This window comes from Diprion similis, chromosome 3 (assembly GCF_021155765.1).
Source record: "Diprion similis isolate iyDipSimi1 chromosome 3, iyDipSimi1.1, whole genome shotgun sequence".
NCBI lineage: Eukaryota > Metazoa > Arthropoda > Insecta > Hymenoptera > Diprionidae > Diprion > Diprion similis.
In genome coordinates this window covers 12,545,160-12,614,132 of record NC_060107.1, presented here as the reverse complement: position 1 = coordinate 12,614,132, position 68,973 = coordinate 12,545,160, and the positions used below count along the sequence as shown (strand labels likewise).

The 68,973-nt window shown below is 39.6% G+C and overlaps 7 protein-coding genes and 1 long non-coding RNA gene across 16 annotated transcripts; 4 read left to right on the top strand and 4 right to left on the bottom strand.

Moving 5' to 3' along the window:
• The first annotated feature begins 18,517 nt into the window (after positions 1-18,517).
• LOC124404504 (pre-mRNA-processing factor 17) lies at positions 18,518-22,138 on the top strand. The gene is made up of 8 exons (XM_046878673.1): positions 18,518-18,839; positions 18,913-19,129; positions 19,905-20,231; positions 20,324-20,538; positions 20,600-20,863; positions 20,930-21,063; positions 21,420-21,641; positions 21,848-22,138. Exons 1-8 carry the CDS (start codon positions 18,639-18,641, stop codon positions 22,023-22,025), a joined length of 1,758 nt encoding a protein of 585 aa, XP_046734629.1. The 5' UTR covers positions 18,518-18,638; the 3' UTR covers positions 22,026-22,138.
• A 237-nt stretch (positions 22,139-22,375) lies between these two features.
• On the bottom strand, positions 22,376-48,837 carry LOC124404503 (fatty acid synthase-like). Of its 2 annotated transcripts, XM_046878672.1 has the most exons (17): positions 48,600-48,837; positions 48,021-48,271; positions 47,703-47,934; positions 47,132-47,550; positions 46,531-46,824; positions 46,166-46,376; positions 45,808-45,968; positions 45,373-45,690; positions 44,454-45,264; positions 43,946-44,344; positions 41,874-43,843; positions 40,913-41,747; positions 40,169-40,641; positions 39,815-40,069; positions 39,414-39,668; positions 38,582-38,810; positions 22,376-22,386 (listed from the first exon to the last, which is right to left on the bottom strand). In XM_046878672.1, exons 1-16 carry the CDS (start codon positions 48,790-48,792, stop codon positions 38,622-38,624), a joined length of 7,266 nt encoding a protein of 2,421 aa, XP_046734628.1. In that variant the 5' UTR covers positions 48,793-48,837; the 3' UTR covers positions 22,376-22,386; positions 38,582-38,621. The 2 variants fall into 2 exon arrangements, with proteins under 2 accessions (XP_046734628.1, XP_046734627.1); XM_046878671.1 differs by lacking the exon at positions 22,376-22,386 and having other exon boundaries at positions 38,148-38,810.
• LOC124404505 (transmembrane protein 181) lies at positions 23,014-28,342 on the top strand. Of its 3 annotated transcripts, XM_046878675.1 has the most exons (14): positions 23,061-23,273; positions 24,440-24,526; positions 24,626-24,801; positions 24,892-24,995; positions 25,070-25,219; positions 25,291-25,393; positions 25,475-25,628; positions 25,709-25,789; positions 25,879-25,978; positions 26,206-26,333; positions 26,454-26,603; positions 26,700-26,802; positions 27,076-27,306; positions 27,873-28,342. In XM_046878675.1, the coding sequence occupies exons 2-14, from the start codon at positions 24,524-24,526 to the stop codon at positions 28,004-28,006; spliced, it is 1,617 nt and encodes a 538-aa protein (XP_046734631.1). In that variant the 5' UTR covers positions 23,061-23,273; positions 24,440-24,523; the 3' UTR covers positions 28,007-28,342. The 3 variants fall into 3 exon arrangements, with proteins under 3 accessions (XP_046734633.1, XP_046734631.1, XP_046734632.1); XM_046878677.1 differs by lacking the exons at positions 23,061-23,273; positions 24,440-24,526 and adding an exon at positions 23,014-23,031; XM_046878676.1 differs by lacking the exon at positions 24,440-24,526 and having other exon boundaries at positions 23,062-23,273.
• On the bottom strand, positions 28,484-30,729 carry LOC124404508 (cell cycle checkpoint protein RAD1). Its single transcript, XM_046878685.1, has 5 exons — positions 30,493-30,729; positions 30,187-30,411; positions 29,922-30,116; positions 28,901-29,176; positions 28,484-28,811 (listed from the first exon to the last, which is right to left on the bottom strand). Exons 1-5 carry the CDS (start codon positions 30,583-30,585, stop codon positions 28,782-28,784), a joined length of 819 nt encoding a protein of 272 aa, XP_046734641.1. The 5' UTR covers positions 30,586-30,729; the 3' UTR covers positions 28,484-28,781.
• Positions 30,591-31,317, bottom strand: LOC124404678 (zinc finger SWIM domain-containing protein 7-like). The gene is made up of 3 exons (XM_046879011.1): positions 31,203-31,317; positions 30,835-31,054; positions 30,591-30,738 (listed from the first exon to the last, which is right to left on the bottom strand). The coding sequence occupies exons 1-3, from the start codon at positions 31,315-31,317 to the stop codon at positions 30,591-30,593; spliced, it is 483 nt and encodes a 160-aa protein (XP_046734967.1).
• LOC124404506 (putative uncharacterized protein DDB_G0289963) lies at positions 33,025-38,568 on the top strand. Of its 6 annotated transcripts, none has more exons than XM_046878683.1 (4): positions 33,025-33,091; positions 35,202-35,455; positions 35,615-35,899; positions 37,537-38,568. In XM_046878683.1, the coding sequence occupies exons 2-4, from the start codon at positions 35,208-35,210 to the stop codon at positions 37,748-37,750; spliced, it is 747 nt and encodes a 248-aa protein (XP_046734639.1). In that variant the 5' UTR covers positions 33,025-33,091; positions 35,202-35,207; the 3' UTR covers positions 37,751-38,568. The 6 variants fall into 6 exon arrangements, with proteins under 6 accessions (XP_046734639.1, XP_046734638.1, XP_046734635.1 ...); XM_046878682.1 differs by lacking the exon at positions 33,025-33,091 and adding an exon at positions 33,099-33,272; XM_046878679.1 differs by lacking the exon at positions 33,025-33,091 and adding an exon at positions 33,099-33,272 and having other exon boundaries at positions 35,164-35,455.
• LOC124404502 (fatty acid synthase-like) lies at positions 38,148-65,115 on the bottom strand. The gene is made up of 17 exons (XM_046878670.1): positions 64,822-65,115; positions 64,244-64,494; positions 63,926-64,157; positions 63,355-63,773; positions 62,748-63,041; positions 62,383-62,593; positions 62,025-62,185; positions 61,590-61,907; positions 60,671-61,481; positions 60,163-60,561; positions 58,091-60,060; positions 57,130-57,964; positions 56,385-56,857; positions 56,031-56,285; positions 55,630-55,884; positions 53,911-54,190; positions 38,148-38,531 (listed from the first exon to the last, which is right to left on the bottom strand). Exons 1-16 carry the CDS (start codon positions 65,012-65,014, stop codon positions 53,999-54,001), a joined length of 7,269 nt encoding a protein of 2,422 aa, XP_046734626.1. The 5' UTR covers positions 65,015-65,115; the 3' UTR covers positions 38,148-38,531; positions 53,911-53,998.
• On the top strand, positions 38,680-55,710 carry LOC124404510. The gene is made up of 3 exons (XR_006929012.1): positions 38,680-38,812; positions 40,624-40,630; positions 55,639-55,710. It is a non-coding gene; the product is annotated as an uncharacterized LOC124404510 (long non-coding RNA).
• Positions 65,116-68,973: the final 3,858 nt, after the last annotated feature.

Genomic DNA, 68,973 nt, shown 5'->3' with positions numbered 1-68,973 from the left:
TTTGGCAAAAATATCGATGACTTTGAAAAGTGCTGCGATTAAATCTTGAGGGTACTATTCCGACGTAATTTTGCGAGAGAAATCGATTGAGCGCAGTCCCAATACGCTGCGAGCAACGGATTAAAAGTTACAGCCAAAATACTGCAGATTTTCATCGTCATTTCTCTGCTGTTGGTCCTACACTTCTTTTAAAGTGTTTTTTGAGTTCCTGGGGTTCCAAATAGCCAAGAAACAGTCATACAAATCAAATCAGGAACCAGAAATTTCCGGCGCAAAAAATCGCAAAAAAAGGAAGGTTAACCCCTTTGGATTTTTGGCAAAAATATCGATGACTTTGAAAAGTGCTGCGATTAAATCTTGAGGGTACTATTCCGACGTAATTTTGCGAGAGAAATCGATTGAGCGCAGTCTCAATACGCTGCGAGCAACGGATTAAAAGTTACAGCCAAAATACTGGAGATTTTCATCGTCATTTCTCTGCTGTTGGTCCTACACTTTTTTTAAAGTGTTTTTTGAGTTCCTGGGGTTTAAATTAGCCAAGAAACAGTCATACAAATCAAATCAGGAACCAGAAATTTCCGGCTTGAAAAATCGCAAAAAAAGGAAGGTTAACCCCTTTGGATTTTTGGCAAAAATATCGATGACTTTGAAAAGTGCTGCGATTGAATCTTGAGGGTACTATTCCGACGTCATTTCGCGAGAGGAATCGATTGAGCGCAGTCCCAATACGCTGCGAGCAACGGATCAAAAGTTACAGCCAAAATACTGCAGATTTTCATCGTCATTTCTCTGCTGTTGGTCCTACGCTTTTTTTAAAGTGTTTTTTGAGTTCCTGGGGTTCCAATTAGCCAAGAAACAGTCATACAAATCAAATCAGGAACCAGAAATTTCCGGCTTAAAAAATCGCAAAAAAAGGAAGGTTAACCCCTTTGGATTTTTGGCAAAAATATCGATGACTTTGAAAAGTGCTGCGATTAAATCTTGAAGGTACTATTCCGACGTAGTTTCGCGAGAGAAATCGATTGAGCGCAGTCCCAATACGCTGCGAGCAACAGATCAAAAGTTACAGCCAAAATGCTGCAGATTTTCATCGTCATTTCTCTGCTGTTGGTCCTACACTTTTTTTAAAGTGTTTTTTGAGTTCCTGGGGTTCCAATTAGCCAAGAAACAGTCATACAAATAAAATCAGGAACCAGAAATTTCCGGCTCAAAAAATCGCAAAAAAAGGAAGGTTAACCCCTTTGGATTTTTGGCAAAAATATCGATGACTTTGAAAAGTGCTGCGATTAAATCTTGAGGGTACTATTCCGACGTAATTTTGCGAGAGAAATCGATTGAGCGCAGTCTCAATACGCTGCGAGCAACGGATTAAAAGTTACAGCCAAAATACTGCAGATTTTCATCGTCATTTCTCTGCTGTTGGTCCTACACTTTTCTTAAAGTGTTTTTTGAGTTCCTGGGGTTCCAATTAGCCAAGAAACAGTCATACAAATCAAATCAGGAACCAAAAATTTCCGGCTCAAAAAATCGCAAAAAAAGGAAGGTTAACCCCTTTGGATTTTTGGCAAAAATATCGATGACTTTGAAAAGTGCTGCGATTAAATCTTGAGGGTACTATTCCGACGTAATTTTGCGAGAGAAATCGATTGAGCGCAGTCTCAATACGCTGCGAGCAACGGATTAAAAGTTACAGCCAAAATACTGGAGATTTTCATCGTCATTTCTCTGCTGTTGGTCCTACACTTTTTTTAAAGTGTTTTTTGAGTTCCTGGGGTTTAAATTAGCCAAGAAACAGTCATACAAATCAAATCAGGAACCAGAAATTTCCGGCTTGAAAAATCGCAAAAAAAGGAAGGTTAACCCCTTTGGATTTTTGGCAAAAATATCGATGACTTTGAAAAGTGCTGCGATTGAATCTTGAGGGTACTATTCCGACGTCATTTCGCGAGAGGAATCGATTGAGCGCAGTCCCAATACGCTGCGAGCAACGGATCAAAAGTTACAGCCAAAATACTGCAGATTTTCATCGTCATTTCTCTGCTGTTGGTCCTACGCTTTTTTTAAAGTGTTTTTTGAGTTCCTGGGGTTCCAATTAGCCAAGAAACAGTCATACAAATCAAATCAGGAACCAGAAATTTCCGGCTTAAAAAATCGCAAAAAAAGGAAGGTTAACCCCTTTGGATTTTTGGCAAAAATATCGATGACTTTGAAAAGTGCTGCGATTAAATCTTGAAGGTACTATTCCGACGTAGTTTCGCGAGAGAAATCGATTGAGCGCAGTCCCAATACGCTGCGAGCAACAGATCAAAAGTTACAGCCAAAATGCTGCAGATTTTCATCGTCATTTCTCTGCTGTTGGTCCTACACTTTTTTTAAAGTGTTTTTTGAGTTCCTGGGGTTCCAATTAGCCAAGAAACAGTCATACAAATAAAATCAGGAACCAGAAATTTCCGGCTCAAAAAATCGCAAAAAAAGGAAGGTTAACCCCTTTGGATTTTTGGCAAAAATATCGATGACTTTGAAAAGTGCTGCGATTAAATCTTGAGGGTACTATTCCGACGTAATTTTGCGAGAGAAATCGATTGAGCGCAGTCTCAATACGCTGCGAGCAACGGATTAAAAGTTACAGCCAAAATACTGCAGATTTTCATCGTCATTTCTCTGCTGTTGGTCCTACACTTTTCTTAAAGTGTTTTTTGAGTTCCTGGGGTTCCAATTAGCCAAGAAACAGTCATACAAATCAAATCAGGAACCAGAAATTTCCGGCTCGAAAAATCGCAAAAAAAGGAAGGTTAACCCCTTTGGATTTTTGGCAAAAATATCGATGACTTTGAAAAGTGCTGCGATTAAATCTTGAGGGTACTATTCCGACGTAATTTTGCGAGAGAAATCGATTGAGCGCAGTCCCAATACGCTGCGAGCAACGGATTAAAAGTTACAGCCAAAATACTGCAGATTTTCATCGTCATTTCTCTGCTGTTGGTCCTACACTTTTTTTAAAGTGTTTTTTGTGTTCCTGGGGTTCCAATTAGCCAAGAGACAGTCATACAAATCAAATCAGGAACCAGAAATTTCCGGCTCAAAAAATCGCAAAAAAAGGAAGGCTAACCCCTTTGGATTTTTGGCAAAAATATCGATGACTTTGAAAAGTGCTGCGATTAAATCTTGAGGGTACTATTCCGACGTAATTTTGCGAGAGAAATCGATTGAGCGCAGTCCCAATACGCTGCGAGCAACGGATTAAAAGTTACAGCCAAAATACTGCAGATTTTCATCGTCATTTCTCTGCTGTTGGTCCTACACTTCTTTTAAAGTGTTTTTTGAGTTCCTGGGGTTCCAAATAGCCAAGAAACAGTCATACAAATCAAATCAGGAACCAGAAATTTCCGGCGCAAAAAATCGCAAAAAAAGGAAGGTTAACCCCTTTGGATTTTTGGCAAAAATATCGATGACTTTGAAAAGTGCTGCGATTAAATCTTGAGGGTACTATTCCGACGTAATTTTGCGAGAGAAATCGATTGAGCGCAGTCTCAATACGCTGCGAGCAACGGATTAAAAGTTACAGCCAAAATACTGCAGATTTTCATCGTCATTTCTCTGCTGTTGGTCCTACGCTTTTTTGAATGTGTTTTTTGAGTTCCTGGGGTTCCAATTAGCCGAGTAACGGTCATACAAATCAATTCGGCGACCAGAAATTTTAAGCTTCAGAAATCGCAAAAAAAGTAAGGTTAACCCCTTTGGATTTTTGGCGAAAATTCCGATGACTTTGAAAAGTTATGCAATCAATTCTTTAGAGTACTATTCCGACGTAATTTTGCGAGAGAAATCGATTGAGCGCAGTCCCAATACGCTGCGAGCAACGGATTAAAAGTTACAGCCAAAATACTGCAGATTTTCATCGTCATTTCTCTGCTGTTGGTCCTACACTTTTTTTAAAGTGTTTTTTGAGTTCCTGGGGTTCCAATTAGCCAAGAAACAGTCATACAAATCAAATCAGGAACCAGAAATTTCCGGCTCGAAAAATCCCAAACAAGTAAGGTTAACCCCTTTGGATTTTTAGCAAAAATTTCGATGACTTTGAAAAGTGCTGCAAATAATTCTTGAGGGTACTATTCCGACGTAATTTTGCGAGAGAAATCGATTGAGCGCAGTCCCAATACGCTGCGAGCAACGGATCAAAAGTTACAGCCAAAATACTGCAGATTTTCATCGTCATTTCTCTGCTGTTGGTCCTACGCTTTTTTTAAAGTGTTTTTTGAGTTCCTGGGGTTCCAATTAGCCAAGAAACAGTCATACAAATCAAATCAGGAACCAGAAATTTCCGGCTTAAAAAATCGCAAAAAAAGGAAGGTTAACCCCTTTGGATTTTTGGCAAAAATATCGATGACTTTGAAAAGTGCTGCGATTAAATCTTGAAGGTACTATTCCGACGTAGTTTCGCGAGAGAAATCGATTGAGCGCAGTCCCAATACGCTGCGAGCAACAGATCAAAAGTTACAGCCAAAATGCTGCAGATTTTCATCGTCATTTCTCTGCTGTTGGTCCTACACTTTTTTTAAAGTGTTTTTTGAGTTCCTGGGGTTCCAATTAGCCAAGAAACAGTCATACAAATAAAATCAGGAACCAGAAATTTCCGGCTCAAAAAATCGCAAAAAAAGGAAGGTTAACCCCTTTGGATTTTTGGCAAAAATATCGATGACTTTGAAAAGTGCTGCGATTAAATCTTGAGGGTACTATTCCGACGTAATTTTGCGAGAGAAATCGATTGAGCGCAGTCTCAATACGCTGCGAGCAACGGATTAAAAGTTACAGCCAAAATACTGCAGATTTTCATCGTCATTTCTCTGCTGTTGGTCCTACACTTTTCTTAAAGTGTTTTTTGAGTTCCTGGGGTTCCAATTAGCCAAGAAACAGTCATACAAATCAAATCAGGAACCAGAAATTTCCGGCTCAAAAAATCGCAAAAAAAGGAAGGTTAACCCCTTTGGATTTTTGGCAAAAATATCGATGACTTTGAAAAGTGCTGCGATTAAATCTTGAGGGTACTATTCCGACGTAATTTTGCGAGAGAAATCGATTGAGCGCAGTCTCAATACGCTGCGAGCAACGGATTAAAAGTTACAGCCAAAATACTGCAGATTTTCATCGTCATTTCTCTGCTGTTGGTCCTACACTTTTCTTAAAGTGTTTTTTGAGTTCCTGGGGTTCCAATTAGCCAAGAAACAGTCATACAAATCAAATCAGGAACCAGAAATTTCCGGCTCGAAAAATCGCAAAAAAAGGAAGGTTAACCCCTTTGGATTTTTGGCAAAAATATCGATGACTTTGAAAAGTGCTGCGATTAAATCTTGAGGGTACTATTCCGACGTAATTTTGCGAGAGAAATCGATTGAGCGCAGTCCCAATACGCTGCGAGCAACGGATTAAAAGTTACAGCCAAAATACTGCAGATTTTCATCGTCATTTCTCTGCTGTTGGTCCTACACTTTTTTTAAAGTGTTTTTTGTGTTCCTGGGGTTCCAATTAGCCAAGAGACAGTCATACAAATCAAATCAGGAACCAGAAATTTCCGGCTCAAAAAATCGCAAAAAAAGGAAGGCTAACCCCTTTGGATTTTTGGCAAAAATATCGATGACTTTGAAAAGTGCTGCGATTAAATCTTGAGGGTACTATTCCGACGTAATTTTGCGAGAGAAATCGATTGAGCGCAGTCTCAATACGCTGCGAGCAACGGATTAAAAGTTACAGCCAAAATACTGCAGATTTTCATCGTCATTTCTCTGCTGTTGGTCCTACACTTTTCTTAAAGTGTTTTTTGAGTTCCTGGGGTTTCAATTAGCCAAGAAACAGTCATACAAATTAAATCAGGAACCAGAAATTTCCGGCTTAAAAAATCGCAAAAAAAGGAAGGTTAACCCCTTTGGATTTTTGGCAAAAATATCGATGACTTTGAAAAGTGCTGCGATTGAATCTTGAGGGTACTATTCCGACGTAATTTCGCGAGAGGAATCGATTGAGCGCAGTCCCAATACGCTGCGAGCAACGGATCAAAAGTTACAGCCAAAATACTGCAGATTTTCATCGTCATTTCTCTGCTGTTGGTCCTACGCTTTTTTTAAAGTGTTTTTTGAGTTCCTGGGGTTCCAATTAGCCAAGAAACAGTCATACAAATCAAATCAGGAACCAGAAATTTCCGGCCTCAAAAATCGCAAAAAAAGGAAGGTTAACCCCTTTGGATTTTTGGCAAAAATATCGATGACCTTGAAAAGTGCTGCGATTAAATCTTGAGGGTACTATTTCGACGTAATTTCGCGAGAGAAATCGATTGAGCGCAGTCCCAATACGCTGCGAGCAAGAGATCAAAAGTTAGAGCCAAAATACTGCAGATTTTCATCGTCATTTCTCTGCTGTTGGTCCTACGCTTTTTTGAATGTGTTTTTTGAGTTCCTGAGGTTCCAATTAGCCGAGTAACGGTCATACAAATCAATTCGGCGACCAGAAATTTTAAGCTCCAGAAATCGCAAAAAAGTAAGGTTGACCCCTTTGGATTTTTGGCAAAAATTTCGATGACTTTGAAAAGTGATGCAAATTATTCTTTAGAGTACTATTCCGACGTAATTTTGCGAGAGAAATCGATTGAGCGCAGTCCCAATACGCTGCGAGCAACGGATTAAAAGTTACAGCCAAAATACTGCAGATTTTCATCGTCATTTCTCTGCTGTTGGTCCTACGCTTTTTTTAAAGTGTTTTTTGAGTTCCTGGGGTTTCAATCAGCCAAGAAACAGTCATGCAAATCAAATCAGGAACCAGAAATTTCCGGCTTAAAAAATCGCAAAAAAAGGAAGGTTAACCCCTTTGGATTTTTGGCAAAAATATCGATGACTTTGAAAAGTGCTGCGATTAAATCTTGAGGTTACTATTCCGACGTAATTTTGCGAGAGAAATCGATTAAGCGCAGTCCCAATACGCTGCGAGCAACGGATCAAAAGTTACAGCCAAAACACTGCAGATTTTCATCGTCATTTCTCTTATGTTGGTCCTACGCTTTTTTGAATGTGTTTTTTGAGTTCCTGGGGTTCCAATTAGCCGAGTAACGGTCATACAAATCAATTCGGCGACCAGAAACTTTTAGCTCCAGAAATCGCAAAAAAAGTAAGGTTAACCCCTTTGGATTTTTGGCAAAAATTTCGATGACTTTGAAAAGTGATGCAATTAATTCTTGAGGATACTATTCCGACGTAATTTTGCGAGAGAAATCGATTCAGCGCAGTCCCGATACGCTGCGAGCAACGGATCAAAAGTTACAGCCAAAATACTGCAGATTTTCATCGTCATTTCTCTTATGTTGGTCCTACGCTTTTTTGAATGTGTTTTTTGAGTTCCTGGGGTTCCAATTAGCCAAGTAACGGTCATACAAATCAATTCAGCGACCAGAAATTTTTAACTCTAGAAATCGCAAAAAAAGTAAGGTTAACCCCTTTGCATTTTTGGCAAAAATTCCGATGACTTTGAAAAGTGATGCAATTGATTCTTTAGAGTACTATTCCGACGTAATTTTGCGAGAGAAATCGATTGAGCGCAGTCCCAATACGCTGCGAGCAACGGATTAAAAGTTACAGCCAAAATACTGCAGATTTTCATCGTCATTTCTCTGCTGTTGGTCCTACACTTTTTTTAAAGTGTTTTTTGAGTTCCTGGGGTTCCAAATAGCCAAGAAACAGTCATACAAATCAAATCAGGAACCAGAAATTTCCGGCTCAAAAAATCGCAAAAAAAGGAAGGTTAACCCCTTTGGATTTTTGGCAAAAATATCGATGACTTTGAAAAGTGCTGCGACTAAATCTTGAGGGTACTATTCCGACGTAATTTTGCGAGAGAAATCGATTGAGCGCAGTCTCAATACGCTGCGAGCAACGGATTAAAAGTTACAGCCAAAATACTGGAGATTTTCATCGTCATTTCTCTGCTGTTGGTCCTACACTTTTTTTAAAGTGTTTTTTGAGTTCCTGGGGTTTCAATTAGCCAAGAAACAGTCATACAAATCAAATCAGGGACCAGAAATTTCCGGCTTAAAAAATCGCAAAAAAAGGAAGGTTAACCCCTTTGGATTTTTGGCAAAAATATCGATGACTTTGAGAAGTGCTGCGATTAAATCTTGAGGGTACTATTCCGACGTAATTTCGCGAGAGGAATCGATTGAGCGCAGTCCCAATACGCTGCGAGCAACGGATCAAAAGTTACAGCCAAAATACTGCAGATTTTCATCGTCATTTCTCTGCTGTTGGTCCTACGCTTTTTTTAAAGTGTTTTTTGAGTTCCTGGGGTTCCAATTAGCCAAGAAACAGTCATACAAATCAAATCAGGAACCAGAAATTTCCGGCTTAAAAAATCGCAAAAAAAAGTAAGGTTAACCCCTTTGGATTTTTGGCAAAAATTTCGATGACTTTGAAAAGTGATGCAATTAATTCTTGAGGTTACTATTCCGACGTAATTTTGCGAGAGAAATCAATTGAGTGCAGTCCCAATACGCTGCGAGCAACGGATTAAAAGTTACAGCCAAAATACTGCAGATTTTCATCGTCATTTCTCTGCTGTTGGTCCTACGCTTTTTTCAAAGTGTTTTTTGAGTTCCTGGGGTTCCAATTAGCCAAGAAACAGTCATACAAATCAAATCAGGAACCAGAAATTTCCGGCTTAAAAAATCGCAAAAAAAGGAAGGTTAACCCCTTTGGATTTTTGGCAAAAATATCGATGACTTTGAAAAGTGATGCAATTAATTCTTTGGAGTACTATTCGGACGTAATTTTGCGAGAAAAATCGATTGAGCGCAGTCTCAATACGCTGCGAGCAACGGATTAAAAGTTACAGCCAAAATACTGCAGATTTTCATCGTCATTTCTCTGCTGTTGGTCCTACGCTTTTTTAAATGTGTTTTTTGAGTTCCTGGGGTTCCAATTAGCCAAGAAACAGTCATTCAAATCAAATCAGGAACCAGAAATTTCCGGCTTAAAAAATCGCAAAAAAAGGAAGGTTAACCCCTTTGGATTTTTGGCAAAAATTTCGATGACTTTGAAAAGTGATGCAATTAATTCTTTAGAGTACTATTCCGACGTAATTTTGCGAGAAAAATCGATTGAGCGCAGTCCCAATACGCTGCGAGCAACGGATTAAAAGTTACAGCGAAAATACTGCAGATTTTCATCGTCATTTCTCTGCTGTTGGTCCTACGCTTTTTTAAATGTGTTTTTTGAGTTCCTGGGGTTCCAACTAGCCAAGAAACAGTCATACAAATCGAATCAGGAACCAGAAATTTCCGGCTCAAAAAATCGCAAAAAAAGGAAGGTTAACCCCTTTGGATTTTTGGCAAAAATATCGATGACTTTGAAAAGTGCTGCGATTAAATCTTGAAGGTACTATTCCGACGTAATTTCGCGAGAGAAATCGATTGAGCGCAGTCCCAATACGCTGCGAGCAACAGATCAAAAGTTACAGCCAAAATACTGCAGATTTTCATCGTCATTTCTCTGCTGTTGGTCCTACGCTTTTTTGAATGTGTTTTTTGAGTTCCTGGGGTTCCAATTAGCCGAGCAACGGTCATACAAATCAATTCGGCGACCAGAAATTTTAAGCTTCAGAAATCGCAAAAAAAGTAAGGTTAACCCCTTTGGATTTTTGGCAAAAATTCCGATGACTTTGAAAAGTGATGCAATTGATTCTTTAGAGTACTATTCCGACGTAGTTTTGCGAGAGAAATCGATTGAGCGCAGTCCCAATACGCTGCGAGCAACGGATTAAAAGTTACAGCCAAAATACTGCAGATTTTCATCGTCATTTCTCTGCTGTTGGTCCTACACTTCTTTTAAAGTGTTTTTTGAGTTCCTGGGGTTCCAAATAGCCAAGAAACAGTCATACAAATCAAATCAGGAACCAGAAATTTCCGGCGCAAAAAATCGCAAAAAAAGGAAGGTTAACCCCTTTGGATTTTTGGCAAAAATATCGATGACTTTGAAAAGTGCTGCGATTAAATCTTGAGGGTACTATTCCGACGTAATTTTGCGAGAGAAATCGATTGAGCGCAGTCTCAATACGCTGCGAGCAACGGATTAAAAGTTACAGCCAAAATACTGGAGATTTTCATCGTCATTTCTCTGCTGTTGGTCCTACACTTTTTTTAAAGTGTTTTTTGAGTTCCTGGGGTTTAAATTAGCCAAGAAACAGTCATACAAATCAAATCAGGAACCAGAAATTTCCGGCTTGAAAAATCGCAAAAAAAGGAAGGTTAACCCCTTTGGATTTTTGGCAAAAATATCGATGACTTTGAAAAGTGCTGCGATTGAATCTTGAGGGTACTATTCCGACGTAATTTCGCGAGAGGAATCGATTGAGCGCAGTCCCAATACGCTGCGAGCAACGGATCAAAAGTTACAGCCAAAATACTGCAGATTTTCATCGTCATTTCTCTGCTGTTGGTCCTACGCTTTTTTGAATGTGTTTTTTGAGTTCCTGGGGTTCCAATTAGCCGAGTAACGGTCATACAAATCAATTCGGCGACCAGAAACTTTTAGCTCCAGAAATCGCAAAAAAAGTAAGGTTAACCCCTTTGGATTTTTGGCAAAAATATCGATGACTTTGAAAAGTGCTGCGATCAAATCTTGAGGGTACTATTCCGACGTAATTTTGCGAGAGAAATCGATTGAGCGCAGTCTCAATACGCTGCGAGCAACGGATTAAAAGTTACAGCCAAAATACTGCAGATTTTCATCGTCATTTCTCTGCTGTTGGTCCTACACTTTTTTTAAAGTGTTTTTTGAGTTCCTGGGGTTTCAATTAGCCAAGAAACAGTCATTCAAATCAAATCAGGAACCAGAAATTTCCGGCTTAAAAAATCGCAAAAAAAGGAAGGTTAACCCCTTGGATTTTTGGCAAAAATTTCGATGACTTTGAAAAGTGATGCAATTAATTCTTTAGAGTACTATTCCGACGTAATTTTGCGAGAAAAATCGATTGAGCGCAGTCCCAATACGCTGCGAGCAACAGATCAAAAGTTACAGCCAAAATACTGCAGATTTTCATCGTCATTTCTCTGCTGTTGGTCCTACGCTTTTTTGAATGTGTTTTTTGAGTTCCTGGGGTTCCAATTAGCCGAGTAACGGTCATACAAATCAATTCGGCGACCAGAAATTTTAAGCTTCAGAAATCGCAAAAAAAGTAAGGTTAACCCCTTTGGATTTTTGGCAAAAATTCCGATGACTTTGAAAAGTGATGCAATTGATTCTTTAGAGTACTATTCCGACGTAGTTTTGCGAGAGAAATCGATTGAGCGCAGTCCCAATACGCTGCGAGCAACGGATTAAAAGTTACAGCCAAAATACTGCAGATTTTCATCGTCATTTCTCTGCTGTTGGTCCTACACTTCTTTTAAAGTGTTTTTTGAGTTCCTGGGGTTCCAAATAGCCAAGAAACAGTCATACAAATCAAATCAGGAACCAGAAATTTCCGGCGCAAAAAATCGCAAAAAAAGGAAGGTTAACCCCTTTGGATTTTTGGCAAAAATATCGATGACTTTGAAAAGTGCTGCGATTAAATCTTGAGGGTACTATTCCGACGTAATTTTGCGAGAGAAATCGATTGAGCGCAGTCTCAATACGCTGCGAGCAACGGATTAAAAGTTACAGCCAAAATACTGGAGATTTTCATCGTCATTTCTCTGCTGTTGGTCCTACACTTTTTTCAAAGTATTTTTTGAGTTCCTGGGGTTTAAATTAGCCAAGAAACAGTCATACAAATCAAATCAGGAACCAGAAATTTCCGGCTTGAAAAATCGCAAAAAAAGGAAGGTTAACCCCTTTGGATTTTTGGCAAAAATATCGATGACTTTGAAAAGTGCTGCGATTAAATCTTGAGGGTACTATTCCGACGTAATTTCGCGAGAGGAATCGATTGAGCGCAGTCCCAATACGCTGCGAGCAACGGATCAAAAGTTACAGCCAAAATACTGCAGATTTTCATCGTCATTTCTCTGCTGTTGGTCCTACGCTTTTTTTAAAGTGTTTTTTGAGTTCCTGGGGTTCCAATTAGCCAAGTAACAGTCATACAAATCAAACCAGGGACCAGAAATTTCCGGCTTAAAAAATCGCAAAAAAAAGTAAGGTTAACCCCTTTGGATTTTTGGCAAAAATTTCGATGACTTTGAAAAGTGATGCAATTAATTCTTGAGGTTACTATTCCGACGTAATTTTGCGAGAGAAATCAATTGAGTGCAGTCCCAATACGCTGCGAGCAACGGATTAAAAGTTACAGCCAAAATACTGCAGATTTTCATCGTCATTTCTCTGCTGTTGGTCCTACGCTTTTTTCAAAGTGTTTTTTGAGTTCCTGGGGTTCCAATTAGCCAAGAAACAGTCATACAAATCAAATCAGGAACCAGAAATTTCCGGCCTCAAAAATCGCAAAAAAAGGAAGGTTAACCCCTTTGGATTTTTGGCAAAAATATCGATGACTTTGAAAAGTGCTGCGATTAAATCTTGAAGGTACTATTCCGACGTAGTTTCGCGAGAGAAATCGATTGAGCGCAGTCCCAATACGCTGCGAGCAACAGATCAAAAGTTACAGCCAAAATACTGCAGATTTTCATCGTCATATCTCTGCTGTTGGTCCTACACTTTTTTTAAAGTGTTTTTTGAGTTCCTGGGGTTCCAATTAGCCAAGAAACAGTCATACAAATAAAATCAGGAACCAGAAATTTCCGGCTCAAAAAATCGCAAAAAAGGAAGGTTAGCCCCTTTGGATTTTTGGCAAAAATATCGATGACTTTGAAAAGTGCTGCGATCAAATCTTGAGGGTACTATTCCGACGTAATTTTGCGAGAGAAATCGATTGAGCGCAGTCTCAATACGCTGCGAGCAACGGATTAAAAGTTACAGCCAAAATACTGCAGATTTTCATCGTCATTTCTCTGCTGTTGGTCCTACACTTTTCTTAAAGTGTTTTTTGAGTTCCTGGGGTTCCAATTAGCCAAGAAACAGTCATACAAATCAAATCAGGAACCAGAAATTTCCGGCTCGAAAAATCGCAAAAAAAGGAAGGTTAACCCCTTTGGATTTTTGGCAAAAATATCGATGACTTTGAAAAGTGCTGCGATTAAATCTTGAGGGTACTATTCCGACGTAATTTTGCGAGAGAAATCGATTGAGCGCAGTCCCAATACGCTGCGAGCAACGGATTAAAAGTTACAGCCAAAATACTGCAGATTTTCATCGTCATTTCTCTGCTGTTGGTCCTACACTTTTTTTAAAGTGTTTTTTGTGTTCCTGGGGTTCCAATTAGCCAAGAGACAGTCATACAAATCAAATCAGGAACCAGAAATTTCCGGCTCAAAAAATCGCAAAAAAAGGAAGGCTAACCCCTTTGGATTTTTGGCAAAAATATCGATGACTTTGAAAAGTGCTGCGATTAAATCTTGAGGGTACTATTCCGACGTAATTTTGCGAGAGAAATCGATTGAGCGCAGTCTCAATACGCTGCGAGCAACGGATTAAAAGTTACAGCCAAAATACTGCAGATTTTCATCGTCATTTCTCTGCTGTTGGTCCTACACTTTTCTTAAAGTGTTTTTTGAGTTCCTGGGGTTTCAATTAGCCAAGAAACAGTCATACAAATTAAATCAGGAACCAGAAATTTCCGGCTTAAAAAATCGCAAAAAAAGGAAGGTTAACCCCTTTGGATTTTTGGCAAAAATATCGATGACTTTGAAAAGTGCTGCGATTGAATCTTGAGGGTACTATTCCGACGTAATTTCGCGAGAGGAATCGATTGAGCGCAGTCCCAATACGCTGCGAGCAACGGATCAAAAGTTACAGCCAAAATACTGCAGATTTTCATCGTCATTTCTCTGCTGTTGGTCCTACGCTTTTTTTAAAGTGTTTTTTGAGTTCCTGGGGTTCCAATTAGCCAAGAAACAGTCATACAAATCAAATCAGGAACCAGAAATTTCCGGCCTCAAAAATCGCAAAAAAAGGAAGGTTAACCCCTTTGGATTTTTGGCAAAAATATCGATGACCTTGAAAAGTGCTGCGATTAAATCTTGAGGGTACTATTTCGACGTAATTTCGCGAGAGAAATCGATTGAGCGCAGTCCCAATACGCTGCGAGCAAGAGATCAAAAGTTAGAGCCAAAATACTGCAGATTTTCATCGTCATTTCTCTGCTGTTGGTCCTACGCTTTTTTGAATGTGTTTTTTGAGTTCCTGAGGTTCCAATTAGCCGAGTAACGGTCATACAAATCAATTCGGCGACCAGAAATTTTAAGCTCCAGAAATCGCAAAAAAGTAAGGTTGACCCCTTTGGATTTTTGGCAAAAATTTCGATGACTTTGAAAAGTGATGCAAATTATTCTTTAGAGTACTATTCCGACGTAATTTTGCGAGAGAAATCGATTGAGCGCAGTCCCAATACGCTGCGAGCAACGGATTAAAAGTTACAGCCAAAATACTGCAGATTTTCATCGTCATTTCTCTGCTGTTGGTCCTACGCTTTTTTTAAAGTGTTTTTTGAGTTCCTGGGGTTTCAATCAGCCAAGAAACAGTCATGCAAATCAAATCAGGAACCAGAAATTTCCGGCTTAAAAAATCGCAAAAAAAGGAAGGTTAACCCCTTTGGATTTTTGGCAAAAATATCGATGACTTTGAAAAGTGCTGCGATTAAATCTTGAGGGTACTATTCCGACGTAATTTCGCGAGAGGAATCGATTGAGCGCAGTCCCAATACGCTGCGAGCAACGGATCAAAAGTTACAGCCAAAATACTGCAGATTTTTATCGTCATTTCTCTGCTGTTGGTCCTACGCTTTTTTGAATGTGTTTTTTGAGTTTCTGGGGTTCCAATTAGCCGAGTAACGGTCATACAAATCAATTCGGCGACCAAAAATTTTAAGCTCCAGAAATCGCAAAAAAAGTAAGGTTAACCCCTTTGGATTTTTGGCAAAAATTTCGATGACTTTGAAAAGTGATGCAATTAATTCTTGAGGGTACTATTCCGACGTAATTTTGCGAGAGAAATCGATTAAGCGCAGTCCCAATACGCTGCGAGCAACGGATCAAAAGTTACAGCCAAAATACTGCAGATTTTCATCGTCATTTCTCTGCTGTTGGTCCTACACTTTTTTTAAAGTGTTTTTTGAGTTCCTGGGGTTCCAATTAGCCAAGAAACAGTCATACAAATCAAATCAGGAACCAGAAATTTCCGGCTCAAAAAATCGCAAAAAAAGGAAGGTTAACCCCTTTGGATTTTTGGCAAAAATATCGATGACTTTGAAAAGTGCTGCGATTAAATTTTGAGGGTACTATTCCGACGTAATTTTGCGAGAGAAATCGGTTGAGCGCAGTCCCAATACGCTGCGAGCAACGGATTGAAAGCTACAGCCAAAATACTGCAGATTTTCATCGTCATTTCTCTGCTGTTGGTCCTACACTTTTTTTAAAGTGTATTTTGAGTTCCTGGGGTTCCAATTAGCCAAGAAACAGTCATACAAAACAAATCAGGAACCAGAAATTTCCGGCTCGAAAAATCGCAAAAAAAGTAAGGTTAACCCCTTCCGATTTTTAGCAAAAATTTCGATGACTTTGAAAAGTGCTGCAATTAATTCTTGAGGGTACTATTTCCACGTAATTTTGCGAGAGAAATCGATTGAGCGCAGTCCCAATACGCTGCGAGCAACGGATCAAAAGTTACAGCCAAAATACTGCAGATTTTCATCGTCATTTCTCTGCTGTTGGTCCTACACTTTTTTCAAAGTGTTTTTCGAGTTCCTGGTGTTCCAATTAGCCAAGAAACGGTCATACAAATCAATTCAGGAACCAGAAATTTCCGGCTCGAAAAATCGCAAAGAAAGTCAGGTTAACCCCTTTGGATTTTTGGCGGAAATTTCGAAGACTTTGAAATGTGCTGCAAATAAATCTTAAGGGCACTATTCCGACGTAATTTCGCGTGAGAAATCGATTGACCGCAGTACTAATACGCCTCGAGCAACGGATCAAAACTTACAGCCAAAATACTGCAGATTTTCATCGTCATTCCTCCGCTGTTGGTCCTACGCTTTTTCGAATGTGTTTTTTGAGTGCCTGGGGTTCTAATTAGCCAAGAAACGGTCATACAGATCAATTCGGAGACCAGAAAGTTTTGGCTCCAAAATTCGCAAAAAAAGTAAGATTTTGGATTTTCGGCAAAAATTTCGACGACTCTCAAGAGTTCTGCAATTGATTTTCTGAGGCACCATTCTGACGTAACTTTTCGAGAGGCATCAATTAAACGCACTTCCAATACGCCGCTAGCTACGGATTAAAAAGAACGACTGAAAAACATGAAATTTTACTAGATTTTCACCAAGATAGGAAAGGGAAATAAATTATTGACTCGGCATCTTTGTTCGTATCTATTCCTAGTATATTTATTGTTTCTCAATTATGGCACATGTGTTTAGGTGTCAGTGTATCATATGCAAACAAGTTGATTAATATAATTACAAGGTACATGACAAAAGAAAAGAAATCATTGAATGACACATAACAAAGCTGACTTTTACCTTAGGATGAAGAAGTACAATACGTATAACCATAAAAAGCGTATGACAAGTAGTATAGCAGATAGTAATTGATAAAGTTAGTAAGTACATATTATAATAAGTTTTACCCTGCGCACAGGTACAATGCACCTCCGCAGGATACGATACGTATTACAGTGTATTGTTACATGTAACCCAGATTAAACTGGATAAATAACAACTTTCTGTGTGTTCTTTTTTCTTATCCCCAAAGGTCGGTCCGTCGCTATTATCAGTTTCGAGTTTCTGGATGTCCAGTTGGTTGTGGAAGGTTGACACACATTGATTCCGAGTAATGGAATTTTGTACCCCAAAAAAAGTAAGGCTAACCCCTTTGGATATTCAGTGAAAATTTCACCGATTTTGAATAGTGCTGCAATTGATTCGATGAGGCGCTATTCTGACGTAATTTTGCAAAAAAAAACGATAAACCGCAGGCTCAATGCGCTGCGAGCAATGGATCGAAAGTTACAGCCGAAAAACCGGAGATTTTCGTCGTCATTTCCCTGCTGTTGGTCCGACGCTCTTTTTCATGTTTTCTGAGTTCCTGGGGGTCGAATTACTCTAGAAATGGTCATATAAAACGATTCCGGGACGGAAAATTTTCGGCTCCAAAAATGAGCAAAAAAGTAAGGCTTACCCCTTTGGATTTTTGCCGAAAATTTAGACGATTCTGAAAAGTGCTGCAATTAATTCTTTCAAGCACTATTCCGACGTAATTTTGCGAGAGGAATCGATTAAGCGCAGTCCCTATAGGCTGCGAGCAACGCATCAAATGTTACAGCCGAAAAATCAGAGATTTTCGTCATCATTTCTCTGCTGTTGGTCCGACGCTCTTTTTCATGTGTTTTCTGAGTTCCTGGGGGTCGAATTACTCCATAAATGGTCATACAAATCGATTCCGAGACGAGAAAATTTCGGCTCCAAAAATGAGCAAAAAAGTAAGGCTTACCCCTTTGGATTTTTGGTGAAAATTTCACCGATTTTGAATAGTGCTGCAACTGATTAGATGAGGCGCTATTCTGACGTAATTTTGCGAAAGATAACGATCAACCGCAGGCTGAATGCGCTGCGAGCAACGGATCGAAAGTTACAGCCAAAAAACGAACGACGTATTTTCTTCATTTTTCTGCTGCCCGTCTTCTTGTCGTCATTTCTGTCCTGTTGGTCCTACGCTTTTTTTGCTGTGTTTCTGAGTTACTTGGTGTCGAATTAGCTTAGAAAGGGTCGTACGAATCGATTCCGAGACGGAAAATTTTCGGCTCCGAAAATCAGAAAAAAAGTAAGGCTAACCCCTTCGTATTGTCGGCGAAAATTTCGATGATTCTGAAAAGAGCCGCAATTGATTCTTTGAGGCGTTATTTCGACGTAATTTTTCGAGAGAAATCGACTATTCGCAGCCCCAATACGCTGCGAGCAACGGATCAAAATATACAGCCAAAAAACTAAAGATGTCGAGGAATCGATCGCGTGCAGTCTGTTCACGAAATCAGCCACTCCATCCCATTTTTCAATATTCCCTATTATATTACACTTCCAATTAACAATTTCAGAGTCTTACATTCTTTGAATAAAAAAATCTCATTAAGATACATTGTCGTAATTACGTGAGTTTGGATGTGCGGCATTATGCAGTTATGTCGGTACCATAGAACTAGATTTTTCCCGCCGACGGCATGTCGCTGCAGTGCACTGCAGTGTTAAAATCCAGCCTCACATCAGTTACGACTCGGATGGTAAATGAACACGCCAAAAACATTTGATCGGTAATAAATACATTACAGTGTATTTTCTAGGTTCTCCTCATGTGAGGCTAGATGGAAGCAATTGAATGGAAGTTCGATGCTAGCGTCACTTTGAGAAGTCTTCAACCAGTAAACTACACCAACCAAATGCGATGCTTCAGAGAGTCGAAGTGTGGAGTTATGTTTGGTTATATTTACTAAACGTCACTAGTATACGACCAACGAAGTACCGTTCAGCAAATAGATCCTGCTCGATTATAATTTCTGGGTTAAAAGTGACGACGATTAACGTAGAAAATGCTCGCACTCAGAGAGTATGCGAGTAGCGATGATAACAGTGAATCCGAAGAAGCGCCAAGTGTCCATGAAACAGAGACTGAGGTTAACGATTCGAAAGTTCCTACTGACGAAGAAGTACATTTGAAACCATTGCCTGGAGGGAAATCCATATCTTCCCTCGCCCTTCAAGTCAGATTAGCCCCAGAAGTTATTCCAACGGTAAATAAATATATTTATGTCACCTTGTGATCGAATTGGCATTGTTAATTATAAAATTTTAATTATTTATTAGGGTACAGAATTATGCGTCCGACACATAGATTCTACGTCGAAAGAGGTAATGCACAATCCTAAATTTGAGGAACTCTTTGCACCTGATGTAGGACCGGATAATCCGTTCAAAACGCAGCAGCAGAGAGCGACAAAAAATATGCTCTCTGGATACGTAGAACAAGCACATATCAGTGAATTTCAGTTCGAAAACCAGCGTCGAACTTTTGCTAGTTACGGTCAGTATTACGCATGATTTTTCCTTAGGGTGTTTCGATACAAAATTTTCATTCCGAACTCCACCTGAAAAACTTGTCCATAACATAAATAAAATTTTCTCCAACGGATACCGACGTTACATCCAATTTTACTTAAATAGTATAAAATAACTTTCAATTTGTTTTTTCAATTGTCATCACTGAGCCGCATTTTCTTGACATCTATAGCTCAAATGGTTCGCAAGTTGTGATACTCAGGTCAGTTTTGTGCATAAAATAATCTCTAAATGTATTTCGTGGATAATCCACTGGCTTTACAATACAAATCTTTATGGCAAATTTGTAGGCAATTCAATTCTTTATAAAAATGCTCAGTGGCTTCACAAGTTACGAGTCTTGAAAGTTAACGTTGTGTAAAAGTTCCTTTTTAAATGTCTTTAGTGCCTAAATTATTGAGTGTACAACAAAACCCTGAATGGCACTTTTCGGAAATGACATTCTCTAGAAAATCCCACCACGATTAAGTTTACATCAGTAAATGCAGTGGAGTATTAAGAATTTGAAAAAAATGAAATCTATTCCATGCTATTTAATGGGGAAACATAGAATTTTGATAGCAAATTTTTCAAATTGCATTTAAGCGATATCTTTCCGCTCGGATTTTTCTTTGGCAATATACAAGTTTATCAGGTGGGTGTGAAAAAAAAGTTCATTTCAAACTAAACACCCTATTGTTCATCAATTCTGTAACCCTTGAGAGTGAAGTTTATTTAAAGGGAAAACTTTCATTTATCAGGTTACGCACTGGATCCAACAGTTGATGGTAGTACAGAAGAAGGAAAAACTCTCGTTGGCGCAAAAGAGGCTGCCGAAGAGACTGGAGCAAAGACAGTATTTGAGAATACAGAATTGAGGCCTGCAGACAAAAGAAAAAGAAACAGAAACAATGATCCAGCCGATATTGAAGGATTCTTGGGTCCTTGGGGAGGCTATGTAGACGAAAGACGAGTGATAAAACCTACCGAGGAGGAAGCTGCTGAACTTGAAGAGATCTTAGCCAAAAGAAATAAGAGGGGCAAACAGACCGAAGATAAACCCCTTGAAGAGAAGACTGTGCTGCACAGTGAGTTTGATTTGCTGATCATCATCTATCTGGAATCCTGATTGCTGAATTCTTGCTCGATGTCGAATACATCATTATTAACTCTTTTTCAGTCAAAGATAGTGTGGATTACCAAGGTCGATCATTCTTGCACGCACCACAAGATGTGGGTGTCAATCTACGGTCAGAATCACCACCCGATCGATGTTTCTTGCCAAAATCCCAAATTCACACTTGGGAAGGACACACCAAGGGTATTTCTCAAATTCGGTGGTTCCCACGAACGGCGCATTTGCTTCTTTCCTGCAGCATGGACTGTAGAGTCAAGGTGAGCAGCCAATAGAGCACAATGCCTCATGCTGTAACTAATGTTTTATTTATTCTCACAGCTGTGGGAGGTGTACAAAGACAGGCGGTGTGTTCGTACTTATTATGGACATCGACAGGCTGTGCGAGATGTCAGTTTTGACAATGATGGAAAACGGTTTCTGTCTGCCGGCTATGACAGATATGTTAAACTTTGGGATACTGAGACTGGGGCTTGTCTCAGCCGTTTTACCAGTCGGAAAATACCCTATTGTGCAAAGTTCAATCCTGATCCAGACAAGCAGCATCTGTTTGTAGCTGGAACAAGCGATAAAAAAATCATTTGTGTAAGTAACATGAGTGTTGCAGTATGAAACGACCCAATTTAATTGATGTAACTTTCTCTTCATTAGTGGGATATTAGGTCTGGTGAGATTACTCAAGAATACGACAGGCACTTGGGTGCTGTCAACACCATTACATTCGTTGATGAAAATCGAAGATTCGTCACAACTTCAGACGACAAAAGTCTCAGAGTGTGGGAATGGTATGTTAGAAATGAGAGGGGTTAACCATCTTCAAAATGTGGTTTACACCACTCGTGAAATCATCAGAAATCTTGTGAAATATTAAAATTCATTACAATCTTATGAAATCATTGGTAATCTTTGGAATTCCGTGAAATTTGTTGGAATCCTTTCAAATCTAAAGGATATATAAATATTCTGTTGAAACCATTTGAATGTTTTAAAATCTTTGAAATCATGTGAAATTTTTCTAAATCGTGCATTCCTGAAATCTGCGGTACACAGAAATATATGAATGGTTAGCCCCACAAGAAAACTTTGTTTAGCACACTATGAGCACAATTCTCAATATTATAACTGAAAATACATTTTGTAGGGACATTCCGGTAGACATGAAGTACATAGCCGATCCGACAATGCACTCGATGCCAGCTGTTACTCCATCTCCAAACCAAAAGTGGCTGGCCTGCCAAAGTATGGACAATAAGATCGTGATATTCTCGGCTCTTAATCGGTTCAAAATGAACCGCAAGAAAACTTTTACCGGGCATATGGTTGCTGGATATGCTTGCGGACTCGACTTTTCTCCAGATATGAGGTAAGCCTTTGTACCGCTTGTACATTACGTAAGACTATGCAATTAATCGAGAATCGGTTAACTGAAACAGCCGATTTATCGATTTGCCGAAGAAACGATAAATTATAAAAGAAAACAAGATAATTAGATTAATTGCACAGCCCTATGGTGGGTATTCATTCCCTATGATTCATTTGTTATACGCATCAACATTATTTTATTTACAGCTATCTGGTTTCCGGAGACGCAGACGGTAAATGTTACATATGGGACTGGAAGACGACCAAACTGTACAAAAAGTGGAAAGCTCACGACGGTGTTTGCATCTCGACTCTTTGGCACCCTCATGAACCGTCTCGCCTTGCAACAGCTGGCTGGGATGGTAAAATCAAGTATTGGGATTAGAATCACAATTCAGTTGTATACGAAAATGAAAATAAAATGAAGAAACAATTTGTATATTGTATAACTAAGCGTAATATCGAACATGTACATAAATTGACGATTCTGTTTCTTTTCTACTTGAGTACATACTGGAATTCCTTGTAACTTGAAACTGTATCACTGGTTAGTTTGCATTATTTTTTATCAGATAATGAATTTTATTGAAGAAATCAATGATTAGTGTCATTTTATTTTCCCATCCGTTATTTATTCGTCTACTACCAATGGAGTTTCTTCGCCATTATGGGAGAAGAAAATCGAGACAATCTGTAAGGGATGCGTCCACCCTTACACACTTGACTTTTCAGTCAATTTTGGATAACTACCATTGATGCGAGGAGATTCAAGAATAACCAACAATTGTATGATTAAATAATTTCAGTACGTTTGTCGTAATTTTATCGAATCTTTTCACGTATTTAGTTCACAACTCACAGAGTCTAGTCTCAACTAAATTCTTTCTATTTATGGTGAAGACTACGTATCAGAATAGAATGTGTACCAAACATCATAAGAATCGTACTGTCAGTTTAGAAGTGATCGTGAGAAAAGTGTTGAAAGATATTGCAGTTTCGAGTTAAATTCGTGAAGTCAAACAATTACCGACCATTTTTCGAAATTCGAATTTCGCTTAATTTGAAGACAAATCTAGTATCTTTCGGCTGTATAATCAATTGTTATTCGCGAGCCTTCTGTATCAATAATAGTTATTCAAACTAATTCGAAAATCAAGCGCGAATGTGTGACCAGTGTAACCACCCCCTCAATTAAGTTACCGCACAAGATAGTGTACGCGTAAAAATACACTCATTTAATAGAAAATATAGATTATAAATAAATTTCACATTTCTTAAAATTAAAATATACATTCATGCACCCCAATCCACCGTACTAACTCTGAATATACGTGAGAATCAGTTTCCGATGCATGTGTTAAGATCCTAACAATAATTGGGCTGCATTCAAGGTACATGGATCAATATGATAACGCCGAGGCGCCGCGCGCCGCCGTAGTTGGCGGATTTTCCTTCCGTTCATTGCGTTTTGTTATAGTTTTCAAAAGACGGGTACCGCGTCGTCGACGAACGCGTAACAGCGTCTCCGTGCCCCCGTTGTGCTGTTTCCCAACTCGTTGTGATGATTTTCCGAATATTCCGCGTCATTCTCAGTAGTTCGCAGTAACTACATATTCGTGCAATCCTTCGAAAGGTATAAAAGAACCGAGTCTTGATATCCCGAAACGCAACTTGCTGATTCCATAAATAATTATTCTTTCCGTTCCATGGTTGAAATTTTTGTTTTCTTTTGCAATGCGGTCAAAACTCCCATTTTTTCTGAAATGCCTTGAGAAACTCTGAATAATATTCGTGGATCGAGAGATTTTCTCAGACGTTCCTTGTTTTGTGTACCTAATAAATATGCTTTATACCCCGAGTATGGAAATTTTCATCAGGCTCAGACAAGGCCATGGCAGGCTTACCTTGCCGCTTGACCAGGTACAAGTCAGGTTACCTGGTCAGGGCCAGACCAAAAATATAACGTGCCGTTCCAGAAATGCCCTGATCAGGCTTTGTAAGTTCAGGTACGATGGTCAGACCCTAATCAACAACGTAGCTCATCAGACGTTTGTACGGGCAGGTTGAGACACTGCATGATCAGACTCCAGCAATGATTGTTCAGATATATTAATTTTGAAATAACGTAACAAATTATTTAGTTTCATACAGATGGAAAGCTCAGGCTACCAAAAATGAGCAGCCGATCAGTATATGTAGGTAGACATCTACCAGAATAATAAACTACAAAATGTTGTATCATTCGATTTGCAGGTGGATGGCCACAGTTTATTACAATTCATTTCATGTTTTCATCATGAGAACGTCAAGGACTTTCATGACGCCTAGTGGCCTCTTGTGGTACTTGCAATGTGTCGGGTTTACATTTAGTCAGGGATAGATCAGGTGCGCCGTAGTAGAATTTGCCTGACCTGAGCCCACTCAGGGCTAAATCAGGCAAGTCCTACTCAGACATGCCTGTTATTAATCTGACAAGGCCATGTCAGGTGCACCTTAATGAGGGATGCCTGATTTCAACCTGATCAGGAGCTGCTGGGACATCAGGCGAGCCTGATCAAATTTCTACTTCGAACAGTGATATTAATAGATCCAGGAACTAATTTATTTCTCTAATATAATGAAGCTTTTTTAAATTTGATATAATCGCTGGTTCGTACAGAATTTAGAATTGTACAAAATGTGGTATAAGAACATAGAATACGGTTTGAATGTAGCGAAGAAATATTCATTTTACTATCCCAACTGATCCGAATTAGTTTAAAATTTGCAAAATTATGATTTCTTTCAATGTTACGTCAGGTTAATGTTACGAATTTCAACTCATACTGCCATCCGTATAATTAACATACAATGAAGTTGGCTTAATTTCAATGATACAAGAGAATGGTGGGAATATTAAAAAACAACTAATATGAGGATCGACAGCTTGGCCATTGGGTTACTACTGAACAAATGTATAATCAGTTAATTTCCTAATGTTCTCAGACGAATCGCGTTATTGGGATGTCGAAGATGAATGGAGCGAGCTTAGGATATTCATACCATTTACCTTCTGGAGGTTGGAACTTCAAGATCAGAAATGCACTCTCTCAGTTCAGCGATATCTTCAGCGAATTCAACAAGTACATTGCGCCAGCCTACCACCATGACCGTTGTGAAAGGTTAGCACAATTCTTTGAACACTTTCAATTAATTCAATCACAATAAACTTGACGAAACTATTTGACCATTGCATCTTCGCACCATTTCAGATCTGTCCAAATGCGATTGTACTCGATGCACAAGCGTGAATTTGTCATGGTTTTCGTTGCGTTCTTCGCGTGTTTTGGACTCGCTGTATTCATTGGCCTAGCAGGTATTTTGCGCAACAAACTTGAAACGAAACTCAATTTAAGAAATGACACCCTTGATCATGTCTTCTACTCATAGGTCCACCGATAACTTCAACCACGGAGCAAAAGGCACATTTGAATGGCAGCGAAATGGCCACAGGACCATACATCATGCGCACACCTGCCCTTTCTACTTACAGCCAGCAGCTTTGGGTCATTGCAAAGTTGTCCACCTCCAACGTCGACAGTAAGCAGACTTTTCAGTCGTCTTTAGCGTAGTGCTTTCGCTTTTGGAATTCATGTTTCAACATTTCTCAGATGAAAGATACGACGAGAGTTTTCAAGTCAGCGTCTCCATCGACGGTCAAGTGTCAGACCGTAAAGCTGTATCCATTTTAGCACCGGAAGCTGGCCACAACAGGTATAGTCAGATAATTTTGTGTTTTTTAATTTAACAGGTAATTACTTTTCCATCTCAAATTTCATGCTATTCATTCTCCAGGACGAGGCACCTCAAGTGTGAACGCCAATCTTGCGAGGAGTTAGTCGTGGTGCACCTCGGTTTTCTCGACTATTCGCATTACATAATCACCGTGCGTTTCCACGGGCTAGAAAGTTTTTATCAGCGATACATCATTCGTGACCTCACATTCTATGTTAGTGAGAATGTATCATTGTCTTCATAGAGTTCTCATTTCCGTTATCACTTCATTACTACCGACGTTTTCTTCCACAGTTCAAGAATTACAATCCGGCATTCACGCAGATTGAAATATGGTTCAGGTTGATCTTTCTTCTGGCAACTTTCGTAGTGACGGTATATCACGCTTTTTATTACAATAACATTGGACTTGATCACATTACTGCAATTATCGTAACATCATGGTATTGTATTATATATTTTAGTGTTGGTTTGGTCATTCACTGCGAAAATATCCTGTTCACGATTGGTCCATTGAACAGAAGTGGTTGTCCATTCTCCTGCCACTCCTGATTCTTTATAACAGTAAGTTTTTCACTTGGTCATGATCGTTATTCCAATAAAAAGGTAATGGTACAGGGGTGATAATGAATAATGTTAGTTTTGAACATTTGCCATTTCACTGACCACTGTTGACCATGTGACTGACGGAAAATATAGCTGTGTTAATATTTACTCTTGCGTAAAATACTCAACGTTAGATGTTGAGATTTATTGTCAATTGATGATAAAATTGTAATCTCTGGTCCTAGATCCACTTTTTCCAATGACTTTTTTGGTGAATTCTTGGGTGCCTGGAATGCTCGATGCCATACTGCAAACAACCTTTTTGTGTGCTATTCTCATGTTTTGGCTCTGCGTCTACCACGGTCTACGACAGGTGCGCTTTTAAACTGCAATGGCTTCATTAAAATCATCATCAAAATTAACGTGTGAGCCAGGTAAACCTAGATTATCAAATGTCAAAAGTTCACTTATTCATTTGTCTATTTTCATTTAGAATGAGAGGCGACTGGCCACATTTTATCTACCCAAACTGCTAGTAGTCGGAATGCTATGGGGTGCAGCCCTAACACTTGCCATGTGGTTACGGTGCACAGAACTTGAAGACCCTACCTACAATTATGTTCTAGACACTTCAAATTACTACGTAAGTTTGTCTTTTTCAAGTTTATCGTCAATTGGTCCTAACAGCGGAAATTTCCAACGATTCCTTAATCAACAAATGTTCATTTAACATTTTCAGGGGTTCAAGGTATTCTTCTTCACAATTGGAGGGGTTTACGTGGCATATCTACTTTTGCTGATACTACAAGCGTACAGCGAATTGCGCTCGATGCCTTATTTCGGTAACACCCTATAGCAATTAATGTTTACTATTTTCTAACTGACGAGGAGAGCATCAGACTTCTGGGTCATAGATTGTGGTGAAACTGCCAAGGTTGTTTCCTGGGCATAGAATATTAAGATTAAATTTTAAGCCCAAAAAACACCCCCAGAAGGTGCAGCAGAAATCATGATCTGGATGTTTGATTATTACTTTTCCTGCAAGTATTTATTTCAACTCTGTTTAGATATTCGAAAACAGCCTCTTCTGGTTCTCGTAACACATGTTTGTGCAGATTTAAGGTTGCGATTCCTGACGCTTTTGGCTGGCGTTGTTGCCGGCGTCTGCACTTTGGTAACAACACGACATTTTGGGACTGGTGTATTTGAGGACAGCTTCGCTTCCAGACTGTCGACGTACTACAGAACTTCCGCTCAGTTTATGGCACTTTATGGCCTCCTCAACTTCTATCTCTACACAATGGCCTATGTCTACGCACCGGCTCTACAGCAGGTGTATGGGCAACGTGAGTAAAAATGAACACAATCAATATTCAATTGTTTACTGTCTGTAGGAACAGCACTTGAATTAACTTTCTGGTCGATTTTCAAGTTTTGCCAACTGTTATGGCTCTAATTTTCTTCCCTTTACGTATATGGAATCAAGCTACTAGATTATGAATTCGGGTGAAATTAATAGGGGTATTTCTTTGGTCCAAAATATAGAGCCCTTGATACGTAGTTTCATCTAATGGGTGTACCTTCGCTCAATTTACAATAGATCAGCTCGTCGAAATTCATAGTTACTTCACATAGTTCTGAAATAATATATCCGTTCGTACTTGAATCTATATGAAATCTCATATAATTCAAACTTCATAAAAGGACAATGGAAATTAAAATTTAAGGCAAAATGCTAATGTACTCATTTGCAAGCGGAGTGAAGAGATGCATATTAGGTGAAACTACATATCACAGACTCCACATTTTATATCACGAAAAAGCCCCTAGAAGTTTAAACAGAATCCATGATCCAGAGGTCTAATACTCTTCTTGTTGCTGGGAATTCTTTATATGTGTTCCATCTTTATAGATTCTTCGATAACAAAAGACAACCCAGCTTTTTCTATGATTAACGAATCGGACGAAGATGTAATCTATGGTTCTGATGAGGAGAGTCGTCGGCCGTTGACTCGGCCGCCCCGAAATACCGACGACAGTGACTGAGGTGGCAAATTTTTCACACTTATACCTCAAAAGAGGAAATAGCCTTAAAAAGAAGATGAAGGTGGTGATGAAGGAGAAGTCAATGATGACACAGAAGTAGAAAAAGAGGCAAAGGAAACAGAAGAAATATGAAGCAGGCGTGGAGTGAGATGTCAGAATGAAAACGGTATAAAGAGCAGTTTAGTTTGTTCATGGAAATATTGTTGTTCGTGGTTGTCTTTTGACATTAATGAAGATGTCTTTTGGCATCGATCTGTATAAATATATTATATCTTTGCTGTTTATTAAAAACCGCTTGGGCAGCTGTTACACAGTTCGATAAGCACTCTCTGTTGATATCGCCTTTGTACGATCATTATTATGACCTTTCGCAATTATATATTGAAATCAAAGGGCGAATTTCCACAGGATTTGAAATCATGCGTATAATATTCCATCAAAAAATTCATTATTTCCGAAAAAGAATGGTTTAGTTATTTTACAACCTTATGTCTTTGCTCGTTAAACGATTTTCATTATACATAACGCATGATAATTGACCACAGAGAATTCAATTACATGTTTAAAAATACACTAGCATATCAAAATATAAAACTTGCTTACCTTAAATGATATATTTGCCAAACTTAACTTCTAACAAGTAAATAAATTAAAAAGAAAGAAAGTTGTACCTAAACTTACAAGCAGACGAGCTGCAGACGAGAAAAACGACCCAGTTTGTGGAACACTGCAGTAATAATTGATTTTCAACTTAAGTATACATGATACTATAATATTAATCGTCCATGTCCACAACAGGGGAGATCTGCAAAAAAAAAGCATAAAAGTACAAGTCAACTAGAAAGCATTTTACCAAGTTCTTGGATTAAGTTTTAAAATAACTGTACGACTCACATAATATTCTACGTAACACGTGTGGCCATCTTCTGCTTTGACCTTGTACTGGAAACAGAGCAGCCCATATTTGTCTGTTCTTATTGACACAATAATAGCACAGGATAATGGTTTCATAGCTGGTTTGAAATGAGTTAGTTTATAACACGAACTGGCCGTTGTGCTGCACTGAAAACTTTCTATAAGGTTACTATCACGAGGTACTTCAACTTGGCACTCTCCAGCTATTCCATCTGTGCTTATTCTCAAGTACGGTGGTTCAGGTGATAGTAATAGCTGAAAAAGAATTTTAACATTCGTCAATCACTCATTGAAGACTAGATTAGTTGGTTTGGATTGGTAAACTGAGGGTGAATGGACTGTACCATCTGAACCACAAATTAGAAAAAGAGAAAACAATGTCGTTGTGGTAAAAATGTTTAACACGAATAAAAGAATATCTTTTTCTATCAAATAGAAATCAATCTGAACAAATTCGAATGAAATGAGCCTAAATATAAACAATTTGAGATAAGGTCTTATCATTAGAATGATCAAACTCTAGTATTTTTGATCCAGTTCTGATTAATGTTTTTGGCATTATTTTGTTCATCTTAGAAATCTCCAATCCAAATAAAAACAAAGTTGTGTTTAGATAGGGTTTAATAGACGTTTATCAACAATTACATTTGTGCATTGTTACTCCACTATAATGTAAAATTTTGTGAATCTTTTATAGACAATATCAGAGTCTGGTCAGCGAGCAAAGCGAGACCAAAAACATTAAGAATTGAATCCAAAATACTTATCATTCATTATTTTGACCATTCTTATTATAAAATCCTTTATAAAATTGTTGATATCGTAGTTAACGATACTGTAATCTGCTCAAATGTATTTCTATTACAGAGTAGGAATGTTGTTTCATTCGTATTTACCATCACTGGCACAAATTACATTGTTGGAAATTGTTTGAATGATTCTATCTATTTTCCCAACTTTGAATTCATATGATACAGCCGATTTGTTATGAATGAATTACCTCTATCACATCACAGGTTGGATCTAGCTCCGACAAAACGTCTTTGAGTAAATCAGTTTTGAGTAATACTTTGTTTAATACATTATCTTGAGCAAGATTGAAATCCAGTAGTTCATCCGGTTCCTGAGTTTTTAATGAACAATCAGTCACTATACCGTTTTCTTCAATGAGTACAGTTACAGGATACCCAACACCCTGCAATTCAGATCGAGTTGTAATCCGATTTCGTTTTCACGGGACAAACCTTGTGGATTCTTCTACCCACCCTGTAGAATAATTGCAGAGCAACCGAACTACCCTGAGTGTTTATTTCTCCCCAAAACATACACAGGCATTCGACTAATACTGACAAATTAATTCTGAATATCACATCCTCTTTCAAATTGAATTCCTCAAATATTTCTGTAGGAATATACGCACTTGCTTGCATACATTTTGAATCTTCAACCGTTACTTTCAGCCCATTGTATGTGCCAAAACATGTAGCGGTCTGAAATTATTATGAATTACACCATTAGTTTTTCGTTATACTAAATGCTGTTACAAATTTCATAAAAAATGGCATGCACACCTCTTTGAAGTTGACTGCTTTCAGTAGTTGAACAACAGTCTTAAGATTTTTCAGCTTTGCAACTAATTGGTAAATCGCAGTGTCCTGACTCATTTTTGTCAAAACGTTACCTGGAATCTCATCAAATCGCGAAACAGCGGTGATGCGATTTCTTGGACAGAAAGTTTCTTGTTATCAACAGAAGATAGCCAAGCTGCTAAAATATGTTTACATGTATGTTCTGCTTGATCGTTGAGAACACGGTACCTATAATGTATAATTTAATATTTTTCAGCCCTTGGGTGAAAAAACTTTCAGAAGTTCAAAAAACCTGTGCCGGAGTCTATTTATCTAATGGTATACCTAAACGATGCACAGCTGCAGAAATTAACTTCAGGAAATAACGTATATATTTCTCCAGAAATGCCCGTCACTTGCAATAGCCATCGAGCATCGTTTGCACTATTTCCTGGCTCAGATTTAACGCAAATCTTTTTTACTCTTTCCAATTCATGTAGTTCAAGAGCACGCTCGAAAGTTGAACCAAATATGCCGTAAAGTCGCAGCAATGATTCGTCAGAAACTAGCATTAAATAAACGGAATGAATTACATATGCAACAAAATAAGATTGGGAGATTTGAACAGTATTTGTCAAAAATTTCATGGCTATTTCTGGCAGGCTAATATTACAAGGAAATATATCATAAATATGATGTACATTTTTTTTCACTTGCAAACTTCTCAGAGACTTCACGCAGGACCTGCTTTGACGCCAGTGAAAAACTTGTGTCGGCCCCCTGAGGTTTGTTTTTAATTATAGGAAGAAAATTTCCCTCCAAAGACATGTCATCATGCTCGTTGTTCAACAATTAATGACTGTCATTATGGTCGAATACAAAGCTTGGGAATTCAACAGCAACTGTGGGTATAATCAATAAATATGTTCAAGGATGAACGAGTCGCGCCATCCGAATAAGTTAGGAAGAGATCAAAAACTTCCTCCAGCAATGTCATCAATTCTGTGTTTATGATCTGATTCCAATGTTTTTGAGCTTATTTTATTGACTATAGAATCGCTTTGGTAGCTGCTCAACAGAAATCGTCTGAAAAACATTCAAGAAGTCTTACATTGTGACATAGTTGTAATGTGTAAATGTAATTGTTGGTGAGCATCTGTTGTACCTACGGTACATACAGAAATTCATCATTTTAACAAAAGAATTTTATCCACTTTTAGTTAGGAAATCTCTGGAAATCTTTATCGTGAATAAAATGGACCTTAAAACATTGGAATGGGATAAAAAAAATATGAAGAAATACAGTCTTCAATAGTCTTAGCTTTTTTCATATCAATTTGCTCAAATTCATGTGTAATGCACAGTAGGAATATTTCTTCATTTGTCTTCACTATCATTGGAAAAAATAACGTTGCTGGAGATTTTTCAAGATTCTTTATTCTTTTCCTAATTTTTTTTTCAAACAGTAGAGCCCATTCGCTTTTAACCCTTAGGTTGCACTCTATGGTCAAAAGAACCCCGTGATTTTTTTATTGTAAATTCCGTATGAAAAACATCCAAAATAATTTGATTTGATCCAAGATAAGTAATGAACTATCGTAAAACTTGTTAATTCCAAAAATTCAACTTCGCTTACTCAAATAAACGCAGTGTCTCTATTTTTTTATTTTTTTTTAAATCGTAAGAGTTACCCAGTCAAGTTTCAGCTAAAAATATTACACATTCAGTGAGTTATGGTTGTTGAGTAGAATGATCCATTTTCCGATATTTTGTTTATTTGTGACACCAGTGTTATGCACAGGTGTGCAGTAGAAAGTAGAAATTTTATTTCCTACGGCCAGACATTGCTTTGAGTTAAAGTATGTGAAAATGACAGTTTTTCAAGTTACTGTAACTATACCAATGAAGTTCTTGATAAATATCTATTCTTAAAACTTTCATCGCATGGCCCAAAAAATTGTCACCATTTTCAAGAATTTTTCGAATGAAATCAATGAACTTATTAGGAAAATAAGCCGTTTTCCCAACGGGCTAATATGCCAAATACGGCACGCTACGCACCAAAGTGATCGTTGGACCATAAACGGCTACATTCAATGCATGTACATACATACATGACATACAAAACTCCGAACTCGTTGAAATGTTTGAATTCAACTGTCAGTTAACCCAAGAAGGACTACGTTCAAGTGATACAGAAATATATCGAAGAAAATTATCTCTTTTGTTTCCTAATCCAATCGTAACTTACAACTCTGCTTTAAGATTCAAAATATACTGAACAAAAACGAGGTAATCATCATAACTGAAATTTCTTTTAACCGTTCGAACGCTACAGTATATTCCGGAATGTTCCAACTGGTTCTCGCCTGTTCTCGCCTCGGTTGATGGTTGAACTCGCACTTCGCAGCAATCGTCAGAGTTGTCGAGCAGCCTGCGAGCGTAGCAAACTTACACGCAAAGCTTCGTGCGATGAGAAACAGGGGAAGGGGATAAGTAGATAGCATTTGTCTTGTGTGGTGCACCGTTCGCTGCATATTCACGGCATACAACTCACGGACTTACGCGAAACCTGCGCCAGTGAAGAGAAACTGCGAGAGAAGTGAGCTTAGCTCGTTAGTCATTCAGCATTCTGTCAAATAATTCGGAACATTGTTCACAAATCTGGTTGATTTCTGGCATTGTTCTTTAATTGGTGGATAAAAGAGTGACAAAAAACCGAAGAATATAAATACGTAGGTAACATAAATCACGCAGGCGATATCTGATTGGTAACGGAAGAGGTATGTATGTATGCGACAATTTTATTTATGTTTTACAATGGGAATACGTCGCGGGCTTGCACTAGTAATACATAAACAGTATGCTCAGCCTAAATTTGATAGAAAGCGTTGCGCTGTATTAGACGCGAACTTTGCACAGCAAATGACACGTAAAGTTTTCCCAAGTTTTTTCAGTAAGTTTTTCTTCTCGATTCGAAACGTTTTCAGGTTATGGATGAAGGTGCCCCAACATCTGAGTCAAAAGTTAGATATAGAGAAAAACCATTTAAAAAATTCCCAGCAATATTATTCGTGCCAATGATGGTGAACACGAATAAAACAACATTCCTATACCATATCAAAAATTAAGATAAGCAAATTCGAATGACACAACCTATCCATAATTATAAAAAAAAGCTTTTGTAATTGGATGGATCAAAGTGATTAAACTCTGGTGTTGTGGAGCCGATATTAATGGTTTTGGGCTTATTTTGGTCTCGATAAAGATTTCCAGAGATCGCTTGAACAAAAATTTATCTTAAGAATGAATAAAAATAGATAAGTGTAAGTATGGTACAATAGATATTTTGTTATCAATTACACTTGCACGTTATAACAATACCTATTGTGATCTAAGATTTCCTAAAAAATTTTCTATTGTCCTATTGCAGACAATATGTGGAGATCGGTATCACGTCAAAATCCCTTAGACTAAAATTTTAACCAAAACTACAACGTACCCCCTCGTACGACATATGTGTACATTTGTCGATATTTGTTGATATTTTGTTCTGGGATCCATTGTTATGCAATATAATGCCAAATTATCGTCTGTCGGAATATCCCTGGAAAAGGTTAGAATTATTTCAGCCTCCGTATGACAGGCGCACAACTGAAATTGTATTTCAGAGATATCTTGTCGGGAGATATTTTGGAACAGGAATATTCTGTCGAGGGTATTTTGGCCTGGAATCAATTGTTATGCAGCTGTGGGCAACTGATTAGCAAGGAAAATCAGCCGAAGAACATTAGAATTGCAACAAAAACACCAAAGTTTAATCGTTTTGAACGTATTGTTCCGATTGTAAAACTTCTCGTCAGATTGTTGATATCTTAGTATGTGTTGTTTCCAATTTCTTCAGATTAATTTAACTTACGTGGTAGGGATGCTATTTTATTCAAGTTCACTGTCAGGGTGACCATTGGTTAAGGAATACTGGAAAACCTGGAAGCGTCAGGATTTTGCGGAAGGTCAGGGAATTGTTAACTACATTTTTTTCATAGAAGTACATCCTACAATTTTTTGAAGCCTTAGATAAATTAGATCGAATGCAAATTCTTTTATAATCTTCGGAAGGTACTCTTCAAACTTTGAATATTCCTAAATATCAGCTTACAAACGATTGTTCGCATTGGCTAAATGGAACAGTGTGACCCAAGTAACAGTTTATACTTTCAGCCAAAGAAATTGTATAGAAAATACGTCTAATTTTCAATTTGCTATAACCAATTTATACGAATTGGCCAGGGAGAGTTAACCAATTTTTACTTGGAAAACCTGGAAAAGTCAAGGGATTTCGTAATGGAGATGTAGTGGCCACCTTGACTATCATTACCTACTGCAAACAATATTGCTCGAGATTTTTTAAACACTTTTTTTGCTTTTCCCTAACTTTTGATCCAGATCGTCGAGCCCATTTATCCACAATATTTCCATGTTAACCACAGAAGGAACAGCAATAGGAAGTCTTTGGAGCGATCAGATTTTGCAGTCAGCACTTACTTAATGTAGCTTGAGAATATTGAGCTCTAAAGTGAATTTATATGTATAGAAAAACATATATTTATAGGTAATTCATTATAAGTTGATCAATTAGGCCGAAAAGAATAACTGAATTGAGATATTGGGTAGTAATGGCTTTGCAATACCATCTAAACCCTCCGATGCAGAGTACGATGGGTGGAGCTAACCTCCATACTCCACAGTCTGTATTCCAACATATGATGGGTCAACAAAACTCGCCGCAACAAGGCGGACCTTGGTTGCAAATGCCACAGGTACCAGCGTTGTCTATGCCATGGAGCGTTCCAGCTTTGCAGCAACCAGATTTGATCAGGTTTACTGGTGAAAGAAGCCAGCCTGCCTACGGCACAATGTCGCTGCACCAAAAAAGAAAATTGAGCACACCAGATATCACAGACACGTAAGTGTCAACAGAAAATATTTTCTGCATCTAACGGACATCCAGAGTTCCCCAAATTACGGATGTGCCAAAATTTGTCTGTATAATCAAATATGTCTACCACATAAAATTTGACGGAAAACAAAATATATTAATACAGAAATGTGTTAAATGTTACAGTCGGCAAGTTAAGCAATTTATTACCGAAGAAAAGATTGCCTCACACTTTCAAGGTCTGCACATTAGTTCCAATTATCAAGCTCAAAATTCACCCCCTGCGACATCGACATCTCACTCGCCGCCGAATGTGTGCAATAATTTAGAATATATGAACTCAAATATGGAAAGCGCTGAGGGTGTAGACTTTGATCAAAATGACTGCAGAAAGCCTAGACTGGTCCTATCTGAGGAAGTTAGACGGCTACAAGAAGAGCCCCTAATTCCTGCCGCGCTATTATCTAAACTGTGAGTATGCTATCCTCTGTGCATAATAAAGTATTAGATTTTGCTCATTTTTGTGGAGTTTCCTTCAAAGATTTCAGAAGAATAAATAGTTTGTACGCAATAAGTAGAGTGAATGATTCTTCCACAGATACTATTATAAGTTTGAACTTATCGCCATTATCAATGCGTTAAGGGGTTATCCTACTAGACTAAACAGTCTAATTTTTAGAAATTAATTTCGGAAAAATTACTGACACTACATTAATAATTTTTTGATAAAAATTTATGTACTTATTCATTGTTAAGGAGTGTGTCCAAAAAATGTTATCGAAAAAAAAATATATAATTTGATGAAGATATGCCTCGTTGTGCCTTTCGATAGTTCTCGTGCGCGGTCAATCGTTGTACACGATATCAAAAATATCGGTGGTGTGACACAAAAATTAAAAATATGCTCATCGACTACATAGTATTGCCTTTCGATCAAGAGACTTTTCTTCCTTTTTCCTCTTTTATGACGGGGAAAAAAATTCCTGATTTTTTTTCAATGCTTTTAGCTCAAGAATATGTTGTATTTTTTTTTACATGGTAGCCACTCGTTAGGGAAAAATTGGAAATTGAAACAAAGTCAGGGAATTCTTGAATTGGTCAGGAAAGTCAGAGAATCTTTCAATTAGTCAGGCAAAAGGAATGGTGGTCAGAACGACAAAAAACTAAGCTTCTTCCCCGAAAAATGCAAGTTCGGAAAAATTGCATGCCAGAAATACTTAATTAATAAAAATCATGTTGAAAAATTAACTGCTTTTCAGTCGAAAAATCTCGGACTACACACGAGAGACATTTTCATAAATTACGTAGAGGAAACCAGTTTCCTGGGTATTTTTCTTCCATTAGCGTTGTGCACCTACAGAGATATTATAAATGGAGTGGACAAGCTGCAGGGGTTAGCATAGGTCGAAAGGATGTTCTAGTCTCTACAAAAGATAGTCAATCTTCGTAATAAGTACGTTTGCATATGGGTCTAAATATTACATTGAAACTTTCGTAAAAAAGTTGAAAATGTTCGTTGTAAAGATTTATGTAACAAAATAATTGAAAAAAAAGTATTTTTATGCTTATGCTCGGATGCGTATAAATTACTTTCCGTCACCATTATGAACATATTTTTGAATACCACTCAAATCATAGCTTCACTAATTAGTAATTGTTATTGGCACTATTACTTGGCACTTTAGTGGGGGGAAGGATCTGAATTTGATTATAGAAGATCAGGGAAAAGTCAGGGAATTTTTTTTTTTGCCGTTTACAGTGGCTACCATGGATTAATGAGTACTATTTCTTTAAATATGTGTACCAAATCTTGAGTCGTTTCATCGATTACACTGCTTTAGAAAAAATTGTTTCAAGAAAAACGTGTTTTCAAAATATTTTACAGTAAACAAATTTAGTTTATTTTGCCAGTTCTTTAACATCGCTAACTCGTATTGCATATAAATCTTGACCGTGCAAAATATTGTTTGAAGGGAAAAAATTAATACTTTCATATCGATAATTTCAATGTAGGGTAACCCCTTAACGATTCTTGGGTGCAGTAACTTGAATATTAATAAGAAAGTAGGAAAGAGCCAGACTTACTTGTGAAAGACTGTCTTTTTCAGTGAACGACCCTCAATGGCGCTAGTACTTTGGGAACCACCGAGTAAACACCTCGTCAGGGTATTACCGGTACCTCGAGATACATCAACGCGAATTCCAAACTTCCTTGAAGATGGCAACAATAACAATAATAATAGTAACAACAACAACAATAATAGCAGCGGTATAATAGATTTAAATCAATCTTCTCCACAACTCGAACCCATGGAGCTTTGAAAGAAGCTACGAAACAATTCGTATTTTTCGTCTTTATTCATTAGTACTAACAATAAGTTTTAATCAATAGCCATCAGAATTCTCGCATAATATCTGATCAAATCATTTTCTTTCTATATCTTCATCGCCTCTGCGAAGAATCTATCAATCATTGTTTGTCAATGATTATTAATGGCAATGCAAATGTACACTATAATATTGAAAGTGTTGAAATTACTGAATACTGTTACTTTTTATGGAAGCGATAGGATAGTTAACTACCCAAGTTAGCTGTAGCTTATATTATCGAATAAATTTTGTTACGTTTTCTCTCAATACTTAAGTTAGGATATAAGTTCAAATGTGAGAAATGAATTGGACCCGTTCAACTAAAAGTGACAATTGTGGTGATTTTTTGTGAGATCGTAAGAATATGTGAGGTACTCAAATACAGACAGCCCCAACAGGCAGTAACGGGATACTTGGCAACGACGGACTTGAACGGGAATTCGGGCGGAGCGAGGCAACCTAAACTTGTCACTGGATGATGAGGCCGACTGTAATAAACATACGCGAGTGTACGGTGAATTCAAGGGTGAATGTTGAAATGATTTCATTACGTTAGTCGGACCAGTGCAGTGGAAAATTCAGGTTCATATTCTATTTATGTATAATCTGTTTTACATTAAAACGTGGTTGCATGAAAATGATTGCATTGCATACTCTTTATTTTTTCCCTATCGAGCACTTTTCAATCAGACAATAATTGACATGATCTTGGAAGAAAAATTCACTATATTACTATATCATTGGAATTGTTTTTCATAACAGGATGTTAACAATTCTCCATACAAAATTAAATAAGTGTAGGACCTATTGTCTTTCCACCAACTTAACTTTTGCTGACATTACTTGCAGGAATGAGGGGTGCTAGATTTGCACCATCTTCCATTATGCTTTTCTTGAACGACGCAGCATCTTCGATAGGTTCTCCGTTTATAGCTGTAGCGCAGACATTATGCTCCAACATTGTAGCGTGATTCCCTTCAACGTAGTGCACTTCTATTTTTCCCCGGGTGACCTGTCGAGGAAATGAGAATTGATGGTAGCGAACAATTTAATATTGACTGTGGTGACTTCTGACGACAGCACATAACCAATGTCAGGAATTCGTGTGTGAATGATCCAAATACTACTATGATCTTCGCTTATCAAAGTGTTCTAACGATACTATGTCAAGGTAGCGAATGGACCAAGAGATCGGGGAGTTCTCAGAACATTTTCGAACTTTGGAAGACTCAGGAAAGTCTCTGGAGAGCCCGTCAAAACTTCATCAAATTCCGAGAAATTTTGTATAGATACTTTGATTTGAAATTATTTCAGTTGAGGTGTCCTGATCACCGGCAGATCTAACTGCAAATTGAATATTTTCCAGACATTTGGAGCAGAATTGTATAACTTTTGCATTATTTATGTTTTCGGAAATCTACCGATTAATTTTTCGATTTCTATGTACGTAACTGACGTGTCATCTGTTCGATTTAATTACACCATTCTCCACAAGTGATTCTCTATACTTCTGGCATTGACATGCCAGGTTCTCAGTGATACATCATCAAATATTGTCGGAATGAGAATTAAGAGTAATCAGAACCATAGATGCAAAACGTTTGCAGCAGCCTACCTTTTTCAAACCATAATCTTCCGCCATCGAACGTACAGAGTGAATCTTAGGCTTAAGTAAGATTATCGGTGTTTCTAAAAGTGGCAATGCTGAGATGTCGTAATTCAGAACTGCTTTGATTCGGTGGTAAATTGCAGAACATATTTCCTGCTGAATTTCTGGCGAGAAATTTAAATTTTTTGCTTCTGGCAACGTTTTCGTAAATGCTGCCAACTTACTCTCCCAGTTGACGCAATTTTGTAATTCCGCAGCAAGCTGAAACAACAGAGCTTTGTTTATTAATCTGATCAAACTTGTGCGTGTTCAAGCAATTTATATTCAGTAAAGCCTCGTCGATATATTCAGCATTTGCGAGGTACACGCAATCGTAGTAGGAATCACCAGAAAAAAATAAAACCTACCGTTGGGTTGACGGAGGGTGCGAGAATATCCATTATCCCCAAAAGTATATTAGATTGTAGCTGGTCATCAGTTTCCGCACTCAAATTTTGATCAACTATTGCTTTCAACAAATCGGGCGCGCCATCGATTAACACAAGACGACCATGGAGTCCTTCGGATTCTAAACGTCTCGCAAGCTCGATAGCCACTAAACTTCCGTAAGAATATCCAGCTATGACGAAGTCTCTGCGACCCTTGTTCCTTTCCTTGACATGCTGCAAGTTGTAAAACGACGTTTCAATTGCATCGAGATTTCGGAAATTGAAAGCTATTACGGTTGCGCATCACTTCGGAGAACAATTAATGATGTTTACCGGCAAGAAATAGTCAGCCATATCGCCAATCGATACAACGTTTGGAATAGTTGTCGGAAGCTGTAAGCAAGTCGTTGGAGATCTTAGTTTAGAAACCACTGGGTTAAATACGGTGTGGGTTCCTTCGATTCCCGGCAGTACAAAAACTTCTCCTCGTCTATCCTCTGCCTGAGTAGGCAGAGAAACGCAAATATCTTTATCGAGTTCCGTCGTTCCCAGAGTCCGCATTAATATTTTTATACCACCTAAATCGCGCGCCGTTTCTACGATCTTCTTGTATTTCGCACTCTCTTCCAACAATTTCACAGACAGGTCTTGCAGTTTCGCAAAACTGAGGGCGCGAATGTCTTGCGCAGTCATGAACACTTCGAATTCACGCTCTAAGGTTTGTTTAATTTCAACGGCCATCATGGAATCCATTCCGATTTCTGCCAAAGGCGTGTGCACACTGACAGTTTTGAGGTCCTTGAGCCCTGTTCAAAATACGTTCTTTTAAGTACAAGTGGAACTTGATATTTCATTAATTGAAACTTATCCAGATAAATTAGCAAGAAACTTTCGTCCCAAATTAAAGAAATCAACATTTTGACGGGTAAAAGATAACTCATACCTTTCAGTGCGGTGAATTCAAAGGAACACCGAACACAAGTAGTGAGTACATTCAGAGGAGTTCCGATTTTTTACGAAGAACTGATTGGGAGGGAAAGATCGGACGTTGGAAAATTAGTATCTTGTTTAGCATACCCATTATGTTAATGACTGTGTCGACAATGTTTGCAGCATCACCTCCAGCCGCCCTCTTCTCAGCAACAACCATGCTTGAGACTACGGTGGAATTTTGTCGTAGAAAACCATCCAGTTCTTGCAGGCATGAAGATATTCTCTGTTGCAAGGTGCCGCCAATGACAATTTCCTTGTGGTCCTCTTGCATTTCAGCGACTAGTCCGACGTCACCGACAGCTCCCCATTCAACGGCCAAGGCTGGGAGATTTTCAGCCGCTCTCGATTCGCAGATTCGTTCCATTATAGAATTGGCCATTCCGTAATTTGTTTGCCCTGCGTTTCCTCTACCGCAGGACACCGATGAAAATACGACAAAATGCCTGAGTTTTGGACACAAGATTCTGGAGAGTTTGTCCAACTGCTTAGTTGCCCAGGCTTTAGCTTTGAAGGACTCTTCGAATGATTCCACTGTTTGATTCTCACACAGGCCGTCTTTGAGTACCACCGCCAAGTTGAATATAGCATCTACCGGACCAAGTGCCGCTGCCTCTTTCAGAATAGCTTCGCACCCCTCGTGAGTCGAGGGATCTTTTCCGACAATTACGACAACCTCCACTCCCCATCCTTTCCACGTATTAATGCGCATACGTTGATATCCGGTGTTGATTCCTCTTCTCGACGTCAAAACTAGTTTCCTGGCTCCACGAACTGCCAGCCAATCGGCCAGCTCCAGACCGAATCCACCCAAGCCACCAAGAATAAGGTAGCTGCTGTCTGCTAAGCAATAGTAACGAGGTAGCGCCAGAGGAAGAGCTGGCGCATCGGTTGGATTTTCGTCACGGATTTTGACGAGTACCTGAAAGTGCGAAAGCAAAAACGAAAGTTCAAATTTAGTGTTTGCTGCCAACTCTGGCCGCGATCTGAGGAAAATAGTGACGAAGTATACGTATTATTCAAAAGTAATCTGAAGAGAGGGTCCAACCTTGCCAATGTGTTTTCCAGCAGCCATGTACCTGAAAGCTTCTTCGGTTTGACTCATTGGGAATACAGTTCTGGAAATTGGTTTGATTACACCGGCGGATAGTCCTTTGTGGACTAGTAACCTCAGTTCCTCTGATTTGCGATCGGAAACGTAAAATAAATTATCTAACAGAATACCATAGAAGCTGATTTCCTTCAAAAATATTTCCATCCCAAGGTTGTTGTTAGCTACGAGGTCAAATTTGCCAATTTCCAAAAACCGACCTCCCTGTGCCAAGCAACGAACCGAGGCTTGTAATTTTTCTTCTGCCAAAGAATTCAGCACAATATCCACTCCGAGTCCTTGAGTTTCTCCAAGAATTAATTGCTCGAAACTGGTATCTCGAGAATTGCCAATGTGATTGTCATCAATTTGCGGGAATTGCTTTTTAATGAATTCCCGTTTCTCCGGAGTTCCGACTGTCGTAAAGACTTCGCAGCCCTCGCAGAGGGCTAATCTGATAGCTGCTTGACCTACACCGCCGGTTCCGACGTGTATTAAAACCTTATCGCCCTTTCGCATTCTGCCATAGATGTAAAGTGCATAATAAGCAGTTGCATAAGCAACAGGGACGGTAGCTGCATCCTCTAGTGTCCAGTCATCCGGCACTGACCAAGCAAGTCTCGGGTCACTAATACAGAAGTTCGAAAAGGATCCAGCCCGGACCATTCCCATGATTCGATTACCTTTCGGATCTGTCCCAGCATATTCGAGTCCGATCATACATTCTTGATGTAGCCTTGTAGACCCAGCAACTTCAGATGCTAATTTTCCAGTGCTCACCATAATATCGCGGAAATTTAGAGACGCGCAGTGAACCTTGATCAAGTGGTCGGAGCTGAATCCCGGCTGAATTGAACCTTCTACCCACTTGAGTGAACTCAAATCACCACGTACTCGTTGACGTATCTCAGTCTGATAAACAGGCTGTATTTGCGGTGGATCCAATGGAAGAAACCGATACGAACCCCATGAATTTCCGGAGCGTAGAACATTTTGTGCCAAGTCCAATCGCAATTGTTCGGAATAGAATGGATTTTCCAGAGAAAATTTCGGAGCCCTCGAATCTTGAATTAAGAGTCCTCGAATAATTTCGCCACCTGGTTCTTTTTGAAGGCAGTTCGCGAGTCCCAAAAGGCCACTTTCGAAATTCCCTTCACTCAGAAGAAGTATTCGACGATTGTGGCTACCTCCTTTTTCTCTTTCCGCTTCCAGAGCAGCTTGAAGTTTGGATAGCCATGTGAATTCGTCATTGTTGATCGGTATAACTGCGGATATTTCTGGCAGTCCCAATTGCTTACGTAGTAAAATTATGAATTCTCTATCTGTGCGTTTTTCCAGGATGACGTGAAAGCCTCCACGTTTTATAGTCGCAAAAATGGCGGAATCGATATTCAACGGTTCTCTGGCTAGTAAAAATCCTCCGTCCAGCATTACCGTTTGAAGTTGTTTCAAAATTTCGTGATTTTTGCTCGCGAAGACACCGTGACTAATCACCATCAAAGCGTCACCGTCACTGGACAGTCGATTCAGTCCTGAGACTGTAATAGTAGATGGAACTACATCGTTGCTAAAATTTTCACGAGATCCCACAAGGTTGATATCGGCCTGGATCAAGGGTAAATCACTCAAAATTTCTTGAATGAGAAGGGACGTTAGATATTCAGGTGAGATGTTATCTTCTTCACCCATTAATTCGACGGTTTTCACTCTAAAACCACGATGATTTTCAAGTGCTATATGTGTAGCGATGCGAGTGATGTCTTTCAATGCCATTTCAGCCAGATCTCGATGAGGTATGAACTGGAACTTCTCAAGGACGGGATCCCCAGCTGGTTTCCTGCGAGCAATAGCGCCCGCTTTCAGTCCTCTTATTTCAACACCACCAGCCACACTGACATGTAAGTCTCTGTCGACTTGCACTGTGAATTCTGCGAAAAGAGAACATGAAAATGTTTATGCTCCTAACGAAGAACAACGATTGAATATACATCGACACTGACAGTGTGACACATCGAGAAAGCAGTTCGTACCTTTTTCATCGTCAGACATACTCCGAATTTCATTTAAATGACTCTTAGTGTCTATGACAAGCTTCTGAATACCGGTTGGAACGTAAAGTCCTCGGGTGTCTGTTCCTAGTATTTCCATCTGTAGCATATTATCCATGAAGGCTACCCAATTGTTCGTCCAGGCTATGCGTCCCTTGGTCCCTCTCAATGATGCATGTTTAATGCCACGGAACACTCCCGTGTATTGATATCCTCTAAGACGCAACTCTTTATAAACATCTCTGCTGGTTACATTTAGTTCATCCAGGTCTTCGCACAGTGTTTCATTGCTCACGCGTTCTTGACTTGGGTTCGAAATCGCACGAATTACCCCAGTTACAACGGCAGTACCTCCTTCTACAACTTCAAATCTACCCGATCCTAACAACAGTTGAACGTTCAGTATAATTACCTACCAATTCGATTCGGTGTTATGCTGTGGAAAAACTGACTGCTCAGCGTAAAACTGTGGTATTCTACGTAATCGTACCTTTCTGAAGCATGAGCGTAAGCTCAACGCTGCCTTCTTTCGGAATTGTGGTTGCTCGGTGAAACCTGACATCTTCGAATACGACTGATATCTCGGTGTACAGTTCGCCTCGCATCATACCCAGAGTCTCCCAAATCAGTGCCAAGTAACCAGTCGCAGGAATCAGATTTCTCCCATCGATCACATGACCTGCCATCCATTCAAAGTCTTCGTCCGCAAGTGTGACTTGCACAGTTCTTTCACCCGAAGTGATTTTCTCCTGCATCCTATAGCAGGTCACATACCAGTCATCCGAATGTTCCCAACGCACCAGAGGAGATATCATAGGAGTTCCATTGCTGACTGGGTAGTCGATTTTCGGGTAAAGATTGGCCAAATTCGGATGTAAACCGACTTCGTAAAGCTTGCCAACAGCTTGCAGTAAAACTTGGACGTTATCTCTATGCCCACGTTTAGTTAAAGCCACATTGGTGACGTTCTCGTTCAAGGATCTCCGCAAAATGGCTTGCAGCAACCCGTGTGGCGCTATTTCAATGGTAATTGCATTGTTTGGTATGAGGTTTGAAGTTTCTTCGAATAAAACCGGACTCAGTAAGTTATTCGTGTGGTATTCGGCTGAACACAATCGAGCCGAAGTAGTGTTCCACTTGTTTCGAGGTACGGAGGTGCTGAGCCACTTCTGACTACGAGGTCTTGGATCAGGAATGACCTTTTGCAAGTAAGTTAATAATTTTGGGCCCGCTGCTGCTATGTAGCGACTATGGTATGCAATGTTGCTGCACGGGACTTCTCGAGCAAAGATGTTGTTTGCCTGTGAAAAGAAATTGTAACTGGAATAACGAAGACTAGGAAAAATATTTGATCAAGCTACTCATGGCTTTCGGAGAACTGCCCGAGTATACGAATGCCTGGGATGTACCTGCAATTCGGCAACGAATTTCTTCATGGACTGAGCTGGTCCGCTGATCGTCGAACTCTCGGCAGCATTGTGACAAGCCACCTCGATATCCGGTGGGCATAGATCTTTAATTTCTTCGTAGCCAAGGCCGACAGCTGCCATCGATCCGTGAATTAATTCCGTTTCGATCGAAGCTAAACCTCGAGAATATGCCGCCAGGACCATTTGTTCCGCAGTGAAGCAGCCATCTGCATAGGCACAGCCCAACTCTCCCACCGAATGCCCAATGATATTGTCAGCTACTATTCCTATGGACGTGAGAACATCTACTAGGCCAATCTGCGAATGAAGAGAATACAAATGGACATCAGTGCGGTTGTTTTTGTAGCCTCTGATCAGCGCATAATGTTCATTGGTAAGCCTAGAATGGTCGTCAAATGGGGAATTTCAATTTACCTGAACTGCGGCGATTCCGACAAATGAGTTCAAGATGTTGTCGAATGTTTTTGGATCCTTGTTCGTCAGAATATCAATAATGTCAACTCCGTGTGGCTTGAGAGCTGCGTCACACTTTTCGATAGCCTTGGCAAATACAGGAATTTTCATGAGAGCTTCACCTATCGAATGCCGGAATAAAAATCACATTATACATTCATCGTCGTCTTTTTCACTGCCAGTATTGATACAAGTAATACCTGCACGACAACACATAGAGTGGTGCGTGAATAATTATAACTGATCGTATCAAGAACTCAGTTTCAGGTATAATTAGCTAAATTAACATCGAACCGTGTAATCCGTAATCAACGCTTACCCATTCCAGCCCACTGAGAACCCATTCCAGAGAATACAAACCACACTGGCCGTTTGGCACCGGGATAATGTTGCACGTCTCGAATGCTATCTTCTGGTAAGCCACGGGGTGGCAGAACGGTATATCCACGATACAAGTGCCCGGGAATCTCTTCCAAATGTATACCGTGGAAGAGGCTCACGTACTCCGCATCTGTTTCCCGACTTTCGAGCTGTTGTGATCAAATTTTTTTCAGCTGAATCGTGCAACCAAGTATAATCGATATCATACAATACGGACAGCAGTGACTCGACTCGAGATAAGAGCTGCAATGAGCCGATAGCCAGATTTGACGTTTTGCCGGACGTCGTTTTTGTTGAACTTACGCTATTCAGCATTGTTGTAACAGCCTCCTCCGTCCGCCCAGAAACGACTACAAGTCGGGGCAAATCGTCTTCGGGTTGGCCGTTATTGACCTTCTTTTTCGAATTTGATTCCAAGAGAATATGAGCATTGGCACCGCCGAAACCAAACGAGTTTACACCAACGTATCCACCGTTCCATGGCGTTAACTCGGTAATCACTTGAATCCTGCCATCTTCCAACGCTGTGATTCCTTCACGTGGACGGGTATAATTTAGATTTGGTGGAATGTACCCACTTTCCATTGCGATTACAACCTTTAAAGCAGAAAATAGTCAATGTCCTGTCGCTGGACGTTCATCGCACTTATTACGACGAAAACATCTCCCAACAGCTATTCACATGCAGCACATGTTCAATCGTGTCACAAAGAAATATCACAGTACAGTACTCTGTACTATGAATGTGAATAATATGTTATTTAACGAAGCCGTACGTCGTCAAGCAGTTCAAATTTTCAGACTTTCACAGTTCTGTGAGATCGATCCTCCAAATCACTGTTAATCGGTTTTATGCTGGAAAAGTAATTTCATCGTTGTTTCGTTGTCTCAAAAATTTCAGTACCTTAGCAATAGAACAAAGACCGCTGGCCGGTTCAGAATGTCCCAGATTCGACTTGATGGAACCAATTCGTAGTGGCTCCGTACGACCCGGACAGAATACTTTCTCGAGGGCGTGGACTTCTTCGGGGTCACCAACTTTTGTTCCGGTACCGTGAGCTTCTACGTAAGCCAAACTCGATGGTGAAACTCCGCACTCTTTATAAAATTGTTGTAACAATGCACTCTGCATCACAGTCGAAGGAAATGTGATGCCCTGTTCCTTGAAACCATCACAGTTCGTTTTCGTGTGAACAACTCTGGCATAAATGCGTTTCGCGTTTTTAGCTTTTTGAAGGAAGATCACAGATATAGTTTCGCTACGGGCGTATCCGTTAGCATCAGCATCGAACGACTTACACTTTCCGTCCGGAGCGAGTACACCTGATACGGCGGGGATGATACGAGAACATTAATACACGATCATTACCTTTGAAACATGTGAGTGGTCTACAAATATTAAAATCCCATGTCCTTAATTTCAGTCTTCTCACTAGGTTATAAACATCGTGGCTATTATGGGAAATAGATCCTACCAAGTCTGGAGAATTGAAGCGAGACGTATGGATGAAGACACAAGTTTGCTCCCCCCACGATAGCAGCGTCGCACTGCCCGCTTTTGATTGCTCTGTATGCATGATCCAAGGCGAAGAGACTTGAACTACATGCCGAATCTACAGTGTAGCTCGGTCCGTGAGATCCGAGCCAGTAAGAGATTCGATTAGCCAGCATGGCTCGACTGCAGCCCGTGATACCAAATCCGTTCACCTAAGGAAATAAACAATTCCGCTTTAGGGTAATAAGTTGTTTCGACTTTGTTTCTGACTGAATTAGAAAAATTCATCCATTCGAACCTGAAGTTTTTCATAAAACCAAGTCTTTTCCGACTCAGAAAAACAAGCGCCAATGAACACGCCAGTGTTACTTCCACGGAGTTGACGCGGATTAACGCCAGCATCAATAATAGCTTCGTAGGCATGTTCTAACAACATTCTGCACATGGGGTCCAAGGTGTGCGCTTGCTTGAAGTGCACGCCAAAGAATAGCGAATCAAATTTTCCAATTCCATTTACTTTTCCTGTCCGCTGGGGAATTTCCGGATGATCTAAAATAATCGACAATTCGCATACGACAATCCAGAATAGTTGTATGACTCTCAAACAAAAGGGTATATTGTTGCCTTTCGAATGATTGTCTGTTACATAGATTCATTATTATAATGCAACATTTTTTATGCATGTTTCATATTTATTTACGATTCATGAAACGGAACACAGCTATAATAAATAATTTTTGACAAACTCCGGTGATTTTAATTCGATGTATTGAATGGAACCAAATGTCAAGGTTGTAAAAATTCATCCCACTACATCAGTCTACGGAACTTTGCACAAACCCCATCGTTTTTGACGAGGTATGCTTAACGTTCGTACCTAATTTCCAACGGCGATCGTCATTGGTGACAAGATCAACCTTATTGAAGAGATTTTCCTTAAAATGCGTCAAGTTATCCGAGTCTGGAAACCTCCCAGCAATGCCCGAAATGACCACTTCATCGCCCTCTTCCGGGCTAGAGAACAAAATATTTTCACCACTGTTTGTGACGGTTTCACTGTTATCCGACATATTGCTAATTCTGTATGGGAGAACGCCGTAAGATGTACTACCGGTTGAGAAATCACTGTAACTATATATTTCAAATTTCAGCCACACGTTTTGATCAAGCGTATTTCGACGACCGCAAAGCAATTACGACCAGATTGCACATCCTTGGGTTTTTATAACGCGGCTCCCCCACCAGTATGAATGATTTGCGATGCATTGCGTTCGCGATTTAATTTACTTCAAGCTTACACCTCAAGAGAAACGGTTTCAAAGTCCTGTTGTATCCTTTTCTATCTTATTATCCGTATATACGCAGAATGGAAACAACTTCAATGTTTGGTTGGAATGAACAAACTATATTTGACATATTAATCGTACAGTGAAATTCGTCAAATCTGTCCCTCAATACTTATCGTGACCTTTACGGTACATCATTGGTCACGGATACTCAAAATTCAATTAACTCTACGCATAATTCAATTTTCTTTTACTATCCCTAGTATGCTTGGATGAAACGGTTCTGCGTCCACGTTCTACTCTCTGATTTTCTACGCTTACTGAATCTCCTAAAACTCAGTAACATCAACGAACTCTATCGAACTGCTTCGGGAAATTTAATACCTTCACAGTATCAATGCGAATGTCTCATTTCAAACAGTGACTCGGTTTGAAAATCTGGATAACAGAAGCTCCAATACTCTTATGAGGTTATTCGTAAATGCTGGATAGGATATTTCCTAAAAAGTTTGTCAACTTGGCGTAGTCTCTTTTGCATAAAACAAAAAACATTAGAAAAAGTCTGATCTGTTTCGTTCTACAAGTATCTCTCATTCTCAGAGAACGATGAACTTAAATTCAAAGTTGTGCGTAAAATGCACTGCTCGGTTAATTTAATTCACATTGACGTTATAAGCATATGGCATTGCATGAATGTGCATTAGGGCTGTCGCTGAGCAAGTGTCAGGGATCAAGGGAAGGCGCATTAATTTACACACTATGACAATAAATTAAGACTTTTCCCGCAATCATTTCCAGATAAAAATTAACTTGACTACAGCATATTTTGTGCGCCAAGCTCTCTAACATATATTCAATATGCTTTGAACAGTAGTGGTACGTCTGAATTACGAGCAATCTTATTTAATAATAATAGTGGATCTTGCCCAAAAAATGATACTAATTCTTCTGTATACACGTGTAAAACTTTCTAGATTTTATTGAATCTCTATTAATATAACTTCTAGTGTGATTGCTTGCAGGAATAATTGATGGCAGGCTTGCACCAATTTACATAATGTTTCCGTTGATAGACGCAACGGAAATAGCTCCCATAACTAACTTTGTTTTCACCTCTATCCTGTTAGTTACAGCCCAAGTGGTTGCTCTTTCACCCAAATTTGCATCTTTTGCAAAAACCCATTTCCGGGCTTTTTTGGCCAAAATTTTCACCAATAAAACAAAGATATTTCTCTGAATAATTTCGCACGTGTTCCATAAATATAAGAATTGCAATAACATTTCACACACTTATCATGACAACACTGTGACACGGAGGTCGAACTTATTCTAACCTTTGGGCTGCGACAGTCGCCTTCCGTGTTTTCGTAAGCGATGGTGTGTTGTGGTTTCAGTTATGACCTCGTCATACGGAAACTCTACACCTTATTCTAACATCCTAGCTGCAATATTCATAATCGGTATGTTCGAATTTTCAAAAAATCACAACTTCTTAACGATTCTCTCTTTGGAGGTCAAACGGACCTGTATAACTTTTCATTTGAAGGACTGATTCACGTAGAACCAGTCCTTCGGCGTCCCCTAAAAATCTACTGTAAGAAGATGTTCCTGGAAAAAATTTTCTCCTGGAGAATATTCTGTCGGGTCTGCGCCGAACTGTCCCAACGCCAAACCATCCCCGAACCGAATTATCGTCCGAACAAGGGTCAGAAAATGAATACCTTGAGATGCTTAACGAGAAACTGAGAAAGAACGATTTCGATACTGTGTATGGGGTGCGGAGCTTTTCAATTGCCAGACTGATGGTTGGTGACTGTCGAATAAGCTTCGAGTACAAATACATTCGCATAGGCGACATGCTGTACCCGAAAACTAAGGGACTGATGGCGTTGTTGTTTAAAAAGATGGCGGATAGTGGTCACGTTACCCCGAACGACATGGAGAGATAGAAAAATATCGCTCTCGCAACAAATTCAGATAGAAAATACTACGACCAGAACACACGGTCAAATTGAAGCATTTAACTCTCAAGCTGTTCAGCATTTTTATAACTAGCAATAGTGTATCATCGTCAACAAAGATGTTGAAACGTTCGAGCAAAGGTATTTTGCTACCTCAGGCTTGGATCACACGACAAGGTCTTGAAACGGATTTTATTTTCTGGGAGGACGCTAACGAGTCGGTGGAATGTCTTCGTTTGCTAATGGCATATCAATCAGTTCAGAATTCAAGTCACAAAAACGGAATGATGTTAATTCTTGAAAAATTACAAGAAGCGGGAATTATTTATTAGCCAACTCCCATCGCTTTTGCAATCATGCACAACGTGTTTCGACGGCAGCTGAATGAAAATACGGCTGTAGACACTCGCTGTTCTCCAAATGTCGGATTTTTAATCACCAAAACAATGGACGGGCATTAAGTACACAGACCAAAAGACTGCGCAGTGTGACAGATTCCACAGAACAAAACCACGGCTGTACCTCTGAAATTTTTACAGCAGAAATTATAATTTTTGCAAAGTCAAAATGATTTCCGGCCGGCCACAAACCTATTTAAATTTTATATCTATAGGTTTCGATATGTTTACGAAAATTTAGCCTGTTTCGCGGTTGATCGACTTGAAATCCCACTACAGTTCAAAGATAAAAAATGGAAAGAATAACCAAATCCGTAGACATAACCTCGAAACGATAAAACGAATAATTCGGATTGATTTCCGCACATGCGCCAAGTTTTCTCCAGAATCTCTGATTGGCAGACATCAAAATGAACTTTTTCTAATACGTTTCAATATTCTTTCGTTTACTGGGATATTATGAAATACAATATCTTCCGAGTGGCAAGGGGAGTATTCCGATTCTCCGATTGCCTAGTGTATTGCTTGTTTGGCTGTATTGTTTGATCTCTGTCTTAGGAATAGATCATGAAAATCTTTACAATTTCGGGAAATAGATCGTACCAACTGCTTAAAAAATCAAAACGATACTGTTGACAATCGTGTGACCACCCGAACTGTGAGACGAGACCAGTTATTTAAATCAATATTACGACTGTTGCTGACATCGTCGTAGGAGAGCGGTCATAGGAATGAGTTAATTACCGGTTCAGGTTCAACCCGAATCGGAGCTCAAATATACCCCCTAAAAGATGGCGGTCGCGCCCCCGGGGCGAGGGGGGAGGGAGGGTTTGAACACTTGCTCGGTTCAAGTAAAACACCCCAAAAGTGCGGAGCGAGGAGTGAAAGCACCGTGCAACTGGAGTTTTGTAAAACAGAGCAAGAAGCCCGTGTCACTCAAGCGCTTGCATTCGAAACTCGAGGTTGCCTCAGCAGATGTGCCGCAAGAATGAACAAAACGAGATGAACGCGCGACAAATCCGTTTCCGGTGCAGAGGGCGCCACCGGCAATCAAAGCGATCGAACCGAAAATCACAGCGCGAGAGATCAGTTTACTGCTGACAACCGAAGTGATGAGTCACATCACACGAGGACCAAAGTTTGGCGAATATTCGAATCACTGTTCTCTGTCTAAGCATCGCGGGGTTTTCATGCCATAGCGGCTTTTCCCCTACGAGTCAATAGAGTCATGCAAGTCATAATCAAACGAAGCTAAGGAGGCGTGGTTTGGTGCACGTATGCAGGCGATTCTAATGCACATGCAAAAATATTTTGTTACATTAATAATTCCACACATTTCTAACGGCGATAGTCATTGGTAACCAGATCAACGTTGCTGAAGAGATTTTCCTTGAAATGCGTCAAATTTTTTGAGTTTGTAAATCGTCCCGCAATTCGCGAACTGACCATTATCGTCTGGGTTCGAAATAGGGATAATCGCAGCATTCTCAGAATCCTTGGTTTCTGCACTTCCCTCCGCCATATTTCTATACTGCGTGACTAAAATCATGAAAACGTATGTGCCGTTTTCACGTTATTTCAGGATTTTTAATAACAGAAGGACGTATGAAGTCATTTTTGAATTTGACTATAATTAAATGAGCTTATTACCCTCTTTGATTTTCATGTCACATTCAGGCTCAAATAAAAGGGGCAAGATGTCCAAGGCTACTCTACAAAGAAGGTCCAAATGTCGGTCCTGCAAGGTGTTCAATAGGCTAAATTAAAAAGTCGTGACAGAAAATTAAATCGACTGAGGTTAAGGAAAATATTTTTATTTTAATATTTCACTGATATAATTAACTTTGGATGACATGGTATTGTATAGGGAAAAACATTTTGTATTATGCTTTGAATAATCGTATTTCAAATTTTCTTTGCGTCCTAACGTTGGCAAAATCTCTACGCTCAACAGAGACAAAGCATTTAGATTTTCTTGTGGTACTAGGGAAAAAATTAGCATTTCACGATATTTTCTACACGTGCGTACAAAGTTCTCGAATTTAATGCAAGAAATTCTCCAGAATCGTGTTGCAGCGAGACATTGATGCTAATGCGATTCTTCACTGGTAAAGATTAAGACTTCACATACCCGAATTTTCGTAAATATATATATATACTATTTTGAAATATTTGATTTTGAAAATTAAAGGGCTAAAAATTTCGAGGGCCGGAAGCTACAGCCTTTTCAACTTAACGGTTAATTTGGACCTGGTGACATTCTGTCTAATAATGTTATACGCACTTTTGTGATGAAACTCACCTTTTTTACGTCTTTTACATGATTTTAGTCACGCGATATAGGTAAAGCCGTAAGGGGCCATTCGTCAAATATGTTCGCTTTTTTTCGGAGATGTTAGAGAACAGTGCACTGGGATTCAGGTTCACATTCTTCTTCAGTATAATTTGTGTTACGTTAAGACGTCGTTGAATGAAGATGATTGCATTGCATACTCTTTATTTTTTCTGTGTCACACATTTTTCAATCATACAATAATTGACTTGATCATTAGAGTTGTTTTTCATAACAGGATGTTAATAATTCTCCATACAAAATTAAATAAGTTCAAGACCTATTGTCTTTCCACCAATTTAACTTCTGCTGGCCTGACTTGCAGGATTATTAATGGGTGCTAGGTTTGCACCATCTTCCATTATGCTTTTCTTGAACGACGCAGCATCTTCGATAGGATCTCCGTTTATAGCTGTAGCGCAGACATCATGTTCCAACACTGTAACGTGATTTCCTTCAACGTAGTGCACCTCTATTTTTCCCCGAGTGACCTGTGAAAGAAATGAAAATTAATGGTAGCAAACTATTCAATGTTGACGACTTCTGAGGACAGCACGTAACCAATATCGGGAATTCATGTGTAAAAGATCCAAATACTACTATGATCTTCGCTTATCAAAGAGTTCTAACGATACTATGTCAAGGTGGCGAAAAAACCAAGAGATTGGGGAGTTCTCAGAACATTTCCGAATTTTGGAAGACTCAGGAAAGTCTCTGGAAAGCCCGTCAAAACTTCATCAAATTCCGAGGAATTTTGGATAGATACTTTGGTTTGAAATTATTTCAGTTGAGGTGTCCTGATCACCGGCAGAACTATCTGCAAATTGAATATTTTCCAGACATTTGGAGCAGAATTGTAACACTGACATTATTTATATTTTTCGAAATCAAACGATTAATTTTTCGATTTACAGCACGTAACTGACGTATCATCTGTTCCATTTAGTTATATCATTCTCTACCAGTGACTTTAAACCTTACAAAGTATTAGTGGTAAGAAACAGAATGGGAGATTTTGGAAACCAGGCTCCGGACATCAGGAAAATCTCTGGGAATCTTGCACTCTGATTTCTGTCGCCACCTTGATAATTTGTGTACAAGTATTTGAAACTCATTGCAAGACCCATGCGGGAATTCGGATAATACGGGGAAAAAAATTATCAAGTTCAATATTAGCTTTACTCTAAAAATTTTGCAAACTACTGAAATTTGAGAAATCCATTTTCTGAATCTGGTACCAATTTAGACATGTGGACTAACTAAGATTGCTAGGTCATTGCAAATAACTTGAGAATTTTCGATTGGACTGTTTGCTTCTTAAAATCGATTTTTACAGTAATATACATATGTATGTACATGTATGCAACATATACATATCCTTTAACGGTTCGTGGCTTTATCTGAAATCGCCACATGTCACACGTATGCAATCAAATTCTGGAAGCTGAATGTTCGATTTTTCACATATAATTGATACATTTATCGTAAAATTGATTTCGTGCGCGAGTTTTCTAATTCTCCTTTGGATTTTTCGTGAAACACGTTTCCTTCAATTTCATCCAGTTTGGAATGTCTCTAGCACTATTTCACGCCAAACGTTTTCTTCTCAAAAATAATTTTTGCAATGAACAAAAAATACCTTATCGTTTTCGAAAATTCAGCCGCGAGATGAAATTCTTCGAAAAAATCGTTGCAACTCTTACGAAGCTATCAGAAATTCTCATATGGACTCCCGATACTCCCGAAATTTAATGTTTCCAAGAATCTCATACGAAATAGATCTCCATTTTCACTCGGATCGAGGATATTGACTTTTTATCGATTTCTGGCATTAACATGCCACGTTTTCAGTGATACATCATCGAATATTGTCAAAGTGAAAATTGAGAGTAAAAAAAACGATAGAAGTGGAACGTTTGCAGCAGCCTACCTTATTCAGACCATAATCTTCCGCCATCAAACGTACAGAGTGAATCTTAGGCCTAAGTAAGATTATCGGTGTTTCTAAAAGTGGCAATGCTGAGATGTCGAAATTCAGAACTGCTTTGATTCGGTGGTAAATTGCAGAACATATTTCCTGCTGAATTTCTGGCGAGAAATTTAAATTTTTTGCTTCTGGCAACGTTTTCGTGAATGCTGCCAACTTACTCTCCCAGTTGCCGCAATTTTGTAATTCCTCAGCAAGCTGAAACACCAGCGCTTTGTTTATTATTCTGATCAAACTTGTACGTGTTCAGGCAATTCATATTCAGTAAATCCTCGTCGATATAATCAGCATTTGCGGGGTACGCGCAATCGTGGTAGGAATTACCAGAAAAAAATAAAACCTACCGCTGGGTTGACGGAGGGTGCGAGAATATCCATTATCCCCAAAAGTATATCAGATTGGAGCTGGTCATCAGTTTCCGCACTCAAATTTTGATTGACTATTGCTTTCATCAAATCGGGCGCGCCATCGATTAACACAAGACGACCATGGAGTCCTTCGGATTCTAAACGTCTCGCAAGCTCGATAGCCACTAAACTTCCGTAAGAATATCCAGCTATGACGAAGTCTCTGCGACCCTTGTTCCTTTCCTTGACATGCTGCAAGTTGTAAAACGACGTTTCAATTGCATCAAGATTTCGGAAATTGAAAGCTATTACGGTTGCGCATCACTTCGGAGAACAATTAATGATGTTTACCGGCAAGAAATAGTCAGCCATATCGCCAATCGATACAACGTTTGGAATAGTCGTCGGAAGCTGTAAGCAAGTCGTTGGAGATCTTAGTTTAGGAACCAATGGATTAAATACGGTGTGGGTTCCTTCGATTCCCGGCAGTACAAAAACTTCTCCTCGTCTATCCTCTGCCTGAGTTGGCAGAGAAACGCAAATATCTTTACCGAGTTCCGTCGTTCCCAGAGTCCGCATTAATATTTTTATACCACCTAAATCGTTCGCCGTTTCTACGATCTTCTTGTGTTTCGCACTCTCTTCCAGCAATTTCGCAGACAGGTCTTGCAGTTTCGCAAAATTGAGGGCGCGAATGTCTTGCGCAGTCATGAACACTTCGAATTCACGCTCTAAGGTTTGTTTAATTTCAACGGCCATCATGGAATCCATTCCGATTTCTGCCAAAGGCGTGTGCACACTGACAGTTTTGAGGTCCTTGAGCCCTGTTCAAAATACGTTCTTTTAAGTACAAGTGGAACTTGATATTTCATTAATTGAAACTTATCCAGATAAATTAGCAAGAAACTTTCGTCCCAAATTGAAGAAATCAACATTTTGACGGGTGAAAGATAACTCATACCTTTCAGTGCGGTGAATTCAAAGAAACACCGAACACAAGTAGTGAGTACATTCAGAGGAGTTTCGATTTTGTACGAATAACTGATTGGAAGGGAAAGATCGGACGTTGGAAAAATTAGTGTCTTGTTTAGCATACCCATTATGTTAATGACTGTGTCGACAATGTTTGCAGCATCACCTCCAGCCGCCCTCTTCTCAGCAACAACCATGCTTGAGACTACGGTGGAATTTTGTCGTAGAAAACCATCCAGTTCTTGCAGGCATGAAGATATTCTCTGTTGCAAGGTGCCGCCAATGACAATTTCCTTGTGGTCCTCTTGCATTTCAGCGACTAGTCCGACGTCACCGACAGCTCCCCATTCAACGGCCAAGGCTGGGAGATTTTCAGCCGCTCTCGATTCGCAGATTCGTTCCATTATAGAATTGGCCATTCCGTAATTTGTTTGCCCTGCGTTTCCTCTACCGCAGGACACCGATGAAAATACGACGAAATGCCTGAGTTTTGGACACAAGATTCTGGAGAGTTTGTCCAACTGCTTAGTTGCCCAGGCTTTAGCTTTGAAGGACTCTTCGAATGATTCCACTGTTTGATTCTCACACAGGCCGTCTTTGAGTACCACCGCCAAGTTGAATATAGCATCTACCGGACCAAGTGCCGCTGCCTCTTTCAGAATAGCTTCGCACCCCTCGTGAGTCGAGGGATCTTTTCCGACAATTACGACAACCTCCACTCCCCATCCTTTCCACGTATTAATGCGCATACGTTGATATCCGGTGTTGATTCCTCTTCTCGATGTCAAAACTAGTTTCCTGGCTCCACGAACTGCCAGCCAATCGGCCAGCTCCAGACCGAATCCACCCAAGCCACCAAGAATAAGGTAGCTGCTGTCTGCTAAGCAATAGTAACGAGGTAGCGCCAGAGGAAGAGCTGGCGCATCGGTTGGATTTTCGTCACGGATTTTGACGAGTACCTGAAAGTGCGAAAGCAAAAACGAAAGTTCAAATTTAGTGTTTGCTGCCAACTCTGGCCGCGATCTGAGGAAAATAGTGACGAAGTATACGTATTATTCAAAAGTAATCTGAAGAGAGGGTCCAACCTTGCCAATGTGTTTTCCAGCAGCCATGTACCTGAAAGCTTCCTCGGTTTGACTCATTGGGAATACAGTTCTGGAAATTGGTTTGATTACACCGGCGGATAGTCCTTTGTGGACTAGTAACCTCAGTTCCTCTGATTTGCGATCGGTAACGTAAAATAAATTATCTAACAGAATACCATAGAAGCTGATTTCCTTCAAAAATATTTCCATCCCAAGGTTGTTGTTAGCTACGAGGTCAAATTTGCCAATTTCCAAAAACCGACCTCCCTGTGCCAAGCAACGAACCGAGGCTTGTAATTTTTCTTCTGCCAAAGAATTCAGCACAATATCCACTCCGAGTCCTTGAGTTTCTCCAAGAATTAATTGCTCGAAACTGGTATCTCGAGAATTGCCAATGTGATTGTCATCAATTTGCGGGAATTGCTTTTTAATGAATTCCCGTTTCTCCGGAGTTCCGACTGTCGTAAAGACTTCGCAGCCCTCGCAGAGGGCTAATCTGATAGCTGCTTGACCTACACCGCCGGTTCCGACGTGTATTAAAACCTTATCGCCCTTTCGCATTCTGCCATAGATGTAAAGTGCATAATAAGCAGTTGCATAAGCAACAGGGACGGTAGCTGCATCCTCTAGTGTCCAGTCATCCGGCACTGACCAAGCAAGTCTCGGGTCACTAATACAGAAGTTCGAAAAGGATCCAGCCCGGACCATTCCCATGATTCGATTACCTTTCGGATCTGTCCCAGCATATTCGAGTCCGATCATACATTCTTGATGTAGCCTTGTAGACCCAGCAACTTCAGATGCTAATTTTCCAGTGCTCACCATAATATCGCGGAAATTTAGAGACGCGCAGTGAACCTTGATCAAGTGGTCGGAGCTGAATCCCGGCTGAATTGAACCTTCTACCCACTTGAGTGAACTCAAATCACCACGTACTCGTTGACGTATCTCAGTCTGATAAACAGGCTGTATTTGCGGTGGATCCAATGGAAGAAACCGATACGAACCCCATGAATTTCCGGAGCGTAGAACATTTTGTGCCAAGTCCAATCGCAATTGTTCGGAATAGAATGGATTTTCCAGAGAAAATTTCGGAGCCCTCGAATCTTGAATTAAGAGTCCTCGAATAATTTCGCCACCTGGTTCTTTTTGGAGGCAGTTCGCGAGTCCCAAAAGGCCACTTTCGAAATTCCCTTCACTCAGAAGAAGTATTCGACGATTGTGGCTACCTCCTTTTTCTCTTTCCGCTTCCAGAGCAGCTTGAAGTTTGGATAGCCATGTGAATTCGTCATTGTTGATCGGTATAACTGCGGATATTTCTGGCAGTCCCAATTGCTTACGTAGTAAAATTATGAATTCTCTATCTGTGCGTTTTTCCAGGATGACGTGAAAGCCTCCACGTCTTATAGTCGCAAAAATGGCGGAATCGATATTCAACGGTTCTCTGGCTAGTAAAAATCCTCCGTCCAGCATTACCGTTTGAAGTTGTTTCAAAATTTCGTGATTTTTGCTCGCGAAGACACCGTGACTAATCACCATCAAAGCGTCACCGTCACTGGACAGTCGATTCAGTCCTGAGACTGTAATAGTAGATGGAACTACATCGTTGCTAAAATTTTCACGAGATCCCACAAGGTTGATATCGGCCTGGATCAAGGGTAAATCACTCAAAATTTCTTGAATGAGAAGGGACGTTAGATATTCAGGTGAGATGTTATCTTCTTCACCCATTAATTCGACGGTTTTCACTCTGAAACCACGATGATTTTCAAGTGCTATATGTGTAGCGATGCGAGTGATGTCTTTCAATGCCATTTCAGCCAGATCTCGATGAGGTATGAACTGGAACTTCTCAAGGACGGGATCCCCAGCTGGTTTCCTGCGAGCAATAGCGCCCGCTTTCAGTCCTCTTATTTCAACACCACCAGCCACACTGACATGTAAGTCTCTGTCGACTTGCACTGTGAATTCTGCGAAAAGAGAACATGAAAATGTTTATGCTCCTAACGAAGAACAACGATTGAATATACATCGACACTGACAGTGTGACACATCGAGAAAGCAGTTCGTACCTTTTTCATCGTCAGGCATACTCCGAATTTCATTTAAATGACTCTTAGTGTCTATGACAAGCTTCTGAATACCGGTTGGAACGTAAAGTCCTCGGGTGTCTGTTCCTAGTATTTCCATCTGTAGCATATTATCCATGAAGGCTACCCAATTGTTCGTCCAGGCTATGCGTCCCTTGGTCCCTCTCAATGATGCATGTTTAATGCCACGGAACACTCCGGTGTATTGATATCCTCTAAGACGCAACTCTTTATAAACATCTCTGCTGGTTACATTTAGTTCATCCAGGTCTTCGCACAGTGTTTCATTGCTCACGCGTTCTTGACTTGGGTTCGAAATCGCACGAATTAACCCAGTTACAATGGCAGTACCTCCTTCTACAACTTCAAATCTACCCGATCCTAACAACAGTTGAACGTTCAGTATAATTACCTACCAATTCGATTCGGTGTTATGCTGTGGAAAAACTGACTGCACAGCGTAAAACTGTGGTATTCTACGTAATCGTACCTTTCTGAAGCATGAGCGTAAGCTCAACGCTGCCTTCTTTCGGAATTGTGGTTGCTCGGTGAAACCTGACATCTTCGAATACGACTGATATCTCGGTGTACAGTTCGCCTTGCATCATACCCAGAGTCTCCCAAATCAGTGCCAAGTAACCAGTCGCAGGAATCAGATTTCTCCCATCGATCACATGACCTGCCATCCATTCAAAGGCTTCGTCCGCAAGTGTGACTTGCACAGTTCTTTCACCCGAAGTGATTTTGTCCTGCATCCTATAGCAGGTCACATACCAGTCATCCGAATGTTCCCAACGCACCAGAGGAGATATCATAGGAGTTCCATTGCTGACTGGGTAGTCGATTTTCGGGTAAAGATTGGCCAAATTCGGATGTAAACCGACTTCGTAAAGCTTGCCAACAGCTTGCAGTAAAACTTGGACGTTATCTCTATGCCCACGTTTAGTTAAAGCCACATTGGTGACGTTCTCGTTCAAGGATCTCCGCAAAATGGCTTGCAGCAACCCGTGTGGCGCTATTTCAATGGTAATTGCATTGTTTGGTATGAGGTTTGAAGTTTCTTCGAATAAAACTGGACTCAGTAAGTTATTCGTGTGGTATTCGGCTGAACACAATCGAGCCGAAGTAGTGTTCCACTTGTTTCGAGGTACGGAGGTGCTGAGCCACTTCTGACTACGAGGTCTTGGATCAGGAATGACCTTTTGCAAGTAAGTTAATAATTTTGGGCCCGCTGCTGCTATGTAGCGACTATGGTATGCAATGTTGCTGCACGGGACTTCTCGAGCAAAGATGTTGTTTGCCTGTGAAAAGAAATTGTAACTGGAATAACGAAGACTAGGAAAAATATTTGATCAAGCTACTCATGGCTTTCGGAGAACTGCCCGAGTATACGAATGCCTGGGATGTACCTGCAATTCGGCAACGAATTTCTTCATGGACTGAGCTGGTCCGCTGATCGTCGAACTCTCGGCAGCATTGTGACAAGCCACCTCGATATCCGGTGGGCATAGATCTTTAATTTCTTCGTAGCCAAGGCCGACAGCTGCCATCGATCCGTGAATTAATTCCGTTTCGATCGAAGCTAAACCTCGAGAATATGCCGCCAGGACCATTTGTTCCGCAGTGAAGCAGCCATCTGCATAGGCACAGCCCAACTCTCCCACCGAATGCCCAATGATATTGTCAGCTACTATTCCTATGGACGTGAGAACATCTACTAGGCCAATCTGCGAATGAAGAGAATACAAATGGACATCAGTGCGGTTGTTTTTGTAGCCTCTGATCAGCGCATAATGTTCATTGGTAAGCCTAGAATGGTCGTCAAATGGGGAATTTCAATTTACCTGAACTGCGGCGATTCCGACAAATGAGTTCAAGATGTTGTCGAATGTTTTTGGATCCTTGTTCGTCAGAATATCAATAATGTCAACTCCGTGTGGCTTGAGAGCTGCGTCACACTTTTCGATAGCCTTGGCAAATACAGGAATTTTCATGAGAGCTTCACCTATCGAATGCCGGAATAAAAATCACATTATACATTCATCGTCGTCTTTTTCACTGCCAGTATTGATACAAGTAATACCTGCACGACAACACATAGAGTGGTGCGTGAATAATTATAACTGATCGTATCAAGAACTCAGTTTCAGGTATAATTAGCTAAATTAACATCGAACCGTGTAATCCGTAATCAACGCTTACCCATTCCAGCCCACTGAGAACCCATTCCAGAGAATACAAACCACACTGGCCGTTTGGCACCGGGATAATGTTGCACGTCTCGAATGCTATCTTCTGGTAAGCCACGGGGTGGCAGAACGGTATATCCACGATACAAGTGGCCGGGAATCTCTTCCAAATGTATACCGTGGAAGAGGCTTACGTACTCCGCATCTGTTTCCCGACTTTCGAGCTGTTGTGATCAAATTTTTTTCAGCTGAATCGTGCAACCAAGTATAATCGATATCATACAATACGGACAGCAGTGACTCGACTCGAGATAAGAGCTGCAATGAGCCGATAGCCAGATTTGACGTTTTGCCGGACGTCGTTTTTGTTGAACTTACGCTATTCAGCATTGTTGTAACAGCCTCCTCCGTCCGCCCAGAAACGACTACAAGTCGGGGCAAATCGTCTTCGGGTTGGCCGTTATTGACCTTCTTTTTCGAATTTGATTCCAAGAGAATATGAGCATTGGCACCGCCGAAACCAAACGAGTTTACACCAACGTATCCACCGTTCCATGGCGTTAACTCGGTAATCACTTGAATCCTGCCATCTTCCAACGCTGTGATTCCTTCACGTGGACGGGTATAATTTAGATTTGGTGGAATGTACCCACTTTCCATTGCGATTACAACCTTTAAAGCAGAAAATAGTCAATGTCCTGTCGCTGGACGTTCATCGCACTTATTACGACGAAAACATCTCTCAACAGCTATTCACATGCAGCACATGTTCAATCGTGTCACAAAGAAATATCACAGTACAGTACTCTGTACTATGAATGTGAATGTGAATAATATGTTATTTAACGAAGCCGTACGTTGTCAAGCAGTTCAAATTTTCAGACTTTCACAGTTCTGTGAGATCGATCCTCCAAATCACTGTTAATCGGTTTTATGCTGGAAAAGTAATTTCATCGTTGTTTCGTAGTCTTAAAAATTTCAGTACCTTAGCAATAGAACAAAGACCGCTGGCCGGTTCAGAATGTCCCAGATTCGACTTGATGGAACCAATTCGTAGTGGCTCCGTACGACCCGGACAGAATACTTTCTCGAGGGCGTGGACTTCTTCGGGGTCACCAACTTTTGTTCCGGTACCGTGAGCTTCTACGTAAGCCAAACTCGATGGTGAAACTCCGCACTCTTTATAAAATTGTTGTAACAATGCACTCTGCATCACAGTCGAAGGAAATGTGATGCCCTGTTCCTTGAAACCATCACAGTTCGTTTTCGTGTGAACAACTCTGGCATAAATGCGTTTCGCGTTTTTAGCTTTTTGAAGGAAGATCACAGATATAGTTTCGCTACGGGCGTATCCGTTAGCATCAGCATCGAACGACTTACACTTTCCGTCCGGAGCGAGTACACCTGATACGGCGGGGATGATACGAGAACATTAATACACGATCATTACCTTTGAAACATGTGAGTGGTCTACAAATATTAAAATCCCATGTCCTTAATTTCAGTCTTCTCACTAGGTCATGAACATCGTGGCTATTATGGGAAATAGATCCTACCAAGTCTGGAGAATTGAAGCGAGACGTATGGATGAAGACACAAGTTTGCTCCCCCCACGATAGCAGCGTCGCACTGCCCGCTTTTGATTGCTCTGTATGCATGATCCAAGGCGAAGAGACTTGAACTACATGCCGAATCTACAGTGTAGCTCGGTCCGTGAGATCCGAGCCAGTAAGAGATTCGATTAGCCAGCATGGCTCGACTGCAGCCCGTGATACCAAATCCGTTCACCTAAGGAAATAAACAATTCCGCTTTAGGGTAATAAGTTGTTTCGACTTTGTTTCTGACTGAATTAGAAAAATTCATCCATTCGAACCTGAAGTTTTTCATAGAACCAAGTCTTTTCCGACTCAGAAAAACAAGCGCCAATGAACACGCCAGTGTTACTTCCACGGAGTTGACGCGGATTAACGCCAGCATCAATAATAGCTTCGTAGGCATGTTCTAACAACATTCTGCACATGGGGTCCATGGTGTGCGCTTGCTTGAAGTGCACGCCAAAGAATAGCGAATCAAATTTTCCAATTCCATTTACTTTTCCTGTCCGCTGGGGAATTTCCGGATGATCTAAAATAATCGACAATTCGCATACGACAATCCAGAATAGTTGTATGACTCTCAAACAAAAGGGTATATTGTTGCCTTTCGAATGATTGTCTGTTACATAGATTCATTATTATAATGCAACATTTTTACGCATGTTCCACATTTATTCACGATTCATGAAACGGAACATAGCTATAATAAAGAATTTTTGACAAACTCCGGCGATTTCAATTCGATGTATTGAATGGAACCAAATGTCAAGGTTGTAAAAATTCATCTCACTACATTAGTCTACGGAACTTTGCACAAACCTAACTATTATTGACGAGATATGCCTAACGTTCGTACCTAATTTCCAACGGCGATCGTCGTTGGTGACAAGATCAACCTTATTGAAGAGATTTTCCTTAAAACGCGTCAAGTTATCTGAGTCTGGAAACCTTCCAGCAATGCCCGAAATGACCACTTCATCACCCTCTTCCGGGCTAGAGAACAAAACATTTTCCCCACCGTTTGTGACGGTTTCACTGTTATCCGCCATATTGCTAATTCTGTATGCGAGAACGCCGTAAGAAGCACTACCGGTTGAGAAGTCACTGTAACTATATGTTTTTTATTTTAGCCCTCGATTTTGGTCAAGAGTATATCACAGACCACGAAACAATTACGGTCAGATCGAACACACTTGAGTTTTTATAATAGTGGCTCCCCCACCAGTTCTAACCATATGCGATGCATAGATTTACTTATACTGATTTCACCTAGCCCTTGCTCGAAGAATGGATCCAATTTGAATATTTATCAGGAGTCGAGCAACCGTATTCCAACTTTATTCAGACAGTGAAATTCGTCGAATCTGTACCTCAATGATTCTCGATGCCATCTGCTCCTAGACATCAGGCTCGTCTTACACTCTTTTTATGCATTTATCACTTTCATGATTTTATTTCAAATTGGTCTCATACGTAAACAGTTTTGGAAATACCCATTCTAGCTTTTGTCAATATTACAGGTAAATAATTTTAACAGACAATCCTGACCGTCAAACACGTCAAACCGGAAATCATTTTTTGTCGACCCTTTCAATTACTGTGAATTTTTTCACTGATTCTATGAGTGAAGTAAATACAGCACAGAATCTTTTTTCTACCTCCAATATTTCAAAAGTTATTCCAGGTTGATAATTGCCCAATATTTTAGGTTCTATTTGTCTGATCAATTTGTTCCTGGGCTCATTCGGAAGAGCTGGAATTGGGCTTCCATTTAATGCTGCTACAAATTTTATAATAACAACAATTGAAGTTTGTTGTAAATAATTAATTTTCAAGTATAATTTTAATCACCGAAACCGCGGTTTTGTTTCATCGCCTAACAGATTCCATTAATTTAAATTGTTTATTACACTCTTTATATAACACAACTACACGATATCAATTCTTAACCCTCTGGTCTACACCTGGGTCACTAGTGACTACCCCAGCGTGTGTTCAAACGTGTCGACAGGAAATGTTGTAGACCAGAGAGTTAATACTATATCAAACTTACATCTAAAATAATATTTCTTATAATTCATATAATCTTTATTTTAATTTATTAAATGCATGAACAAGGCAACGGCATCGATTGGATAAATTCTTTATCTATAACGGCAGCACAGAAAATTGTCTTCCAACATGGTTACGTGGTTTCCTTCTTCCACGTTATGTACCTTTAACTCCTGTTGAGTGATCTGTAAAACAGATCAAAATTGATTACAGCAAACAGTTCATAATTATGTAGACGTCTGAAGAATCCTTTTATTATTTTCTTAAACATTTAATATTAATAGTTCTTTACTATCTTATCAGAATGTTTTTTTTTATTTTGCCTTAGCATTGGTTACCTGGGAGACCATGTATTATTGGGCACTTCAATATGATTGTTTACCAAACTTTTCCCACGTCATGGAAATTCCCATCTGTCATGTTCGAGATGAGGTTCGAGGCACAATCGATCAAACTGCATGTGATGAATTTTGACAAATTGACGCAACAAGGTATAAAACGTACGAGCTGTATTCTGCAGGCCATTTGATTGGTAAATCCAATGTACTACTGTAGCGCTCATAACACATCCGAATGATCTGAAAGTGTCAACGGTGTCACCAGGTGAAATGAATTACTTCCGGGTCGGGTATCCAAAAATTTCGGGTACCCTGAAATCTGAGGTTACCCAAAAATCTCGGGTGGCCGAAAATTGCGGAGTTTTCGTAAATTTTGGTCACGGCTTTTTTCGCTTCTCCAAAAACACCGGGATTTCCGAATTGAACGGAAGTTTTTGAAAATTTCGAACTTATGTCATATCCGAAATCCAGGAAAATCTGAAGGATAATTTCGGAAACAATAAAACGATTAATTCGGATTGATTTTCGCACATGCGCACAGTTTTCTTGAGAATCTCTGATTGACAGGCATCAAATAGCTATTCATGTGACATGCCCGTAAACCGCCTGTTTTTTGGCAAGGATAAAGATTTCAGGACGAGCTGAAGGCAAGCCGGAAGCGAGCCGGAAGCGAGTACTGAAATTATCCGAGCCAAAAAACGGTTTACGGGCATGCCACATACAATATTTTTTACGGTATGGGCATTGAAAAGTAAAACGAAGAGTGAGGTTATGTCGCGATCTGTTCGACGCAGCTACTTTATTCGGCAGTTTTGGATGCGCACTTCGAACTGTGCATCAAAACTGCGGAATAAAGACTTTATTCCGCAACTTTGTTCGCTGCCGTATGAAGCGTCACTTTACGGAACGAAAACTGCCACAAAAAGTGGACTTTTCAATGCCAATGCCGTAAAAATGAAATGAAATGAAAAATGAATTTTTTCTATATTGCGTCCATAATTCATGTGGACAACGTATATAATAAATATTTAAGTAACTTAACCTGAATGGCAGGTCGAATTGTAATGTTGATCTTTCTATATACAGCGACTCTGAATATTTAAAGTGATGAGAAATTGGTTAAAATCGTACAGGCTGTGGATGTTGTGCTCGGTGAATCAGTGAGGGAATATTACGAAAGTATGAGATTTGATAGAAAATAAAAAAAAATTATTATTTCTGATCGTCATTAGAAGAGTGTAAGATGTAGTTGAATAACATTCAATTCTCAGGAAGTAAATGAATGAAGAAATTCTTCTTTACCGTAGATTGATAAAAAATAAATAAAGCTTCGTGGGTGTAGACGGTCATAATAATTTATTTAATGCTGACGTTTCGTTCGCTGCAAAAGGTCGACCTTCTTCAGAGCCTAATTCACAAAATAAAAAAATAAAAAAGAGAAATAAAAATACTAATAATAATATACATATAGTATATGTAGATCTATGTGAGGGTTGATAGTTTAAACTAAACCTATTTTTTTTTTGGTTAAAACTAAACGACAAGTTGAAATTCGTAAATTCAAGTTAATAACAATGTTATAAAATTTTTATTCAGGTATCAAAAAACTTCTCTTTTAGAGCACATATTCAATGGGAGGGTTAAGTATCGAGCGAAATGGAAATTATTTTATAGATTGCATCATGTAAGTTATGCATGATTTCAGGTGTGGCCCGATGAGAAATCAAATTTTTTTTTTTTAACACCCTAATATATATAGAAGTAAATGAAAGGTGGAAAAGATTGATTTCACTGATCGTTGATTGAAAAATTGGGTTTTAGAAACAATCAACTTAAGTCTGTAACATCTTTGTGACAGCGTTGTCCAGCCTCCGTAATCAGTTCTCGACAAATAACTGCGAAACTTATTGAAAATATCAAGTCTACATCTTTGAGACTTCAGTGGAGTTTCAATGACTTCGGTAAAATGTTGTTCTCGTATGAATAGTGCATATAACATATATTCCAAGTTAAAAACTATTTTCTCAACTCTGCATCCTGTTGAGCAAAAAGTATGATTCTTTAATTAGAATTTTCGATCAAAGAATCGATTGACAGCATGTGAGTGAGTGCATTTTTAGAGGGTATCGAACTCTGAATCAAGGCTCAAGGCGTAACAAGTACCCTCGACGAAGAAATTCGACTGTGACGTACAATTGAACGATATTCCTAATGGATATGGATCGAAGCGGTAGCTGGACAAGTGTCAGGGGTGACGGGAAGTGGCATTGCTTTGCATTTCATAAACATATATTAAGACTTTCTGCGTTCAAATAGTATTACAAAAAGAGAGAAACAAGTCGAACATGCCATATTCAGTCGCTAACACGCGTCCAACTTTTTATCATTTACGTGTTACCGTTTCAGACTATGATACAAGAATAAAAAAATGCAAGAGTATAATTTAACCTTTGAAATTACTGTTACTGAATACATTTCATGTCAAGACAATTGTTCAGAAATGGACTTTGTCTTTGCTGGATTTCAAGATCAAGGGAAGCGTTGAAACGGAAAATTGATTACCTTTGGGATTTGATTGAACAGAATTTAGGCCTGCTTGGATAATACGAATCTTTATT

Bases quoted from the DNA above. Each gene is read 5' to 3' on its own strand.
- LOC124404504 (XM_046878673.1), top strand. From the start codon at position 18,639: ATGCTCGCACTCAGAGAGTATGCGAGTAGCGATGATAACAGTGAATCC. The intron at 20,539-20,599 runs GTGAGCAGCCAA...TTATTCTCACAG, and splicing joins GCATGGACTGTAGAGTCAAG to CTGTGGGAGGTGTACAAAGA. The intron at 20,864-20,929 runs GTAAGTAACATG...TCTCTTCATTAG, and splicing joins GCGATAAAAAAATCATTTGT to TGGGATATTAGGTCTGGTGA.
- LOC124404505 (XM_046878675.1), top strand. The intron at 25,790-25,878 runs GTATATCACGCT...TATATATTTTAG, and splicing joins TGGCAACTTTCGTAGTGACG to TGTTGGTTTGGTCATTCACT. The intron at 26,604-26,699 runs GTAAGTTTGTCT...TAACATTTTCAG, and splicing joins TAGACACTTCAAATTACTAC to GGGTTCAAGGTATTCTTCTT.
- LOC124404508 (XM_046878685.1), bottom strand. From the start codon at position 30,585: ATGAGTCAGGACACTGCGATTTACCAATTAGTTGCAAAGCTGAAAAAT. The intron at 29,177-29,921 runs GTAATTCATTCA...ATTCTTTTTCAG, and splicing joins CAACCTGTGATGTGATAGAG to CTATTACTATCACCTGAACC. The intron at 28,812-28,900 runs GTGAGTCGTACA...TTTTTTTTGCAG, and splicing joins CGTGTTACGTAGAATATTAT to ATCTCCCCTGTTGTGGACAT.
- LOC124404678 (XM_046879011.1), bottom strand. From the start codon at position 31,317: ATGTCTTTGGAGGGAAATTTTCTTCCTATAATTAAAAACAAACCTCAG. The intron at 31,055-31,202 runs GTGAAAAAAAAT...ATTTAATGCTAG, and splicing joins AGTCTCTGAGAAGTTTGCAA to TTTCTGACGAATCATTGCTG. The intron at 30,739-30,834 runs GTATACCATTAG...TATACATTATAG, and splicing joins TGCAGCTGTGCATCGTTTAG to GTACCGTGTTCTCAACGATC.
- LOC124404506 (XM_046878678.1), top strand. From the start codon at position 34,967: ATGTTAACCACAGAAGGAACAGCAATAGGAAGTCTTTGGAGCGATCAG. The intron at 35,456-35,614 runs GTAAGTGTCAAC...TAAATGTTACAG, and splicing joins ACACCAGATATCACAGACAC to TCGGCAAGTTAAGCAATTTA. The intron at 35,900-37,536 runs GTGAGTATGCTA...TGTCTTTTTCAG, and splicing joins GCCGCGCTATTATCTAAACT to TGAACGACCCTCAATGGCGC.
- LOC124404503 (XM_046878672.1), bottom strand. From the start codon at position 48,792: ATGTCGGATAACAGTGAAACCGTCACAAACAGTGGTGAAAATATTTTG. The intron at 48,272-48,599 runs GTACGAACGTTA...CGATTATTTTAG, and splicing joins CGATCGCCGTTGGAAATTAG to ATCATCCGGAAATTCCCCAG. The intron at 39,669-39,814 runs GTAGGTTTTATT...CTGTTGTTTCAG, and splicing joins CACCCTCCGTCAACCCAACG to CTTGCTGCGGAATTACAAAA.
- LOC124404502 (XM_046878670.1), bottom strand. From the start codon at position 65,014: ATGGCGGATAACAGTGAAACCGTCACAAACGGTGGGGAAAATGTTTTG. The intron at 63,042-63,354 runs GTACTGAAATTT...TCTGCTTTAAAG, and splicing joins GTCTTTGTTCTATTGCTAAG to GTTGTAATCGCAATGGAAAG. The intron at 60,061-60,162 runs GTACGAACTGCT...CTCTTTTCGCAG, and splicing joins TATGCCTGACGATGAAAAAG to AATTCACAGTGCAAGTCGAC.